Raw genomic sequence first — 72,089 nt, forward strand, 5'->3', positions numbered from 1 at the left:
AATGAACTACTCATTGAAATTCACAAATTAGATATTTGGAACAAATATCCTTTCTCTAAATTTAACTTATCATTACATTTTGTGTTTACTCAGTTTAAGTGGCATCTAAAAAGCATTTACATGAGAATCAGAGAATAATAAAACTAGAATGAACCATGGAGATTACCTAGTTCGGGCCTTTCCATTTACAGACCTTTAATGCCACTGTAATTCCAGGTATAGAAGAGAGAATAGATGTCCCCTTCCTAACTCCCATTGGAGTTTCAAAATTTCCTGGCAACCTCAGGCTATGTAAAAAGTACATGTATTTTACAGTCCATACCACTTAGGGACCTATTAATTTGAAGCCAAAGGAGATTTTCCAAGAGTTGGCAGAACTAATTGTATCTTTATAGGTATCTACTTTAATAATTAAGTCAAAAAAAAATGAAATTCAAATAGTAGGATATTCAAAGTTAATATTTGCTTTGAGAAGATGATAGATATTTAATTGAAAAGAGATGATGAAATTAATAGGGGGTTCCACATGTGAAGGCAGAAAGAAAAGTAAAACCTGTCTAGTTAGTTTTCACCTATTTTTTTATCACTAAATGAGAGCTCATGTCACAAGCAATAAGGATTCAAAGAATATTAAAGACATTTTCGTTAGCCATGGGTATTCTGGGTTACACATCTACATCACACCTAATTATAGGTTTGCCTCCTTTCTGTTTGCTCTCTTGTTTTAATTTATTTTCTCTCTCTTCTTTCTGTATTAAATATATTTTTTTAAATCTTTCTACTCCTATGAAAAACATATTACCAGAAGACTCAGTGACATACACAAAATCTCTAAGGAACACACATATTCTTTTAATTTGTACTTTAATTATTGTCAGCCAAGTCTCAATTCATTTAATGTTCTTTAAAAATATGCATAGGTTCACAGCTATGTAGATAATTGGAGAAAGGATTAATAATATGCAAGAAGAATTCAGTTTGGTGAAATGTAGAACTGTAAAATAAAGGCAGCCAGACACTGGAGTATAAGAAATGATAAAAGAAGCAAAGCTGCAAAGGTCAGATTGTATTGTGAGATGAAGTAATGATGGGTTATTGAGCCTGTGTAACTTTGCAGAGAAAAAGCTCTGACTGTCTAGCATGGGGAGGCAATATTTTCTGCATCCAACATTCAAAAGGAATGTAAATGTGTACATCATGACAAATGCTGAACTCATTTGTATTTATTCCCATAATCCTCCCTGTGTATTTCTGCTTTGTATACACATATTCTTCGGGAAGAAAATAATGAACTATGTTCTCTCTGTGTCATTCAGTGTCTTCTTTTCCCCCTCCCCTACCTCACCTTCCTTTTTTAAAACAGGATTTTAGCTTTTCCATCACTTCGCAGGATATGTATTTTTCTTGCAGAGGGAAATCTAGGTACTGAAGGAGCAAGTGTTATTTTTTTTCCCCCTTTGGCTGATAAAAGGACAGGTGAGACACGGAACAATTATACTTCTGTCTCTGGGGAGTTGCCTCTCATTCCAGTTCATCCACTTCCTCTGTTTTGATTCTTTTTATTGAGGGTTTAGAGAATCAGGGTTATTAGGTTTCCCAACTGTAGGGTTTTGGCTGTCTGGTCCTTCATCATCTAGATATTTAATTCCAAAAATGAGACTGGAAAAGATCCTAAAAATGTCACCTTTCAAATTTGCATATCACCTCTCTCTCATCTATTCCTCAGTTAATGTTAAGCCTTGGGCAAATCCACCTTTTATTAATTTCAGTGGCAAGAAATAAATTTGGAGACTTTACACACTATTTAACTCTATCACTGACAGCACCTGGTCTTCTTAGGTGGTCTCCCATCCAAGTACTAACCAGGCCTGACTCTGCTCATCTTCCAAGATCAGACAGGATCAGGCTTGTTAAGGATAGAATGGCCATAACCTTATCATTGAATTTTTTTTGTTCTGTGGAAAGTCACCATGTGTTTTTAAATGTGGGTGCTGAACATGATATGGAAACAGGAAAAACATATTATTCCTCCTATAACTTTCAACATCATGTTTATTGCCCTCACCATTGCTAAATTGTAAAAATATCAAGAGGAAAGAGGAAAGATTATTCAAGTAAAAGTTATTTTTATTTAAAATGTTTGTATTTGAAAATAAATTTATTGAATCTAAAACTTCTTAAGCATAGTATAAAATGATTTAGCGACAGAAATCACTGGCATACTGGCTTTTCTAGAATGAAGTAAATTTTTTTAAAAAAATCAAAATTATGGCAAAAATAACATATCTGAGAGCAGAACATGAATATATTGAAAAGGTAAATTTTAAAACAAATATAAAGAATCCCGAAATGCTTATCTGCATATAACCACTATAACTAAAACACTAATTATAAAACTAGTGAAGTCACCAATTTTGTAATTAATAGGCAAGTAAATGTATTATGTGATGCAGCTGATGCTCTAAGTGCTTACAATAAAACCCTGTTTTTAACTCACTATTTCACATTTTCTGTTATTTTCAAATAAATAGATAAAAGGTTAAAAACAAAAGGATTATTAGCATGAAAATGTGAAAGATTTATATCTAAAGAGAAGGAAATTTTATTTTACTAAATTTAGATTGGGTAAAGGGACCGAAGATTCATCTAACCCAGTCTTTCTCAGTCTTCACTGTGTGTACAAATCACTGGGGATCTCGTTAAAATGAAGATTCTAACTCAGTGGTCTGGGACATAACCTGAGATTCTGCATTTCTGACAGGGTTCCAGCTGACATCAACACTTCTGCTCCCTGGACCATGGTTTGAATGTCAAGGGTGGAAAAACAAAGATGTTTATATAATACCATGCATGTAATGAGGAACCACAGTATAAATAGGCTAACACTAACATTTGTTTTACTTTATAATGTGAATGGAAATTGCCAAGATATTGTGATTTATGTCAAGGGAACTAAAATGGAGCCAGGAGGCCATGAGGAAGTTTGCTTTATGCTCCTCCCACCCATGAACTTTTGAACTTTTAAGACAACCATGAAACCACATCCTGAACTTTACTTCCTCCTTACCATGGCAACCAGACAATCTGCATTCTTCACTTTGAAAGGAGATCATCTGTTTCATCAGCCAGCATCTTTTGTTTACATAATGAACCTAACCAATCCCTGTTAACCTAGCCAGCACCCTTCATTTGCAGAGTACCTGAATGGGAACTACACTTGTAGGTTTTGCCTTTATAAATCTTCCCTTTCTTTGTTTCCTTTGTAGCACAATTTAGGTTGCTATCTGAATCTGAGCTCTGGGTTGTAATCTTTCCTTTGCTCAAATAAGTGCTTTTTATTCTTTATTATAGTATAATCTTTTTTGTTTGTTTGTTTGTTTGTTTTGTTTGTTTGTTTGTTTGTTTTTTGAGGAGAGGAGAATTAACAATAACCTAGATAGGGTTGCTTAGAAATTCTTCTGTTATAAAAACCTTAAAAATGATTACCTAGAGAGTTAACTTATTTGGATCAATTTTGTATTGATTGCTCTCTTTTGACAGCTAGGATATTCTGTTTATTTGTGAACAGGATGGTGAAGGGCAGGCAGCCTGCCAGTATGTTATATTAGGATCCTGGATATCTAAATCTAATTCCCGTGTGTCTTGATTATTGACTGAATAAATTTGATGGAATTGTCTAAAAAAAAACAAAAACAAAAAACAATGTTTACTTCTACTCCATTTATAGGATACAATATAGAGCAGTGGTTCTTAACCAGAAGTGATTTTGTTCCCCAGGCGACACTGAGCAATGTATATTTTTGGTTGTTACAGCTTTAAGGTGTTTGGGCCAGGGAATTCGCTATTGGAACCTAATAGGTAGAGAGGCCGGGGATTCTGTTAAACATTCTACATTGACAGGACAGCCCCATAACAAAGAATCATCCAGATAAAATGTCAGCAGTGCTCAGGTTAAGTAACCCTGCTGTAGAGGGTAAGAGAGGTCTGAATAGGATGACTTGTATTTAGGAATGTACCAATATTAGAGGATGTAAGACTAACCTAAATGAAATAATTAGTGAGCAAGTCTTGAGCAGTGTTACATATAAGGAAGTAGGGACAGGATAGTGGAAGGCATCCATGTGCTGCCCTGCTGTCAGAACCATTTGTGGAAGAGGCAGCTCTGGAGGAAAGGTTGGCAGGATTTAATAAAGACTGGCGGAACACAAGAGTTATGCCTTCCTAATAATGTAAAGATGCTTCTCATCTTTAACATTGAAATTGTAAGCCTTCTTGATAGAAAGTTTTGAGAATGCACTTTTATAGAATTTTTTACTTGAAGCCAATTGAACCCCTGGCTTATTAGATGTGTGGCTGTTGCCTGCAAGTACATTATGAGCATGTAATTCTACCCATCTTTCATCTAGCAATGCTACAACTTTCCTAAGTGTATTGTTCTTAGAGGAAACACTAAGCAGAGCAAAATATTTGCTAGAAGTAGAAGCCTGATGTTTTAAAATTATACATCTAATCGATTAGTTTTTTCATTTTATTTCTAAGACCATGGAGATTTTTAAAGATCCCAGAAGGAAAAAGAAAAAGGAGAAAGAAACAATTATGGCAAGTGGCTAGGATAGTAAAGATGTATTTTCTTCTTATGTAATAATTTGATTGATATTCCTAATATCAGATTATTTATAATTTTTATTAACATTTTAATTATATAATGAATATCACATGTGAACATATGTAAATGAAAAATCCATTTAAAATAATAGATTCTTATTGAGATATCGGAGCAATGCTTTCAGCACAGTAGTGCCCTCTTATTCACCAAAGATATGTGCCAAGACCCTCAATGGATGCCTGAAACCAAGGATAGTACCAAACCCTATAAATACTCTCCTTTTTCCTACACAGCTGATCCTTAAATAATATCGCTTTATTCAATAACATTTCATGATAACACTAATGAGAAACAATAATAAAGTCTCAGGCTGGGGCCACTTTCTATGTGGAGTTTGCATGTTTTCCCATGTTTACATGAGTTTTCTCCAGGCACTACAATTTCCTCCCACATCCCCAAGATGTGCATGCTAGGTTAATTGGCTTGTCCGAATTGTCCCAGTGTGACTGAGTGTGGGTGTGGGTGTGAGTGCACCCTGCGTGGGAAGGGCAGTCTGTCCAGATTTGGTTCCTGCCTCATGCTTTGAACTGCCAGGAGAGGGTTGGCCACCCGTGACCCTGAACTGGAATAGGTGGGTTGGAGAATAATGATCTTACTTATCTTTCTCAATCTTTATTTTTTAAAAAAATTATTTTAGTTCTCGCTATTATCATTTATTCTCTTAAGGAAACTTAACAAACAAAACCAAACTACACATCAACCTGGGCCACATTAAAAATTCAAAACATTGGCGTAGGATTTCAGTAGAGAGAAGGAACCCTTATAAACAAAACAAAACAAAATAAAAAATCTTAAACGAAAATGCCAGTCGAGGTCATAAGAAAGGTTTCCAATTTAATTGTGTCTATTTATCCACCCTCACTCACTATCAAAGACTCTCAAAGGGTCAAGGAAGCAGGAGCAGGAATAAAGAGGAGAGGGTTCAAAGACAGAAGGAGCCAAGATTTGTTAGAGAAAAACAGTGATTCCTCGTTTGACAGCTCCTGGGGACTGATATAGATTGGGTATGTGGCTCAAACAGAAGCTGTTTGGGGGGAGGTAACAGGAAAGAGTAGCATGAGGAACATAAGATGAAGAGTCTAAATTTTTAAAGCTTCAAGATTTCAATGGAATGCAGATGTATTTGAACTTTGAGAAAAGATAGTGTTTAAGAAAGGGCAAAACTAGGACACATAAGAGACGGAAATTCCCACAACCCCTAAGTGCTTCCTGCTGTAGGAAGTAGCCATTCATGTTTACTGGGGGTCATACCATTCTTTCCTATCACTGGTGCAAAATAATTTATCACCTTCCCAATACTTCTTTTCAAACCATGATTTTCTCACTTATTTTGGGCACCAAGCAGTCCTATTCTTTAGTGGTCCATAGACTCACTTCCAGCTCCCCACCTGGTGGTGGTAAAAATGAAGGGATTTCCCCTGGATTGGCCTCAGTAACTCAGAATTAAATAAGAGGAGGGCTGGCAGCCTCTTGGAAACTAAAACAACATCAAAGACTAAACCTACATTTTCAAGGATGGAGAAATTATTCATTTAATGTTTGAGAATTCACATATGACACATTAGGATAATAAGAATTAAAGGTAGAAGTTTCACACTTCCCCTTGTACCTGCCCTACTGCTGAACCAGATTCCGGACATCTCATCACCGTCATCGCCATTTTGCTAAATGGAGACCCCTAGGCACTAATCACACAGGCAACTGCATGTATCACAAAAATGCACCACAACTTTTCTGTTAAAATACATCTCTTTCTCTCTGGCTACATTAGCAATTCTCCACTTAGCTCCATACTTTAAAGACTACAGCAGCATGCAAAATAATTTCATTTTTTTTTTTTTTAAGCATTAAGAAAGATCTCCAGGAGATGGCGCGTTTTATTTTGTCTCGTCTGGATAGAGGTTTGATTTGCTCTCGAATGTTCCAGGGTAGAAGGAAACTCAGAGCAAGCAAAGGATGTAGAGGTTTATTCCATGTAATCTCCCCCATTTTCATCTTTACCATCATCAGAGAGAGCAGTATACTTGCTTGCAGAACTGAACTTGGAGGCTGGATTTTCTTCAGATTTTTTGGGCTCAGGTGCAGATTGGGAATCTTGATCTTTTTTGCCATCTTTCCTATCTGATTCCTTCCAGTCTTTGTTCCCTCCATCTCCTGGACCATGGTTGGAGTTCCCACTTTGGCCTTTTAGGATACTCACCCCATTCACTTTATTTTCCTCTTTCCTTGCTGGTCTTTCCTCAAATGTTTGAGCTGGTACTCCCCTCCCCCGTCACTTGCAGGGGATTGCTGCTCTGTGTCTCAGCTCTGACATGGAGCTGGAGGATTAGAACTTGGCTTCACCCAAGCGTTCTCTTCATGGAGGGGCCAGCATTACCTTTAGAGTCTGTTCAGATTTTGGAGCTTAGAAATTGGAGAGTGATGGTCTCCCTCTTTACTGAGTGTTTCATTTCCCAGAGACTTCTCACTCTCTCTCCTTCATGCTTTTCTACCAGATGTGGCTGAGGTCTCAGTCTGTGATGACTCAGTTCCTGTCCTTGACTGTTACATTCCTGAATTTCTTCACTTTGCCACCTTGGGTGTCTCTCCAGAGGCTGTCATTCTGGTTTTGGCTCATCCAGCTGAAGCTACAGTTTCTCCTGTTTCTTCTATAGCTGTTTCTCTACTTCTTGTTCTTCAGCAGCCTCTCTAGAGAGGCTGGACTGAGAGGTGCTAGCAAAGGAATCATTGTCCTTTGGGGTACCCTGAGGCTTTAGAGTCATTTTGGGTTTGGGGAGGAACCTCTACCATCATCCCCATAATCATACTGAGAATAATCATCTCTGGAGCTCCATGACCTATCATTGTGTGTGTCATATCTATCTTCATAGTGGTCTTTGCGTCCTCTATAGTCATCATCCCTGTAGTACCCATTACCAAATACTCTCTGCCAACTGCCTCTACCATAGTCTCTGCTGCCTCTATCATCATAGCGATCCCAGTGTGGGCCATCATGATAACCATCCTGATACCCATCATGGTCTGAACCATAACAATCTAGATACTTGCCTCTAAAACTGTAGCATTTCTTCTAGGAGGGTAGTTACCAAAGCTGTCTGTGGCAAGATAGACCCTCAGTCTGTATGTTTTATCAGAATTCTGATTTCTATCTTGGCCAAAAGATTATCCCTGGCTTTATCCTGTGCTCGATCAGCAATATCCACTGGAATTCTTGTTACCTAAAGACTCCTCATTGAGGCTCAGAGTATTGAACAAGGAATCCAGCTCCTCAAATTCAGCAGAACCAAAACCTTTCAACCTCTCTGGATTGCTAGGTTCGCGTGGTAAACCATGATTTTCCCACTTATTTTCCCACTGCACTGATATTTACTCCTCTAAAGAATTCCTTCATGGAGCCTTCTGTCACATCATAGGGCAGGTTCCCTGGATAAGCGGTGTAGGGTGACGACTTGGGAAGACAACTCCTGTCAATATTCAGTTCCTGAGCATCCTGTGGAGCAGTGGCAGGATGCAATGGTCAAGTGCAGGTGCCCTACGCACACGTCATCATTTCTGTGACAAGTGATTGAAACGTCTCCTTCTAGGTCATCTGTCCCATCAGCCCAGGTAACTGGTTTGGGGACATAGATGCTTCCTCCATCAGTCCCTCCATCCTCAGTCATAAAGTCTATTAGGAAGATAGTCTTCCCTTTCTTTTTTTTACTGAGGCCACCATGTTGAGAGAAGGAGAGAAAATGCAAAGGCATTAATCTTTCTTAAAAGTATATGTAACTCGTATTTATTTCAGAGTTTAATATTAAAAGTGTTTGGGGTCTTTATTTAGAAGATTGGTGATATTTTTGTGACCAGAAATATCGTACTTATTTCTTGTTCATAGCAATTAAACTATGGTAAATTGGTTTTGTTTTATGTTGTTTTACTTAACTTGCCATTTCCAAGAATGATGTATGTCTTACTATACATATATACCTATGATAAAGTTTAATTTATAGATTGGGCACAGTAAGAGATTAACAATGATAACTAACAGTAAAATAGAACAATTGTTACAATATACTACAATAAAAGTTATAGGAATGTAGTGCCTCCCTCTCTCAAAATTCCTTATTATACTATAGTCACCTTTTCACTTAAAGGAAGTGCTTTCCAGCCTCCCTTTGGCATATCTGAATTGCCAGCATCGCTACTCTTGCACTTTGGGGCCATTGTTAAGTAAAGTAAAGGTTTGTTGAACACAAGCACTGTGATGCTGTGACAGTGGGTCTGATATAACCTAGACACTACGAAGTGACTAATGGGTGGGTAGTGTGGACAGTATGGCTACACTAGACAAAGGGACAATTTATGACCAGGGTGGGACAAAGCAAGACACCTTGAGGCTCCATCACACTACTCAGAATGGCAAAATAACAAAAATTAACTGTATTACTATTATCTATAGTAATCATTTTAACAAATCAAGTACTTTTATTTCATGTGCTTCTTTTTCTAGAGTAAATGGCAAGCTTCATCAACTCCATCACTGACCGGATCATCTTTTGACTGGGTTATTGCAGTGGCTTCCTAACCAGGCTTCTTGTTTCCACTTTTGTTCACTATGCCTATTCTTCACACAGGAGATTGTAAATCAAATGTGTCACTCCTTGGGTCAAAGCCTCACTATGGTTTTCCTGTGTCACTCAGAGTAAAACCCAAAGTCCTTAGAAAGGACTCTGAGATTACTCCCCACCACCACCTTACCTAGCTGACTTTATATCTTACTGTTTCCCCTTGCCATGCTCACTTTGCTTCAGCCTCTCTGGCTTCCTTGCTCTTTTTTTTTCTGTCTGGAAATCTCAAACCCTGATATCTACATGGCTCATCAGTTTGTAGCCATCACGAATAAGTATTACGATATTTAAATAGGAAATATCGATTGTTCAAAGTACACTTTTGCACTTACTATTTAAAACATTACTATTCTAATGCACAATACATTTTTTGCATTTCTAATGTGAGCAAGTAATTTTAGATTGGTGAATAGAATAATTACCGTACCTATACTAAAGATTCCCAAATCCCTGTCTTCAGCTAAGTGACCTCTACTACAACTATGTGTTGAGCTGTCTAATGGATGTTGTCATTTGGAAATATCCTGGGAATCTCAAGCTTCACATCCCTTTCCTAACCCCTGTATCCTTCGCTGTTGCCACAACAAACTTCTTTCAGTGCCTTGACTGAAACATGGTTCCTCTTGACTACAGACCTTTGTACACACATTTTCCTTTGCCTGGAATACAATCCAGAAATCCCTCAACTCACACATTTTACTTTCTTACCCTGTAGGTCTCAGTTTAAATGGCCTGACTTACCTAGACTGGGTTAGGTGATCTGCTGCATTTGCATGAGCATCCTGTAGCACTCATTACATTTCACCGGCACTATTAGTTGATCTGGTAAAGCAGGCAAAGACCTTCTAGTTAAAAGCATGTTTACTGGAAGCTGAGAACCTGCTTTGTATGTCAAGAAGTTACAGAAGCATATTGTGCATATATGTATATTATAGTCGAAGTAAGATCCTTTGCCAAGTTTCTTTATATAGAATTCACCTTTTTCTCAAAATTTTGAAATTCAGACTTCAGCCTTTGCCCTCAGGAGGGTTTTGCTCCAGCAAGAGCTCTTGTACTCTAGATCTAATTTATACAGAGTCAAGAAGTAGAATAAATGATCCACTGCAGCCCTTCTTTTCCTCTTTTCTCTCCTTTTAAGTGTGAATTGAGCACAATAAATCCTGTTATATAGGGGGAAAAATGTCCTTGAGGCTTAAAAAGATCGAAGTGGGTGTCATGGAAGCATGTACCTTTTACATCTTGTCTGGTTCCAGCTACTGTCACCTTGATTGATGTAATAGCTCCCAACAGGTCACCATGCTTCTATCCCTCCTTTGCTGTAATCTATTCTCAACACCGCAGCTAGAAAGTACTTTCAAAAGTATGTTGGATTATATCACTCCTTTGCTCAAAACCCTCCAGTGGCTCCCCATTTCACTAAGAGTAAAAGTGAAATGGGGAGCCCTTCTGTCTCCCCTACCCCCACCCTGAATCACCTCTTTGTCCTCATCTCTTCCTATGTTTTCTTTTGCTGAATCCGCTGTAGCCACATTAATCCTTCGATATTTTTCAAAACTACCCTGTTTAGGGAACCTTACATTTGCCTTCCCTTTCCTGGATAGCTCTTAAGCCAGCACGATTTGCTCCTAACTTCCTTTAAGTCTGTCTCACAAGTTACCTCCCCTATGAGGCATACCTTGACCAGCCATCTAAAATGAGAAATTTTATACTGAAACACTCCCAATTCCCATATCCTGTTCTTATTTTTCTTATTTGCATTGCACTTCACACCATCTGACATTCTTATTATTTAGCTCTCTCTCTCAGTCACAGATTCTTTTATTCATTAATGTATTGAATACATTTATGGAAGGACATTGCATATATTAAATCTTCAGTAAATGGTGAAAGGATAACTGAATCTTATTTTTATTAGAGTAAATTCGTAGTTTTTATTACAGTAAATTCATAGTATTTATTCAAAATTTATGATAATTCTTCATGGATTCATTGGAGATTGATCTTTATATTTTCTATTAAACTACTGTAGTTCCTTTGTAACTAAATAACTTTTAAGTTAGAGTGGGAGAAGCAACAGAATAGTCTCTTGAAGAAAACTTTTCAACAAATGTTACTGAATTCATACAGACAATAAATGAAAAACTGATTTCTAGCTGAAAACCCCTGTCTAAGATTTTGACAGTTATTTGTTGGTATAATTATATGTTACTAAAGTTATAAAATTTCATCTACTTTACATTGGTGAATTCTTTACACTTGAACTAATTTTGGACTGGCTTTCTTAGCTAATCGCTCTACATTCAAGAACAATTACAATAATATTTAAAAAATCATGTAGATGTAGATATAAAATGGAATGTTGCAAGTATGCAGTCTCCAGCTTTATAAACCTCTAACATCCTAGGAATCTTTGGTTCCTGCTGGAAAGCACTAATAAAAGCCTTTATTCTCTAATAGCTAACGCCTGTTCTGATGAAGAGACATATTAGAGGCACATTAATAATTTGAGGCAACCAGAGTACCATTATCTCACTGCAACATTTCAATGACCTTAAAAAGAGAGATAGAAACAATGGACTAGTAACAAAACTGTGTGACAAAGAATGAGTTCTTCAAAGCTTGGAAGATTTCTTGAGTGTCAAGTGTTCAGGAGTCATAGAAATTTGGTCCCATCTCCAATATGTCAATGGGCTGCCTGAACAATCAAGGGGGTGGGCATCTTAAATTCACTTTTGCGTGTTCTGTGACCTGCGGGCTTTACCTCCTTCTCTTCACATTTGGGCAGTTCCCCATTACATGTATTAACATATATTTGTCAAGCAGTTGGTCAGAAATATGGTTTCTGGCCAGGGACCTATGACCCTGAGCTCATTATCATGGAACCAGCATTTGTTTTTAAAAGGACCCTAGCTTTTTCTCAATGGCACTTAAAGAAGTTAACTTTGTTAAGGAAAAAGACATGATAATAATAAAATCTATTTCGAATTTTAAAAGACCCAGGGCTCCTCCCACTCTTCCCTAGAGAAATTACCTAACTGCTAATGTGCTGTGCAGAGAAGCCTTCCAAAATGCCTGAAGCCTAATTAGCTTTATTAAAAATACACATCAAACTTGTTTTGAGTGGTTGGTGGGTTCATTATGTGGGAAATATTATAAACACAAGATTACTGAATGAAAACAAATAAACAGATGCTTACTTCTCAGATGTTAGAATTAACCAAAAAAGCAAATTAGTAAGTTGGTCTTTCTCAAATTGCCAAGCAGGTGGGAGGTTTGAATTGCTGTCTTTTGTGAGCTCTTGGTTTAAAATGAAGAGAGAGTGAGCTTCCCTCCACCCCCGATTATCTTATGTTCAGTTTAATTTTCAGTTCTCAAAGGTATTTCAAAGTGAGCCACTGTTCTTTACCTTCCTTCTTCAGTTAGTGTTTGACATATGTATGAAATGATAAGCATTGGTTAGCATAATAAGGAAGCAGGAAAGCAATTTACCTTTTATAGCCATATATTTGAAAAATTAATCAGTGCATATAAATCCTTCTCAACTCTTTTTTTTCCCCCTAACAAATGAGTTTGTATTATGAAATTATGAAATTGAAGATTAATTATAGGATGAAATGAAAATGGTGAGTATGGAAGGTTTTGGCTGAATTGAGTCTATTCAGCATTTGGCCTCCTATTTCCATCATTACTAATTAAATGAATTCAATATAGGTTGAAAATGAACTAATATATGCAACCTATTATAAAGGTACACTTATCTTCCTTTAACCAATGAAGAAACCTAGCTTCAGAGAGTTTAAGTTATATGCCCAAGGATTAAAATTGACAAATGGCAGAACCAGACTTTAAACCCTAATTTCAAAACTGTTGTTCATTTCATTCCACCATAGATATCTCCCAATAATAGCTACTTTGTCTACTGTATATAAATATTAAAATAATTGTTTGAAATCCTATTATAAAAGTGTAAAATTCTGTGTACATATGTTAAATATACATGTGATTATTCCCTTTGGGAATAATTTCATGAAAAACTAAGCCAAGTGTAAATAATATGGAGTAATATAAAGAACTTGATTTAGGATCAAATGGAGGGTTAAAATTAAGATCCTTCTGGGATGTTATTTTACACTTTATCTCACAGTGAAAAGAGATCCATGGTTTTGCCTTTGGCATTTTCCTTATTCACAACACAGTTTCTTATAGCTGACTCCTCTTCATGATTCATATTCTAGTGTGAAACTCTCAGAGACCCCTTCCGTGAATACCCTATTTAATATCCCCATTTTCATTAGGCTACTCTCTACCATTTTCTTCAATTTTAACATTTTAAAAATATTTGTTATTATTTAAATTACTTATTTTTGTTATTATTCTTTGCTTACTATCTTCTGGGGATCTTGTCTTTCTTTACTATAACTGTATTTCTTGGTATACAGTTGGTGTTTCATAAATATTTGTCAGAAGAGCATCTGACTATTAGGAGACCTGTTTCATTTTGAGGCTGATCACTAAATAGCTGTGTGATGTAGCAAGTTACATAACTCTTAGGCACCTTAGAATTCACATCTTTTGAAATACTAGCAAAACTATAGAGTCCACAGAGAGTTTTCATATACATTATTGTCATAAAATAAGGAAATGAGTCAGACTAATAGAGCATGCTAATCCTTATCAACTCTAAAGCTTCTAAGTCTGATTTAAAGCTTACATTTAATTGGTCTATAAGTAATCACATATAGATATGTACAAATATGTGTAAAATTATTGGAATTTAAATTCTTTATACAATATTTCTTTTCTTTTACTGACTATTTGTACTATTTATGATCTAGGCATTCTATGACTATTATACCTGCATATTTGCTGGACAGTGCAAGTTTTTAAAGTTGATGCAATATATTTTTTCCTAGAATTTTAGTGAATACCTTGATAGGAATTATGATGAACGTTCAACAGTGTTAGCCTACAAAGAAATTTGCCCTTTGGCTGCCTTTGTCCTTTCATTTCACAGTTTTTGTTACTTGGAGCCTATTCAGATAGGGATCAACAAGTTCTCACTGTTTCTTTCCATCAGAATCATTATTTGCATATTGTCTTTTTTTTCCCTAAAATAGCCAGTTAGGCTTCTAAAAGGATAACACTAAGTTTAAAACTAATTAAATAAAGTGAAGAACATGAGATTTTTGGTGATGACTCTATTGAAATGATTGATAAAATGCATTTCATTATTGAATTAAAGGATCATGCCCTGGAAGAAGAGAAAGATCAGAAAGGAAGCTCAATGAATCTAATTTAATTCAATATTTATTTTCCAAGTTTCCACTGTTAAATTATTTTGATTATCTTGATTATCAAGCAGCTTTTGGAATAAACTCCTTTCAAGTTTTTCTCCTTTAGCGGCAGTTATTATTTGTCTTGAAAAGTCCTTGGAGGAGTTAGTAGGAACACCAAAATATATTTCTATTTTCCTGATTTAAAATTTTCTTTAAAAATTTTACCTCTTCAAAAAATATTTTTTATCTGAAGTGCACCAAATTAGAATGATCACAATTCTTGTTTCATGACATCTTTGCATTATTACTCTACATCTTTTTCTACTTATTATGAAATAAACACCCAAGAACACATCGTCCAACATAAAGACAAGAATATGAATAACAGTTATCTAACATACACCTATAAGGCCTCCCACTAGCCTGTTCCAATGATCTCAACTCTATCTGTATCAAATTTACCTGTTACCTTTTTTACCAGCTTTTTCTTTCTTACCCTGATTTCATCCTCACCATAATCCTAAGTTTTATCAATTCCTCTTATCCCACAAGTTCTGTCTTGCTAAAATTAATGATCTGTTAAGATTCTTTGGTTGAAGGCAACAGAAATTGATTCTAGTTTAACAGAATTAACTAGAATTAAACTTATTTAATAGAAATGTAATTAAGCAGCATTAAACTAATTTTAATTAATCAGAAAAAAATAGTTTGACTATGAGAGAGTTTAAACAATGGAGAATAGTTAAGAACCAAGCTTTATGAGGACAAAAACTACAGTAACTACAGCAGAAACAAATAGACTTTTTTTTTTTTTTTTTGGAGGGGCGGGACACAAATCAACTTCAGAGCTTTCAAATGTGCAGTTGGTCTGGTGTGAATCATGGGCCACTTTGCCCTGGGAAGGGAGCAAAGCATCTTAATGGACTGTCCCACCAAACTGTATCCAAAGGACATGTTTCCCAACACTAATGTAGTTTGCTATTTCATAAAGAAAGGGAATGAAACTTGAGGCCAAAGGCAGCACAAGTCTACACCGGAAACAACTTTCTTCACTCCAGACTCTTGGTCTAGCCATTTCAATACAAGTTCTTAATCCCCTGTTGAATTTAACATTGCAACCTATAGCTCAGGTCCCCTTACTTCACTCTTATTAATGCTTTACTATGTGTAGTTAACAATATTTATTTGTGACCTAAAAAATGCCCATGCCACATTATTTACCTAAATATAGCTACACAAAAAGTGATCACCACATATTCATACTTTCTTCTTTCTAATTACAAGAACTCAATGATCATTTTTAAAAATTATAAGTTTATAACTTCTATGGTTATTTTTTTCCACTTCATTGCACAGCAAATAACCTCAAATACTTTTTAAGGAGATCATGGGATAGCATGGCCTATTAGGTAGAGAGATTTGGGTCTTAGCACCCATAATATGTACTAAGTGTGTGACCTCCGGGAAATTACTTAACATCTCTAAGAGTCGGTTTCTTTATCTATTAAATGGGGACAGCCAATGTTTCTCATCTCACATTGTCCTGAGGATTGAATCAGGTTATGCAATAAAAGTGCTGAGCACAGAGCCTCACAAAGAGGAAGCATGGAATCAGTATTAGTTTTTGTTATTGAATAATGACATTTATAACTCTTGCAATTCGAAAATTCTCATATTAAAGCTTCAATTGACTTGCTTAATCTAAGATAGAAAGTCGAATTTATCTGTGGGGCAGACATCCCTTTTATTCAGGTGACTCTATTTTGGTTGAAAGTATAAATTATACACACTGCTTCAGGGAATCCTTCAGACTAAGAATACAAGTGTTTTACTTTATAGAAGAATAGTTTTATTCATAGGATAGTGCCCTTGCAAAATTAGAGAAATGTATGCACCCATGAGAAATACTTGTCAGATAATATTTTCTAGTTGAAAATTTATAATGAACTGGCTCTGAAAAGTTATCAGTTGTGGTTGGGAGCCGTGTGCATGTTCCCAACCATTCTTTATTTTTCCTTCACATGTGGAATTTTTTACTTACCTTTGCTTATCTAAAAAGCAAAGACTTTAATTTTTTGTACATGTAACAGGATTAACATGGTCATGTGTAACTCATAGAGTAGTTGTAAGGCTGCAATAAGTTAATGAATATAGAGTGACATTTTGTGCATCATAAATCACTTTTTACAAGTAAGGTACTATTATTTAGTTATGTTTATGTTTTTTCAGGTCAAATGCTATATAAAGTAGCAGTAGTTAAGGGAAGGAACTCTGCCTTAATTCAAATCCCAACTCCACCACAACAGGCAAGTGACTTGAACTTTAAGCAGCTCATTTTCCTTGTCTTTACTGAGGATAATAATAGTGCCTTTCTCATGTGATTGCTTTTAGAATTAAACGAGCTCACATATGAAAAACACTCAGAACAATGCGTGGCACAAAATAAATGATATAAAATTATTTCTATTATTACCATCCCTGGTAAAGCTGATATTTTGAGTTCTAGTTTTTATATGTATTTCAAGATTTGTAAATACAACGTGTAGCACACTGATATGCCTTATTTATAATGTGCCTGGAATTACATTTTTGGGTGAATTATTCATATCTTTATGTCTTATTTTTGCAATTGGATTATTGGGTCCTTTGTGGTTAGGTCATCTTCTCTCTATTTTATTTCCCAAAAGAACTAATAATTCTCTCTCATATGAATTAAATGTCTTTGCCATTCTTTCCACTTACGTATTGGTTTCTATCAGTCATTTTAGGGTGTTTATTTTGGCAGAAGAGCATTGAAAGCTGCTGGACTACATCGAAAGTACTTTTAATATCAGTTCTCTGTTAAATTTCCATGCACAGTGAATAACAATTAAGGCTGTTGGGCCAACATGAAAAGGTACTCAGCATGTGGTTCTATTCACACCAATTTGGCTACTGCTTTCATAGAAGAGGTTATCAGGCCATCTTCAAAAAGTCCACATCTCAAACTTTCACCTTTTGATTCTCGGTAAAATCAGACAAAACTCTCTCTCTTTCCCTTCCTCCTTCTCTCCCTCCCTCCCCTTGCAGGCTCACATGCTCACTCGCTCTCTCTCTCTCTCTCTCTCTCTCTCTCTCTTTCTCCCTCTCTCTCTCTCTCTCTCTTTCTCTCTCTCTCTCTCTCTCTCACACACACACACACATGTGCATGCACACACACACACACACCCCAAAAGAAAAAAAGACATAAAAATGAGTTTTCAATACTGATTTCAAAATAATTTCCTAAAAACCCAGCCAGAAGATTTTGCCATTATGAGGCATATTTATGAAGGAGAAAAGCATATTATATATTAACATTTTTAACTTGTTCAATGACTCTTAAATATTTAGACATATGACAAATTGGCCTCTATTTGTACTCTTATTGTTTTAGAGTGGTTTAATTCTTTAATGACAGATAACTGGGTTATACTTAATGTAGATATAATTTGTAGGGAACTGATTTCAGAGAGAAATGTCATGCTACGACTGCATGTTAGAGTTTCATAAGTATTAATAAGTGTTTCTGTTTATAAAAATGAATTTATTCATCCAAAAAATATTGAGTTTCAGCTATATCCAGGCACTCTTACAAGTACTGAAGGCATAACAGTGAACAAAATAGACAAAAGGTCCTTGTTTTGGGGGAGCTTATGTTTTAGTGCGGAAGAAAGATGATAAACAATAGACAGGCAACTGTATTATGAAATCACTTAGTTCTAAGTACTACGGAGGGAAATAAAGCAGAGAAGAGGAAAGAGAGTGCTGGCAGGGGTGTTGCTCATTTATACTGTGAACAGGATGAGAAGTTGTAAGTTGAGCAGAACCATGAAGAAAATGAGGGAGAAAAATTTCCATGTTTCTGGGCAAAGATCATTTCAGGAAGAGGAAGTGGTGAATGCAAAGGTGAGATGAGAGCGGGATAGGCATATTCCAAAAACAAGATGCTGGAGAGAAGTAGGCACAGGGGAGAGAGGCAGGAAATGAGATCAGAAAGAGATCATGGGTAAAAAGACTCCACGGTCTTGGTGGAGAATTGATAAAGACTTTTGCTTTTATTCTGGGTGAGATGGGAAACTACTGGTGTTTTGAGCAAAGAGTGTCACAATCTGAATCAGAGTTAATACCTCTAGCTAATATTGCATACATTAAAGGATGAGAAATCTATAGGCTGAAAATCTGAATGGTGGAGTTAGGTAGGGTTTCAATCTGGGAAGCATTAGCACAGCAAAAATCTTATCTTAGACATTATTTAAGAATGAGTAAAATCTTTCTTAAAGGGCTAATATTTAGAGTGTCAGTGAGCTATACCTCCTCAGATTATTTCATGTTACATCGACATCCTTGTAAAGAATATTTTCCCTGAAAAAAAAAAAAAGATGCTGGGTATAAAAGTTTTGAAGTAAAGATTTTCTGATGTTCTAAAACACACTAATAACATATCTTGTAAATTATCACATTTTCTTTAATTATTCTGATGTAAGAACAAACTTTTAGATAATAGATAAGGGCTATCAGAGAAGTCAAAACATGAAATATTAATGAAAACAAATATGGATTTTGTAAGAACATGATTAGAAAATTGGAACAGAAAGTAAAATGCCTGTTGGAGGCATCGGTTTACCTTCTGTGGCCCTTATCATGTCAATGTCACAATATAAAAAAGATTCAAGTTAAGTCAGTAAAGAGTGACTCACTGGTAACTATAACTACACTCTTGCTTACTTTGTTGGTAAAATTGAATCAATATGAAAAACTTCCAACACAATCAGAATTCTCTTTTCCTGCTCAACCTTATCCCTATGCTTTCTTTTTACATTTTGAGAGTAAACACTACTATCATTTGGTGCAGAAATGACTAGTCTCTTGAGCAGATTTCTGTTTCGCTAGTGTGATCTCTAATGTTATCTGTATGCCCACCGTACGTAAAAACTGTGATGATGTATAAGATAATAATAAACTAAATAAACAGAATTTCTCATTACTTACTCTTGTAGAGTAGATATTGACCACCGTACAAGGTGTACAGGATTCTTCAGGTATAGATTTACTTAGCCGAGCAAACTGAGACTACCATTTGCCCTGTAAATCTAGAATGATTTCAGATACGTGCTCATTCACACATCTTTAACAACGTTCTACTCTGTTACTTATCGTGTGTCCATGGGCCAACAAATAAACTTGTATTTAGTCTCTCTTGTTTGGCACCGTGCCCAGTGCTTAGGAAGAAAAAAAATGAATCAGATGCCCTTACTCTTAAGGTTATTGCACAACCTGGAAAAACATTTTTTTCCTGATAAAATTTAATGTTTTCTCCTTACTATGTATAATTTAGAAACTGTTACCAGATTAAATTCAATTAGCATTCTTGGGGATCCATTTTTTCTCCGAACCTTGCTAGGTGCAGAGGAGTTATAAAGACCTGGTACCTGTTCTCACAGAGGTTACCGTGACTAGAGAGATCCACATAGGGCAACAATACTGGAGTTTGGGGAGTGGGTAGTCAGACTGCGAATTCTGTAGGTGCTCAGAAAGGATGGGACCATTATGGACTTGGCTTGGTCAGGAGTCATGAGAACATGGTTCTAGAATTACGGCCTGGGATATGAGAAGTATGTGGAATGCAGGAGAAGCATTTCTGAGATTCCATCTATTGAATGTAAGAAACTATAGCTACACTTGATGTATTAAAATAGATGGGGTTATATAATCATGATAATGAGTAATAAGAGACTTGATATTATTCCTACCTTCTTCCAACCTTCCAGGGTGAAGTGAATTGTCCTAGAGTTAGCCTACACTTTTCATTGAATAACAATACTTTGTAAAAGCACTTTTTGCCCCAAGCTACTGCTATGATACAGAACGCAAAGCATGACTATTCTTCCAAGCAATGCACTTGCAGAAACTGGAGAGAAGCCAAAAGAAAAATCAATCAGCATTATTCTGAAGCAAAGGTTCACAGTGTTCTCTTTATGTTATTATCTGTGTGTTCCCTGAGAGCAATGACAATGTCTTACTCTTGATCCCCTCAGTGCCCAGCACTGTGACCAGCAAATGGATTTTAAATTTTGGATTTCTGTCGCACATACCTCTGAAGTATACTAAGGTGGCTGGCTGTTCTGTAAATAGATTCATTCTCTCCAGGGAAGTTGCTAAAGGAGACAGAACTCTTCCTGAATTTGCCTTTTGGAATACTCTGGAATGTTTTTAGGGGTGAACTTTAGAATCACGAGGTAAACAACATTCACATAAGGCAAAGGGACATCACCACAAAGCATGCATCTCGTGCTCTGACAGATACAAAGCTTTCTTTTGCTTCAGGTAACATGCAGGGCTGTGGTTCCCAGCACTTATCTTTGTTATTGATAGGAGTAGATGACTGTGAAGGTTTTGCATATACCATTTCTTAAGAAAAATTTCAATCGGTAAAACTATTTTGTAGAAGATTGACAATCTGTCGGAGTTCAGACATTTTGGTAAATAAAATTCCTTATAGGGATTTTTGATGTTTGTGGAAACTGAATACATAAAATACACTCTGAACTCACACTATGTGAAAAGCAATTTACCCCTCTGATGACTGAATAAAATTCCAATTTCTATAGTCCTTCAGGATCCTGAGACATCTAATTCATTGTCATTTTATTTATATATGCATAAAGAAAGTACAAGAGTTTACATGGAATCTGTAATAATTCTGTGACATAACCATAGGAAAAAAGGCCTTTGAAATATTGCCATAAGCTATTTAGAGACTGTTTTTTCTCTGGAAATATTTACTTGCTTAAGTTTTACCCTATTAGTTAAAATATATCCTTAGTTGATAGATTATTGAATAAGCCTGGATTTCCAAAAGACAGACCATATCTCTATGTCCTTCCATACTTCCCATTGTACCTACAACCACATTAAGACCCGAGAGTATGGTCGTATAGAAAAAAAGGCATGTGGAAAGATTTTGCCTGAACAATGAGAAAAATGAACAGTGAGTGAAATTGAAAATTGAAAGTAACATCAACAAAAACAACTAAAGAACAGCTAATAAGTGTAGCACATTGTTTCCGAAGACAATACTTCCTTCGGGTTTTTCGTTGTCATTGGAGGATGAGGATGTGCTCATTTCCAGCAGAATATTATAGATAGTGATCTTTTTTACCTGGGTTAAGGGACTACCTCTTCTGAGAGGCTTTGCATTTGTTTCTGCCTGGAGCTCTAAGAGTATATCGTTGGTCCTAAAATATGTTTTGTATTAGACCCTCTGCTAGTTAAATTTTACTAATCAGATGATTGCTGTAAATTTGAACATAGGCCAGTGATGGTTAATTCCCCAGGGAGTTGTTTTTCATTGATTCTTTGGGATATTTTTACTTTTTTTGTGAGCTCACAAAAAAAAAAAAAAGATGTTAAAGGATGTTATTATATTTTATCCAGTGCATTTAGCTTTTCTATAATTTTTCTGGAAGTGGATATTGATGCTTTTAATTCATAAATTAATGCTTTGGTAAGCTTTATTATTTTACATTTGGGCCCTATCTTCTCATTTATAATTTTAGATCCTCAGATATTAAAAAAAAACTTTCTGCTACTCAGATCTCAGCTTTGGAAATGAATTACTCCTTGCGATCCTCCTAAGTATACAAATCCATTTATGTTTAACCTGCTGGAGGATGTACATTATTGAATATTAGTAAATACCTTTATAAATAATTAATATCTTTTGTGGACATATATTGCTTTATTCACTTTGGTTTAATGATGTGTTTTCTCAAAGGCCCTAGACATCATGTGAATGCTGATGGTATTACTACATGGTATTACTACGTAAATTCAATGGCTAAAAATTTCCAGGTTCCTTCCAAAAAGTTGCATCTCCAAATCTAGGGAAAAGTAAGCAAGTCATTCGAGAGTATATACCGTAGATGACCTCTAAACGATGGGGTTCAGAGAGTTTCTGGGTTGGAGAACACTTTGAGGGACTGGGAGAGTGGCATACCTGAAGAGTGCATGCAAGCTCTGTTTCCCCTCTCCCCTCCTTATCTTGACAATGCCATTCTTCCATTTGGCTTCCATTTCTTCCTGAGTTGTAGTCTTTATAATAAAACAGAAAATGTAAGTTAAGTGTTTTCTTTGAGTTCTATGAGTCATTATAGTGAATGATTGAACCTAGAGTGGAGTTACAAGAGGCCATGAATTTGTAGCTAGCTGGACGGATATATGAGTAGCCTGGGAACCATGTTTGTGGCTGGCCTTTGAAGTGTGGCCAGTGTTGAGACTAAACCCCTAATCTGTGGGGTCTAAATTAACTCCAGATAGTTACTGTCAGAAATTGAATTGTCGGACACCAACTGGTGTTGAAGAATCAGAGAATTGTTTTGTATAAGTAGTAAACTCCTCAAATATCTCTTTAGTTCTGTGAAATTGTCCAAACGTTTACTGAATTTTCTCTTAGCTACAGTTCCTCTGCCTGGTTTCTCAGCCTCCTGTCTTATGCCTAAAATTAGCAAATGTAGCTTAAAAGGTAGCTTAAAAAATGTCAGTTCACCTCTCTCTCTTTTTTTAAAGGGTCCTTTAAATTTATTATATAAGTTGGCTTACAAAACATATTTCTCCAGAAAGTGAAACTTCATTATAATTATGACTTTATTAATCTAAAAACATCATATGTAAAGCCAATCAATAAGATCTAAGGTTTTGATAAATATAAAAAAGAAAATACAGAAATGATCTTAAAATAAAATGGAGCAACATCTAGTTATGCCATGTATAATAGCTTCAGAGAACTTCATGAGTAAACAGTTGTAGCTTTATGTGCAAATAACAAAAAAAAATCAAAATTAATATATTTTCCCTTTTCAAATTTGTTGTTTCAATTCGCCTCTCTTGAGAGTCTCTTCTTTCTCTGATCTTGGCCTCCCACATGCTGGTTCTCTTCAAATCTTGCCTTTTTCAAACAGATTTTGTTGTTTGTTTTATATCTAGTTGTATTGTAGAAGTGTTAATTTGCTTCAAGCAAACTACTCTGTTAGAGCCAGAACTAGAAGTCTAAGATTAAAAAACATTATAGTAATGTTATTATCTTTATGTTTTTAAATAAAAATATGTGCTAAACTTGTTATTTTTATTCATGTATTCTCAAATAGACCTGATTCTGCCTTTATGGAGCTTCAGGTAGGAGAACTAGATGTTAAATAAATCATAAGTATATATACGAGATCAAAATCTAGGAGAAGGCTGTAGAATAAAAAGATTGAGACCCTTAGGCCTAAGTCTTAGAGAATTACAAGCTTTTGAGGTCAGGAAGAGCTAATAAGGAAATTGAAGTGATCAGAGGATGGAAATAAAACTAGTAGACTTTCACATAAACTGAAAGAATAGACTCATGATAATGGTAATATTGTTAACTATGTCAAATGTTGCTAAGAATTATAGAAAGATAAGGACTAAGTTCTGATGTTTGGATTTAGTAAATGAACCTTAGAAAGAAAACAGGAGAGATCAGTGGGGGCAGAAACCAGGAGTAAATGTACCGTGAGCATATATGGTGGCCCAACCAGCATACTCACCTTTTAAGCTTTGATTTTGTTCCCATCTAACATGTTCTTTCATCACTCCCAACAGCTTATATAAATTAAGAGCTTCTGGCTGCATCTTCAGCTCCAGATAAAATTATTCAAAACAATTTATGATAATCCATGTTCTTTACTTATCTCTAATGATTTAGGAATTCAGACTTAAGCCGATCAGTGTATAACATTCCTTTGGTGACTGTTAATGGTTCAAGATTGAGCATGTGGTCTTAGTTGTCTAATGAAACTGGAGAGAAGATTTGTTATCATTTGGTTGTTAGAGAGGCCCTCCATCTTCCCTTAGATAGTCAAACGCTCTACCTTGAGCTATACCCCTATGTCTCCATCTTCCGTTATGGAAGTGAATGAGGAAGCATATTTTCCTAGTTGATGCTGAAAGCTATCTTATGACCAAGAAGGAAGTTTACAAAGGTCAAAGACAATACATCGAAGAAGGAAGAGCTCAAAGAATTTCAGAGATACTAAGTTGTAGCCTATTTCATGCATAGAATAACCACCTCCCTCTACCCTTGGACTTTCTAATAGTGGGATCATACCTTTCATTGTTGTTTAGACCCAAATCATCCTTATGTAAATAACAGAGATGAAGGTGTAGAGTCAATATATTTAGATATTTCTTTCAAGATAATTAGCTATGAAGAGGCATACAGAGAGGGTATAGGTGGTTGAATGCTAAAAGGAAGAATAAATGTTAGATAAGACAGAGAAGATAATTAATTGAGCAAAGTCCATGAGCAGGTGAGATGAGTGAGATCCAAAGCAAATGGGAATAGAAAGAATGATTCCTTAAGTATAATAGGAGAGTAAAAGAATAGATGAATGGGGAGGCAGAAGGTTCTGCATATTAGGGAAATCAAGAGATTTTTCTATTAAATAGCTTCTATTTTTCCCAATGAAGTTAGATAACATGTTGTTGCTAAAAGATAGAACTGGCATGGGATGGTGTTTTTTTTCAGGAGCTTAAAGACATTATAAAATAGCAATTACAGGGAGTAATCATAGTAGGTTGAATTAATATCTAAAATTCCTTACTCTTCCTGTATTCACACTCTTTGTCATGTAACTTTGCAGTTACTTCCACAGAAGAGGCAGATAATATAGCTCCCTTCTCTAACTTTGGGTATGACTGTAAGACTTGCTTGGCCAATAGAATGAGCTGGCTGTGAGTATATGCCAGTTTTGAGCTTAGATACTCAAAGGCCTTGCAGATTGATGCTCGGTTTCTTGTTTTGTTACTACTTTCTTAAGAACATGTCTAGGATAGCTCGTTGGTTGTAGGAGGAAGATGAGAGACATGTGGAGCAGAGTTGCTACAGCTGAGCTGCCCCAGCTGGGTCCGGCCTGTATGGGAGAACCCCCAATTGATTCACAGATTTTGTATTTCTTTTTAGGTAGTATTAGGTAACTGAGATACTAGGAAAGTAAGATTATGAGGGAAACTTACTATTACAGCTATTTCAAGGCCCAGTTAAGGCTGGAGATGATAAATTAATAGTGCTATTAGTCTGTTCAGCTGGGGAATTTTCTCCTGCAGAGCTGAGCCTCTGGGTACAAGGATATAGACGGCAGATGAATGGGTTGGAAAGTGACTAGAGGAGGCTGGCTAATGGATAGTGAGAAATTAGAGATGTTAATGGGTCATATAATGCATTGACATTAAAAATAATGTAATCATGGGTATATTTAAGCAAGTAACTTAGGAAAAAAAATAAAGTTGTGATTAGAAAAAGGGAACATTTGAAAAAGTGGTAATGAATATTAATAGTTCAAGAATATGACCTTAGCAGTGAATAGCTAAGGCAGAGGAGAATTTCTAAGGAATGAGGAGGGGTAGAAACTGAAAGGTTAGGGATGGCTATTCTGTGGGATTGTCAAGGCACTCGGGATGCTTGACAGAGCTATAGTAAAGAAGGAGACTCTTAAACTTGGAGAAGCTCATCGGAAATACTTTTGAATTTTTGTCTATGTTCTGTATTATGTCTGTAGCTCCTACTGTTATTAAGATATGCTTTCTGCATTGTTTTAAACAGTAAGAATTTGTGCTAACCAAAATCATTCATAGCCAGCCTTCAGGGGCCCAATGTTATAACCACAGGAAACTTTAGTAGGAGTGTATATTTGTACACTCAACAATAATTTATTGAGTTCTCAGTGGGGACAAAAGCTTAGAAATTACTTCTCATAATAAAATTTAACCTTATTCTAGCCATGGAGGGTCTTGTGGTCGTACAAAATCTATAACCTTCACTCAGTAATTTAACACATGATGGAATACTACCCAACTCAACATTCTACTGAATAATATACTAGGCCTTGGTTTTTAAAATTCTCAAGGGGTGAATTTTCAAAGGCTTGGGTTTATATAAAAATATATTTTTCCAGCTAAATAAATGACTCCTTGGATAATTAGATTCTACAAAGGAAATTTCTGAAGTAATTAAAAGTTAAGCATTTTAAGTAAAAACTTTATTTATTGCAACCATATTTGACAGAAACATTTATAAAAAGAAATATACATATTGTTTATATAATATAGTTATACTTACATCTCTGCATCATAATTATGAACATCAACCAGGTAACTGTACTATAATATAGTAACTCTGAGGACAATTGAATGGATTGTGTTTAGTTTTTGCTTTTATTGTCAAAATGTCTGATTTCACTTCTCAGTGTACACATCCATCTCTCCTTGTCATCTTCTTCTTTCTATATTTTTTCTTCTAATTTATTTCAGAACTGGAAAATCAGATAGCCAAACATATTTAATTGCATGTAAAGTAGGTATAAATGGGCTCTGAATAAGTGCCTGAAATAACTTATTCTTATACTATGTGTTAGGAGTACTTTACCTGATAAAGGGCTTTTTGAATGTACTTGTAGATTCTCAGCACTTGAGGTTACCATTACACAACTTCAATCAGCAATAGTTTACTATACTTTTTATAAAGACTTTGATTTAAACTTTTTTTCCTGTATAGACTTAAGATGAATAGAATTGCTATTACTATTAATCAATCGAAATCTTCATAGCTTAGTTAGATAAGCATAGTCTAATAAATTTTCAAGTTGAAGAAAACCTTAGAGAACATTTTTCCAGGGTTAGGTTTAATATCTTATTGTCAAAACATATTTTGAAAGAGTTATCTATAAAGGATATTGAATATCTTGCTCCAAAAATGGAGGATATTAAAAAGTATGATATGAATCTGTCACTCAGTCTGATTGTCTTGATTCTGGTTGACCAGAAATTGAAACTGGAGTTTCCTAATATTGAAACTAAGTATAGTTTTTATACTCATTTATTTAAAATTTATTTCTGTAATCCTGAATAAAATTTTTGAAACATTATTTCAACGAATAAGTAAAGAAAAATATTCCCTCAACTCATACATGAATATATTCATTATTTGATTTAAAGTATAGTTATGAACATACAGATGAGTCATTGAGCATTTAATGGTAAGGACAGAAATAAGACTACTAAATTTAGAAGTCATAATAAAACTTGTTAACAAAATTGCTTTATATTTAAATTTACAAAGTAATTTTAACATTAGAATAATATTCAAGATGAGCCACTGAACTTTAGAGGCAGAAATGACCCCAGTGATGGTCCAATTACAGACTTACTGAGCTTTAAAATCATCTAATCTTCTCTGAAGAAACTGAATCTCAGAAAGTTTAAGTGAATTTCCCATGGTTACACAGGTAGGATATTCATTTTTCATCCATCCATTCATTCATTCTTCATTCACTCCTCAGACATTTATTGTGTATCTAGTGTGTGCCAGGACCTTCAGGCTACACAATTTTAAAAAGATTTCTAAGAAGTTCATAATCTAATAGCAAAAATGAGCCTGGAGCTCATTGGAACTAGACTTCTGGTGCTTGAGTCTTGGCTGCTTTCCAATTCACCTTCACACCTTGTTTGTATCAATGTTCAGAAGACCTTGAGTCTATTTTGAGGACGCTAACTTTGGAAAAATTATTTTACGGTCTTTAGGACCTATTTTCTCCATTTTTAATGTAAAAATACAAACCTCTTAGTCTGTCTCTCCTGGGCTGTTTTAATAACAACCAATATAATATATATGAAAACATCTTGAATTGTGTATATAGAGTAACAGGTAAGGAAACTAAAGTGCAGAGTAATTAAAAAGACTTATCCAAGTTTACTTGGCTAGGAATGAGGATGTCCAGAGAAATCGAATCAATTATATATATGAATATTTATTTTACGGATTGATTCCTATGCTGTTGGAGGCTTGGAGAGTCGAAATGTGGTACGCTAGCAAACTAGATGCTTGGGAAAGAGTAGCAATTTAAGTCTGAAGACAGTCTATCATAGAACCATGAAGAGCCAATATCGCAGATGAATTCTGAAGGCAGTCTTCTTGAGAATTCCTTCTTTCTTGGGTATGCTATTTTTGTATTATTCATGCCTTCAACTGATTAAATGAGGCCCACTCATGTTACAGAGGGCAATCTGCTTTACTCAAAGTTCACCAATTTAAGTGTAAATCTCATCTAAAAACACCCTCATAGAAACATTCAGAATAATGTTTGGCCAAATATCTGGGCACTGCGGTCCAGGGCAAGTTGACATGTATAATTATGCATCATAGTTACTATTGATTAGTAAATATTTGTGACCTCTGTTCTAGTTTAAATGAATTTGCAATAAATATAGGAGAAATTACTTTACCCCTCTAGGACAGTTTTTTTCCAACTGAAAATTAAATTTTATTAATAGACAGTTTATAATATGTTTTGTGCATATTCTGCTCATCTTGGTGCTCAATTAAAATTAATCAGAATTAATCAGGATTTGATTTAAAAGAGTTGTAGCAAGGAAATAATCATATACATATTCACTTAAAGAATAAAATTAAGTAGTTCTCTTAGGTACCATCTCAAGCATTATTCCTCATTATGAATTCAAATTAAATCTTTAAGATTTTGGTATCTAAAAGTGAAAGTTTCAAAACTTGAGAATCTATGGTTGCTCATTTTCAGTTTATATATATTTGTCACCAACCATATTTCACTTCATTAATCTTACCTAAAGTTGTACAAGTATTCCATTTATATTTCAGTTAATCAACAAATCTACTAAAAAACAGCCGACAAATATCCACCATGCACAAGCTATTTGATCAAGTAATGTAGTCTTGAAATGTGCCTCTTATGTATGCCTCTATCTGGGGGGAAAATGATGCTTCAGTTCTCAGGGGGATACTTCTCATTATCTTGGATCAAACAATCTTTTACTAAAAAGAAAGGGCAGAAAATGTCATGTGCCTTAAGTAAATAACTTTAAGGGAGGTTTAAAAATTTTCCAAAAGAGCAAAGCTATAAAGTGCTATGCATAATAAATGCTCATTTGTATGATGCAATATTAATAAAGTACAAGCATTTTCATGTCTGAAATCAGGCCAGATTCTTGAGCAGCTTTGAAGTGTGATAATTAAGTATTTATTTTTAAATTATTCTAATTTTATTCCAATCTATAATGTCATGAGCACAATGGCAGTCCTTGGTACTGGAATAAGAAAAAGGCTAAATAGTTTTGTCCTTCATTCCTTCACTCACTAGCCACAGGGGTTTGTGTTATATTTTTACTTTTTCTGGGCTTTAGAACATGATGGATTTTTTGGTTATAAATTAGTGATAAAAGCGAATACCTAATGAAAGCAAAATACTCATTCAACACACGAAGGATTCTAAGGCAGTCAAACTCAAGGGACATGGCTCAAAATTAAGGTTGCCTCATAGGTCATGATGACAGGCATTTACATTAGCATAAGGTTATGGCCAATTACACCTTTTAGGAAATGAGCATTATAACTGCAAGTTTGGATTAAATATAATTTTAGGATCTGACTATATATGAAATTCAGTAGTCTCAGGCATTAAATCAAAAATTTCACAAATACAAGTAAAAGAATTAGCAAGAAAACTAAATTTTACCTATATAATTTCAAATTTTTGAATATCTTGTGTACAGTCACAGGAGTCCCTAACTACTTTACTCCATGGCTTAAAAAAGGGAGGGTAGGGAAGAGGCCGTTTTAGGTGATTTACATTGTATGTAAGAAAATTTAAAAATACTTTTTTAAAAATTTTGTTTAAGATATCTATATCATTCATTTTCATCCCTAAAACAATCAGCAATTCTATCTTCTTTCTTCTAATTGTGTAACGTCCTTGATGGAAATTGTGTCATTAATTCATTGATGTATTCATTAATTAATTGATTTTCTCCTTCATTCACTTTTTCAACAAATATTTGCCCAAGTCACTACACGGGTTACTATAGGAATTACCCAATAGTCTGGATTTTGTCTTTCCTTCTACTCACCATTTATGTCAATAGACCTTTCGCTATCTATCTTTTTCCCTGCTGTCAATCTCCTTTAAATCCATCATCCACATTGCTTCCTAATACTTCATCTAAGGTTCTTCTAAAACACACATCTGGCTCAGCACTCTGGTTCCTGCTGCCTGTCTTACGTTCTGCCTGACACTTGTTTCCTGTAAGTTGGGTTTTACAGCAACCCAAATGTCATTCCTTATGGAACTTATGAATATAACAATTATCTTTGTGTGATTTACAAAAGTCTGTCTCCTTGTATTTATCCTTGATGTTAGCAGTTGAGTGCCCTCAACATAGAAAGGCCACTAGTAGCTAAAGCCTATGTATATAATATATATATATTACATTAATATATATTAATGTGTATATATACTATGTATATATAATATATGATATATATTATATATAAAATATATGTATATATATTATATATACATATATGTATATATGTATAAATATACATACAAACACAAAAGAATAAGTTAATCTTCCTGTTTGCTCATAACTGAGTCAATAAATTCAATAATACATGATACATATAGTTTTGAAGACTGGGATCTATTTATGCTAAACATTTAATTTCAGTACTGCTGGCATGTAGTAGATACACAATAAATACTTGAATAATAAATGAATATTAGCATTATGGACTTTTGACTAAAAAAGGGGATGTATATATAGTAACATTATTATTAGGAAACAAAAATTTATATACGAAAGCACTGTAGATCAAGTTTATCACAGCCACAGTGAACTATTTCTTTTTCTTTAGGAAGAAATACCATTGCACTGAAGTCCAGCTTTGTAGTTTTGATGAATTATGTTTTGATGATTAGATAAAAGATAAGACTCAAAAAGCAGAATGAAAATAACAGATGCCCTGGTAAAATATCTGCTACATTTCTTTTAATATGAAAAAATGGCTTTGCTCACAATTTCCATTGTGGCTTTTATTTTCACTTTAAAACAACCCAGATGTTTGAAACAGTGCCAAGTTTTTAATAATGATGAAGTCAGAAACTGCCAGCAATGGAGACATTTGAGTAATGAACCACAGGCTCAAACCTGTGCTTATTAAGAATCATTGCAAGACTTTGTAAAACATATATCTCTAAGTGGACTAGACTATCTGTGCTAAATATAAAAGAGAATACATCAACTCTTAATTACTAAATTAATGTATTCAGTTAAACTCTTTATCTTAGAACAAACACATTTGTCTTCCTATGCTCCTACGCCTACTGCAAACAGTGCCAGTGTGAAATACCCATAAATCTGTGTTCTTGTGAATCATTAAATTTAGGAACATTGCCCTGAATGCACTGAACTGCAGCAAGATGCCAGTGACCCGGCCTGTGAGCGGAGAAATCTATGACTCTCTTTCCATCCTCTCTGCCTCAGCCTGACTTCATATAGGACTGCACCTCAGCAATACCATCAAATGAAGACATTGTTCCCTTAAAGACAGTCGTGAAAGGTGGTTATACCACATTTAAGAAATATTTTTATAGAGTATTCAACTGAGAACAGAGACACTGAGATTATTTCTTTTTGTTCTTAGATAATCTATCTCTAAATAAAAATTAACTATATACTAAAATTGTATTAAACTAACCTTGGCTATCTCTTTTCTACCAAAATGAATCTAGTTTTTATCTAGCGTTTTGATGATTTTCAGATGTCAAACTACCTGCAGTTACTTATTGAATCAGTATTTTTTTTTTAAGCATCTCCTGATACACAGGGTTTTCCTTTTAGAGTCAAACAGATTAAAGCTGGACATTATATGAATGAGTTCAAGTGATGGAAACCTCTGAACAAGGAGTCAAATGCATTAACAGATAAGCAGAGAATTTTAACCTCTCAGAGCTCCCTGTAGTAGATACAAATATAGCATCTGCCTTTTCAATTTTCTTCTTACCCCACTCCAGTTCCTCAGAATCGAAAGGTAAAATGCTGATATCTAATTGGAGAATATGGTCTTCCCCTCAGAGAAGCCCCGGTCTTCTATCCCCTGTCTAACTCCTTTGGGTCTATTCTTAGTGTGTGCACATGCTCACACTCACACTCCCCATGTACACACATGAACATGCAAATAACATTGTGGACCTTGAGAAGTCAAAAAGAATAGAATGAGTGGTTTATACCCACCAAAATTTGGAGCAAGTAGGATCCATGACAATTTATTGAGCATGGGAGTAGTAGTATTTTTTAAGTGTTCTCAGCAGGTCCAAAGGGCAGTAAAAGCTGCATTGTACTTGATGGATTAATTCATCAACCTTAAGCAGATTTTATTAATGTCCTGCTATGTTGTGGGGGAGACATGAGAACAGGGAGTTTCATCAGGAAGTGGCTGCAGTAAACCAGGCATGAGTGAATAAGGGTCTTTTCTAACTGATGTGATATAGAGATGGATGGGAGTTGAAGGAAGGACAGTAAGAGACAGAGATGTTCCTAAGTTTGGGAAGAAAGAAAGAGAGGTGACTTATGGGGTAGAAGATAAAGGGAGACATTTGCTTTTAAGCATGGTAGTTTATGGTAAAACAAGTGAAGATGTTGTGTGGGCAGCTGGAGATGACCGACTGAAACTCAAGAGAGAAGGCAGAAAAACTCAGAGGGAAAGCAGAAAAATGAAGGTTTGAACATAGAGCTGTGTAATCTGTCATATCAATTTCAGCATCTTATTCAGTTCAAAGCCTCACCGCCTTTTTTGATTCTTACCTTTCTTCCCTCATCACTTAGAAAATACTTGAAATTTTCTTCATTCGGGTACTAATTATACCTTGATTGGACTATCACAATACCTTGTAATTTGTCTTTTTAATTTGCTTTTCTCCTTGCTCCAGTATGTCATATATGAATTTACAGGCCTTGATTTTCCAAACATCTCTGCACAAATATTGTTTTTAGCTCCGTATTGCCTACAACCCTGTGCTGTAGCAGATTGATCTGCTCACTGACCATCACACATTCTTGATGCTTTTCACCTCCGCATACTGTTTGTGTTGGTCTGGATGCCATTCCCGAGTCAGCCTGCCCAAATCCTAAGTGTAGGCCAAATGTTGGTCCTTCCATAATTGCCCCAACTGGACAGACCTCTTTCCTTAAATTCTTAGACATCTTATCTGTGTCTCTTAGGCCACTAATCTCATTTTATCTTGAATAAAAGTTATTTAATATCTTTTTTATTTCTTTAAAAAAATCTTTAAGTTGTTACATTTTTTAAAAAAACTTTTAAGTTGCTTGAAGGAAAAGAATTTTAAATTTTTGTTTAGTATTTGCTATTGTTTTGCACATAGCAGTACCCAATAGTTATGTAAATAAATATGTCTTCTCCTAATTGTATTAGATTTCCAATTTTTAAGTTAGTGTTTTTTTTCATTACAAGCAAGAGGAAAAAACTCTGCCTAACTTTATGACAAAAAAAAATTATTTGAAATCAATGATGCAACTCACAATAGTGAAGAAAAGGTTGAAAAACCATTTCTCTAAAAGGAAAGGAAGCAGGTGTCCTGGGGATTTAGGGAGCAGGAATTAATGAAAATCTTCTTGGTGTGTGACCACTGACATGAACCAGCTCCAACAGTTTTCCTGTCTCAATATCATTCTGATCAAGATTGAAATTCCCTGAAGGTGATTGGCTTAGACTGAGCCACATTTTGAGAGTGAGTGGAACTTCTTGGATGACAATTCTAGTGAGATTTTATGAAATGAAGACTGGGTTATTTCCCAAAGCAAAATCAAAAGGAATAGGCAGGTGCATGGCAAGTAAAAACAACAGAGTTTAATACATCTAGTTTATTAAACCTTTCTGTTTATATGTTCATGCATTTATTCAAGCAAAAATAAAAATTCACTAGGTGCCTGCTCTACCAGGTAATGTGCTAACTTCTGGTGCTACAAATATGAGTAAGTTGTAGTTTATATTTCTAAATGGTTTATAGTATAGTATGTTCCTATTCCTTTTCTAATTCATTTAATCATTTTATTAAAATGAATTCTCAAACAGTTGAAAGTTTGTTTTGGGGGAGCTTTTCATTGCATCATGCCTCAGTCATGTTCCATGTGACTTCAGTGCCAGATGAATGACCCATCCAGTATCCTGGTCTCTCAGGTCATTGACTTACTCATCAGTACTAAATGTGATAGGAGACAAAAATCAGAAGGATCTGCAGAGACAGAATAGCTAGTTTTGGAGGCTTTGGTAAGGAATTTAGATTTTATTTAAAGCGTGATCGAGAGTACTTGAGGGAGCGCTGAACTCAGAGCATGTCACTCTAACCACTATGTAGAGACGACATTATGAAAAGACCAGAGAGACAAGAGTGGGAGCCAGACGCCTGTTAGCAGATGTCACAGACGCCTAATTGTACATTAGACAAGGGTGTGAGCAGATGGCAGGAGAAAAGTGGACAAGCTTAGAAAAGTACTTTAGTTGTGGAACTAAAATCATTTGCTTATGGAGTAGATAGGGGAGTAAAAGGAAGAATCAAAGATGATCTCTAGATGTGTGAAGGTACCGTTTCCTAAAATCCTTATTTTCTATTTAATTTACTTTAAATATGGCAACTCTCCTATCTCATTTTGACCATGAGCCACTGACCTTGTTATTATTTTCTTATCAGGTCTATTCTGCACTCATTTCCTTCTCTATAAAGTTTGAATCGATGGTTCTTTATTTCTGCTCCACTTGTGAACATCTCAAAACCCTTACCTCATTCTCCTGCCCTTGCACCTGTCTGGTGAAATATTCACCAAACTACCCACCTTTTTTGATACTCTGACTGGACTGTGGAAATATCACACAACAAAACTTATTCAGGACACAATAAAGTCAAACCTCTAATCTGAAACACTGGCAATTTTACCAGTTCTCTATCAACAATTCCTGCTTCTCTTCTCCATCTTCACTGTTCTGAAACCTCTGAGTCTTCTTCCAGGCTGTTTCTGGTTCTCCACATATGACTTCACCATTTATTTAACAGAGAAAACAGAAACTTGAGAAAAGATCTCCTTTGCCTTCCTGCTCAAAGTCCAAACATACTGTGGCTGTTAATTCTTCCTTTTATCTTCGATTCCTGTGTAATTGGAAGAGGGTCCCTCCTCTTGTCTAGGAAGAACATCAGAGCTCTGGTTCTGTCTCCTTCCAAACCCAACTTCGTTAATTACTTGATCTCTCTCTCTATTTTTTCTGTAAACTCTTTTTCTCCTTGCTTCTTTCAGTGAGGACCTAGATGGCCACAAGCCTCTTCCTTAAAAATAATATAGCAAACGCAACCAACTAAACAAACAAACAAATCTTACTTATTCAAACACTCCACCTCTTCCAGCTCCTCCAGCACCCCACCATCTCTCATCTTCTTCATAGCTAAATATATTGAAAGAACTGCCTATTACTCCCCTGATTAGTCTCATTTTTCACACATTCTCCCACCCACAATCTGCCTTCCCCAACATTACTATAAGGAAAATGCTCTTGAAAAGGTTACAAGACAAAGCAAATACACACCCGAGGGTGCTGACATTCCATGGGCCTGCTTTCGTTCTCATTTGGTTTAACCTCTCCTCAACATTTGGCGTTGGACAGTGTCATCTTTTTGTGGTTTATGTATCAACATGCTTTACTTTCCTAGTGCTTTTGCTGCCTCTCTGGCTTGGTTTGTCTCGAGAGCTCCTTCCTTGGTCCTTCCTTGCAAATATGCTCGGAAGTCATGAATTAAACTGACATGTCTCCTCAATAAGGGCCTCCTTTCATTTTTTCCTTCCTTCCTTCCTTCCTTCCTTCCTTCCTTCCTTCCTTCCTTCCTTCCTTCCTCCACCCTCTTTTCCTTCCTCTCTCTCTCTCCCTCCTTTCTTCCCTTTTACCTTCCTACCTCTGTCCCTCTCTCCCCCTCCCTTCTTTGTTTTTTTTTTTCCTTGAATTTTATTTTATTTTTTTTCTGTCAATTTTTTAAGTGTTGTTCTCTTGAGTTTCTCTTCTAGGCTTTGTTCTCTTTGGAAAATATACAAATCTGTGGGTCTTGTGTTTGAACCTATGAAGTTTCTCTAGAGATGACTCTTCCAGTGATCTGCTGTTTCTGAGTGAGTGAGTGAGTGAGTGAGTGAGTGAGTGAGTGTGTGTGTGTGTGTTAAGCTTAATTGCCTGTGTTCTTTGAGCCAGGCAAGGAAGGGAACTGGAGGGAGAGGGAGCGACTTAATGTTTAACCTGCAACTATTCAATGAATCCCGCTATTCTCAATCTGGCTACTCCCCTTTGCCTGAGGTTGGTCTGCTAAACCCAAATCCATACCCTCAATTTGTCTCAGGAATAAATCTCCTACTTCCTTCCAGACGAGGGAAGGGACCTCTACCCTGACTACTTTGGCTGAAGTGGGGTTTCTAATAACCTTTAAAAAGAGAGTGTCTGGGCAGTATTTTTTTAAATGACATTAGCTTTATACTTGAAATCATTCATTAGGATGAGAAATTAAGTTTTAGAAATTTAGAAAAAAAAAATTATCTCATGAACTAATTAGTGGCTATGTAAAAGAGAAGGCTTGGAGTCTTTTTATTTAATTTCTTGATGTCTTTGGGTAGTTGCCAATATTATTGCCCTATATTATGAAGCTATTTTAGCTTAGAATATATGAAGTTCATTGGCTATGTTAGATATTAAATTATTTGGCTTACCTATTAGCCTTAAAATTGTTTTTAGAAACAGCCATGGCTTCTAACTGTGCCTTCAAAGACTGTACTTTTGCCATATTTATGTATATTTACTGCAGAATTTTCTCAAGGTTTGTATTTCCAATTTGTACAGTTCACTTAGCGGCTGCTCTCTCCATCAACCTGCCCCCCGCATCTCCTTTCCTGTATTCTCCGATGAGTCAACCCTTTCTCCAGTATCTACAGAAAAGTAAATTACATTCTAATCAAAATCGTACTTCTCAGAAGGTTGCCCAGCTAAGGGCCATTAATAACACCACACTATGTGACTTTAAATTGGCTTTTTTTTTCATATGAACAGACATATACACCTTGGAGTTTTGTAAATGTCACCTATTTGTTTTTTACCGTTGATCAATGGGATAGATCCCAAAGGCAACTAGCATAAGATATTGTCCTTAATTAAAACACAATCGTACATATAGAAATGAGAATGCTCATCATGGACTTTGGTGAGTACTATCAGTGAGTGAAACACGATGTTGAGGTGGGGTTCACTTTGGATAGGGAGTTTGAGGTAACCTTTTCTGAGAAGCTGACCTTTGAGCAGAAACTTAAAGGATGACAAAAAGCCAGCCAAGCAAAGAAGCAGGGGAAGAGGAATCCCCGGGAGAGAGAACAACAGACACAATTTCCATACAGAGAGCAAGAGTTTAGGGGAGTCGAAAAGAAAAGTGAAGGCCAGTAGGGCAACAGCATCACACACAGAAAGGGGAAAGAGATAAGATGAAGGGATATAGGGGCCGGTCCTATAGGAACCCACAGGTCTAGGTAGGAGATTCTGCATTTTATTTTATGAGCAATAAATGATGTATTCACATTAATGCATTCAACTTAATGAACAGATTAGAGAAGAGGTAATAGAAACATAAAAAGAGTTCTGTCTTGAAGGAAAAGAGGTAATTAAGATAACAACAACAACAACAAAACCCCTACTAAAATAATTGAATTAGTATTTTTAGGGAGATTTGCAAAGATACTGCAACAATAAGCAAAAAGAGGGGACTCAGCCTAGCATAGTCGACTCTTAAACAACACGGATTTGAATCACATGGGTCCATTTATATGTGGATTTTTTTCAATAAATGCTATAAATGTATTTTTTTCTTCTTAACATTTTCTTAATAACATTTTTTTTCTCTAGCTTACTATATGGTAAGAATATAGTATATAATTCATATAATATACAAAATATGTATTAATCGACTATGTTATCAGTAAGGCTTCTAGTCAACAGTAGGCTATTAGTAGTTAAGTTCTGGGAAGTCAAAAGTTATACCTGGATTTTGACTGTGTGGTGGTCAGTTCCCATAACCCCTGCATTGTTTGGAATATTCACCTTGGAATATTCACCTTTTAACTATGTTAAAAGCATGGTCACTGCCTGCATTCTTGGAAATGACATTTAACTTTGTGTATCTGTTTCCCAATCTGTGAAATGAGATTATTAATGGAAACTTTTTTCAGGATTGTGGTGAGCATAAGTGAATTATTACATATAAAACACTTAAAATATGCCTGAAATGTAGTAAGTCCAAATAACTTTTAATATTATAACATCTCTTTGTAATAAGTATAATGATGTAATAAGAAATACATTGAAATTTAAAATATAGTTGCTGAAATTTAAAAGGAAAATGAATGAGTTGAATGAAACAATGGCGCAACTTAAAACTGAATCTGGAAGATAAATAGGAAAAATTGCTCAGAATATAGACACAAAACAGAAAGACTGGAAATATAAAGTAAACATAATGGGGAATCAATTCGGATGCTCCACCATCCACTTAAAGGAGCACCAAAGGCTGGTGGCAAAGCGAAGGAGAAGAAACAGCGCTATAAATAAAGAAAAACAAAGTCATGTGTGGATAGAAATAAATAGTTCACCCAGTGGTAGACAAATAAATGAAGACAGGACAAATAAATGAAGCCTAAACACAGGTAGACCCTGGAAATTTTAAAACAATGAATAAAGGGGAAAAGTCTTGAAGTCATTTAGAGATAAAATGGAGACCTCTGGTCCTTATCACTCTACTCCCAGTGATCCAATGTGTGGGCAAATTGATATTTTGAAATGCAAAACCTCCAAGTAATCATTATGTGACTGGCAAGAAAAAAATAATCTGCATTGAGACAGTCCCATATAAATGAAAAAGAAAAAAAAGTTAACATAAAATATAAATTCTAATTTATTATAATGTGGACATTTATGAAAAAAAACTGATAAAAAGTAGATAAAGTAGATTACTTTACTCTTCAGTACTTGGAATATTCACCTTTAAGCAGTAGGGGTTTATTGACATAAGATTCCATTTATTTCTTTTTTTGTCTTATTCATACTACTTGCTTCTTGAGTGAATACAATTTATATCATTATAGATTTTAAATACTTTTATATGTCTGTACAGTTATAGAAAAATTCTAGACAAAATGAGTAGAACTAATTGTTGTAAAACAATGTAAAAATGTTTATAATGCAAAAATGCGAATGAATGTAAATATAACAAGCAAAACATAAATATAGAGGAGGAGAAAGGTGTAAGAGTAGAACAGAAATACTAATTTTTTTATCTTTCATATCAGAATCAAGAGATATTTCTAAAGTTGATAAAACTAGCATTTAAATATGTATTCTTATTCAAAGTAATAGTCTTATTAACAACCACCTTATCTTAAAATGTGGACACATCTTGGTAATGGGCTTGCAGAGCTGGAGAGGATGATGCTTTTCACATAGACATTCTATATTTTATGTTAGATACTTCTTCACCATGGTAATTTCTGCAACTGTTTGCAAGCATTACTTTAATTCACAAAACTATTCAAAATATTTTTTAAATAAATATTGAAAGTATAATTATAAATAGGGGATCAAGTTTATAATATATAGCCCATGCATGCGAAGGAAGACTGTACAGCCTTATGAAAGAATCAGGTGAGTCAAAGGGACATTTAGGAAAACATGTCCAGAATGTAATTCTGAATGGAAAAATGAGAAGAAATTCACAGGAGGAGCTGCACGGTGTTTCATTGGGGCGATCTGAACGCGTCGTTGTCCAGATGGTACTCGGGCACCTTAGTCCTTTACCCTGACTCAGTAAAGAATTACAGATCAGTGACATTTAGGAAAACTGAGAGTTATTGAAGTACCTTTCAAGAGAGAAATGAGCTACAGCAGAGATGGCTGTAGCCTCGTAGAGAAGGTCTGTCATTTCTGGGCCGCCATGGGAGATTACAAGGGTGGTGATAGCTGATTGATGATGACATCACTGTGATTGACAGTTGGCTGTTATATATCCTATTGTCATCTGTGCATGTTCCTTCCCGGAATTCAGTATGTTATAATTAGATTCATAAGCTTCTGGGCATATATTTAATATTATAATGATGGTATAATGAGGCCAAGGTGAAAGGTCAGAGTACTCCTCACTGCTCAAGCGTTTATGGCTGGTCTAAACTGGCTGCTAATGTATGGTCATTTATTTCTTTGTACTCCAAGATATAGGGGTATTGTTATTTGAAAAATAAGTGTTTAGGGGGAGGTCCTAGGGGTGGCCTTTTGGGTGAGGCCATTAGTGTTGCCATTCTTATGGTTACAGAACTGGGCCTTCCCTCCTGTGTCATTCATGTCTCTCATGGCTACCTAATTACCTAACAATAGGAAGATCTTTAAAAATTTGTGGATTCATACAAAGTGAAATACTACTTGGCCAAAAAAAAGGAATAAACTACTGATACATGTGACAAGGTAGAAATCAAAAAGCATTATATTAAAACAAAGGAAATCATAAAAAGTACATAAAGTTTAAGAAAAGGAAAAACTGATCTATGATGTTTGATACCTCTATATTAGTTAACTCTGAGGTGGTGAGGAGGAGGCGCTACTGGAATTGACTAGAAAAGAGCATGAGGAAACTTTCTGGGGGATAGATATATCCTGTATCTTCATTAGATATTGGCGTTGGCGACTCAGGTGAATTTGTTTAAACATTAAATTGTACACTTAAAATATGTGCATTCTATTTTATGTAAACTATAGCTCGATTTACAAAACTTGAATGCACAGATGTATGTATGTGTGTATATATGATTACATATGCATAAGATGATACTGTAAAGAGACTACATGTCAAAGTATTTACACTGGGAGAAGATTCAGGAGAATTAACATTCTATATTTGTTTTAATTTTTATGAGCATATTACTTATAAAATCAAGATAAATTTAAAATGCAATATGAATCCTAAAAGTTACCAATTTTCAATGCTTAGAGACAGAGGTTCTCCCCACCAAAACTGCCCTTCTGCCTCCCAACTCTAACAGGATGCCTTTTCCAGGCTTGTCACTTGTCTTAGTTTCCCCGCAGGGCTGGGGGGAAGCTGTAAAAGATGGAGCAGCTACTGGGTTGCCTGGGGGTTGTTTGCTCAGAAACCGAGCACACCAGAAAGAAAGAAAACAACAAAGGGGAGGAGGTGGGTAAGAAAAACAGTTCAGCACAAATGTTTGTGGGATCAAGCACAGGAAGGAAAAGGTATTCTGCCAGATCTTTGATTATGGAGCCTTCTTCCTGTGTATGCAGCAACTTTCCATGTTCAGCATATTAAGGTCTCATAGAAAAGTGCACTTTGAGTGAACATGTCAGGTCAGCGATGACTGGCTCTCTCTGCATAAGAACTAAGCCAAAAAATATATCTATAACCATGAGGTAGGTGGGTACGCTCTTTTAAAGAAACCAACCCCAAAGGATTTTTAATGACTGCTTTGGTCTAAGCTTTCCTGCTGCTACCAGCTTTTAACTCAGCATTCCCCTGGGTTATTTTCTCTTTTCATCCTTTCATTTAATAGAAAATATCTGCAGCACCGAACCCAATTGCTAGTTTATGCTAACAAGACTTTCCTTACCTGTCCTCTTATTTTGACTTTCTGACACTTTTAAAATCCAGGCATGTCTAAACTCAAGCAATTAGTGCTTTAAATTGTAACCCAGACATCTTTTGCAGAGGGCAGAAGAGAAATTGGTTTTTCATAAGGGAAGTAACTTTATGCCTGCTAACTCCTTGTTAAAAAATTATTGTTCTGAGAGACATTGGCTCTTAATTTTCTTGTTTTTGCTGTTGTTTTTGTTTGAGCCATAGAGATTATGACTTTTCATTTCTTAGCAAATAAGCAGATACAAGTTTTCTACAATTCCCTGATATATCTCAATCTACAGATATAGATGTAGATATCTATAGATCTCTCTGTCTCTCTGTCTCTCTGTCTGTCTCTGTCTCTGTCTCTGTCTCTCTCCATATATATACAAATGTAGCTGGAAGAAAAGGTTATTTTGAAGTATAGGCCTCCATAATTTACTACTGAGAAAAATCAGTAGATGTATTATTTTTGAGCAAGATGAAAGTGGACCTTTGTGCACTTTTGTTCAATATTTGTCCTATTTTGCAAAGCATTCTCAGATATTCTGAGAGGAGAAAGCCCTAACAGTTGCAATTTTGGTGCATGATTAGCCTAGAGACAAAATAAATTATCTTATTGACTATTTCTATTTACCTGTATATGTAAGTGGCCTATAGTCATTTTATCAATGATAATGAGGCATAGTTTCTTTATCTTGACGTCCCATACTCTATCTCCTATTATAATAGCATGAATTTTTTAAAAATGAGAAGTCAGATATTTTAATTGTGAGTTCTTCAATGTTGACTTATATAGTCTATTAGCCACTCAAATATGTGTTTTCAGTTTGTGGCAGTTCAGTGCTATGTGATCACCAAACCATTTTGTATTTCCCTTGGGCACACAGGAAGACAACCTTTCCCAGACCACTTGCATTTAGATGAGGTCATGTGATTAGTTATGGGCATTGGAATATGAATTGAAAGATGTATACTGCCTGAGTTTTAAAAGTCCCTCTACTCTTACTCTCACTCATCCACAGAGTGAGGAACAAGGGCTCTGAGATGGCAAACCCAACTAGAAGAAGCCTAGATCTGAGTCATCTCAGGAAGTAAATCAGAAGATGCTTGTGACCCATACTATACTTTGTGAAAGCAGGAGATAGACACTAAGTTAAGAAACTGAGATTCTGGAATTTACTTGCTTGCTTAGCACAGCCTATACTGAGCATATCTCGTTAAAGGCAGTCATGACTTTGATTTTAGCAATTTCATAAAAGAGGATAAACTTTTGTGGCCAGATGGAATCAAACATTGTCCAGAGTTTTGTCACCATAACTTGAAGTTTCAGAATTATTTTTGGAGTCATATTTGGACTCCAAAATTTTGGAAACACTTCATCTTAATAGGTTATTATGATGAACATTTTTCTTGTTTGAGTTGCTAAAATCTTAATTGGACTATAGTCAAGAAGTAAGGGGAGTTTTCTTTGACGTTTTTGGGCTACATGTCAGTCACAGTTTATATTACATGAAAGAAGGAAGAAAAGAGGTAGGAAAGGACAAAAAGAGGGGGTGCCAGATGAGAAAGAAGAAAAGAAACTTAACTGAACATCTTTTGAAACTCACAATGCCAACTAGACATTATTTAGAGGACTCTTAAAAATGTACAATTTTATCTCTTTCCTACAGATTCATTTTTCTGTCTTTGGAATAATGTGTTTAATGTCTTCAAAACAGAACTCGTCCCCTTATTCTCTCATATTTCTCATAACTCCTTCAGATTTCTTCCACCATGTTGGAGGTTAGGGATGGCTGCAATATTAAATAGAGGGAAGTCCTCACTGGGAAGTTAACCTTTGAACAAACACTTGACAGAGAGAAGGAACAAGCTATGGAAATATCTAGGGGAAGAGAAGAATGAATGACAAGTTCAAAGACACCGATCAAGAATGCTCCGGGTGTTTTTGTATAATGGCAAGGAGGGTGACATGGCTCAGTCTGAGTGAGCAAGGGGAAAGTAATGAAGGTAAAATCAGACCAGGACTAAACTTAGCATTGTCTTTAACTCCATTTTCTTTCAACTCTTCATATCTAATAAATATTATGAAATATTCTTCAACAATGAAATGTTCTTCACATACATGCCTCATTTATAATTCCATTATCTCCACCTTCATTTATCTTTTATTGTCTATAGACAGTTGCAAATCAGAAACATCCTCCAAGTCTTGGAACTTCCCACTCCAAATAAAACATCCTCTTCTGCTGTAACCACTATCACAGTGATAGGATGAGAGTTTAAAATTTCCTAACTCTGGGTATTTCCATTATGATACATGAATAGGCCAATTGCAGAAGAGAAAATGGCCACTTGCTACAACAGATGATTGAGATGTTTGCATATGAATTACTACTATAATTTAATGCTTATCACAATATTAGGGGGAAAAAAACTGAGCATTTTGGCATCTGCTGTAGATATATTCAAAAATAAAACAGATTTGGTGTGTATGACTGGGCCAGCAAATGAATAGTTCTCAACTTCCTGTTGTTGGGAAATACCTAAATAATCATTTGGTCTCATGACTTCTTGGCAAAAATCTCTCTCTCTCTCTCTCTCTCTCTCTCTCTCTCTCTCTCTCTCTCTCTCTCTCACACACACGCACACACACACACACACACACTCTCACACAGTACTCTACTCTTCAGACAATGGCTACCTAGAGAACATTTTGAATTTCACATTGCCATTAATTCTTTTTGCATATACATTATGCTTATACATACGGCTTTCACAAAATAACCCAACATGATTATTGTTTTTCTCATGAAAAAGCAATTTTTAAGATATACAAGAATAAGAATGTATATTGTTCATATAAACTCTGCATCCTTCTCCTTTCACTAATACAATTAAAAACTGGTTCCGAAATCTTCATATGTATCTTTTGAGAAAACATCTGTTGTTTTCTGCTAAATAAAATAATATCAATATGCTTCTTTAGCCATGGGCTTGAATCATCTGCTTCTAATTTGGAACATTTGAGAATCTTATCCCTCTGTTTATAAAATAATAATAATTAAGTTTCAAATAATAAATAATGCAGAATTATTTGTAACAGAAATCACAGAAGTAAAAATATATGTTTGAAAACAACAGTACTAAAGATCTGATTTCTGAGGGAAATGTTAGAAGACTTTAATATTTTTGTGTGTGTGTTCAAAAGAGAGGCAAAATACTGCTTCTTATGATTAATATTGAAAATTTTTCCTTCGGAGCAGGAAAATGGAAGCTACTGTAGTCAGAGAGGGAAGGAGGAAGGAGATGAAAAAGGATGCTGGGTAAATTTTCATACCATGAATGCTAGATGTTAGGTTCAAGAATGTTTGCAATATGTTGTAAAGAATGAAACATATTATAACAAGAGTTAAGCAAGAACAATGGAGTAGTTATTAGGTTAAGTAAATTAAATTTCATGTTCTTTTTTTTAAAAAAATTCTTGATACAAAGTAAGCAAATCTATACCATTAAAAACATTTTTAAATATTTGTTTTCACTTGGTTAAATAAAATCAACACTTGGATTTTTATATAAAGAAATATTGCAAAAAACAAGTCACAGCCCTTTTGTAGATATTGTCCATATACATTATATATAGTTATATATGTATAATGCAGATGATAACAGTCTAACATAAACTATATTTTAAAGGTTACATGAAAACATGACAAATTTGTTGATTCATTTGCTTGTTTAGAATCTCAGAGAACTATTTTTGAATCTGAAGAAAAAGAAAATTTTATTTTTCAGGTGACCTTTGACTTTTGTGATTAGAAAGTTGGCTCTAATTTTAAATGTATATTTTTAAAGGTCCTTTAAAAATATCTCTTCCCCTAGATATTTGGTCTTGGTTTATGAAAAGGATACATAAAAGTAAGTTCCTTTTATCAAAAATATCTCAATTGAAAATTTTCTTCTGTTCTGAAATACACCTAATTTACTTGACTGTGGTCATAGGAAAAACCCAAGACCATTGATGAGGAAGGAGCTATTTATTATGTTAAATAATACCAATTCTCGCCCCCCCCCCCAACTTTTAAATCAATACTGAAGATTCCCTATGACTTCTTTTGAACTTTCTTCAAATTCTTTATGTCCCATTTAAAAGTTAAATTTTGACACAAAACTAAGGTGAACACATGACCATTTCTTATTATATGGTTTGTTACCATTTCCTCATTTTCAACATCTATAAGTATTCTTAAAGGACTGTTGTATGATCCGTTACAAGCGTATTAAAGAGAAATATTTCTTCCTCAATACCAACTCATAAATGGTCAGTATGTAGTTGGTGCTTTGCATAGAGTAGGCTGTCAAGAAATGTTTGTTGAATTAATCAAAACATGATGGATTATTTGTCATATTCTTGTTTATGCAAATGCTGTTTTATGTTTACTTTTTTAAATGCCATGTTTTGATACATACATATCTTGGTATGATTCCTTTATTTCCTTCTTCTATTTGTGTAATAGTTTTTTTAACTCAGATGCCATACTAAATTTGTTCCTGATAAATTTTATTTCTCATGACTCCTCTTTATTAAGGTTGTTTTGAATTTAAGCATAAGCCCCAGATGATATCTGTTGTTCTTAGCTTATGGCCATCTACAAATCTAATGTGCATTTTCACTTTTTTATTTCCTAAAGGAATTATCAAGAAAGGCATAAAGTTGTTGCAGAATAGCAGAATTTGAAGTATTCTAAAATATTTATTTTATACTTAATCCTGCTACCTTCATTTTACAAAGGAACACACTATAGAGTCTCAAAATTGTCAATAGTTGCAGTTTATAGACAGGACATTAAAATTTCAGTTATGCTCCATTACAACTGAAAAATAAACATGGCCTCTTTCCACATGAAGCTCTTGGCCTGTTGAGGAGGTACACACATGAACAAATTATTGCAATATGGAATTTGAGTGCAATCACACAAGTATGTTAGAAGCTCGAAAGAGAGGTTCTCCAACAGAACATAATTGAACTCCCAATAATGAGGGAAAAGAAAAGGTGTTTTGGGAATATTAAGTAATGATAACAAAAGTTCCAGTGACAAAGGAACTGAAAGGTACTCAAATGCACAGAGACATGAGGAAAAACTTTCAAGGATCATTAAGATAACCAGCATGACTAGGTCAACTACAGATATGAACCGAACCAGAAAGGACCATTTGAGGCCGCGGTAAGATTTTGGCCTTTGTCTGAAGGCATTAAAGCACACCGATGCAGAACCTTTGCATTTTAGAAAGATATTTCTGGTTGCATTTCTGAGAATAGATGGAGGGTTCGGGGACTGAATTTCCAGTGGGGTAGTTGCAATATTCAATAAGAACAGTAATGACTGAATTGAAGTGATCGTTGTGAGAACAAAGCAGAGAAGGGACAAGGAATGGTGAAAATAATAGAGATTCACCTGCAATTAGTGCACAGAGCCCTGGTAGTTTGAGATTAGTCATAGTGGGAGTTTGAGATCATACTTACACCACAGAAACTGGCAAACACAGAAATAGGCTTTCATTTTCCCGGAGCCCTTTTTAAAGATGTGTCGGTATACTACTGAGGACATCTTTGAAATAGAAACTAATATATATTCTATATTTCTTTGGTTTGTAAAAACAGTCATATTCTGTTAGTGGCACTGAGACAAAGCTATCTATTAAATTATTTTAATTATTTGGAGTCTTTTACCAAAACTTTTTTTTTCTCTCTGTTTTGCAAGGAGAGAGAAACAGAGAATTAGAATTGGAGGTTAGGCTTTTTCAGGTGTCTGGAGTTTCAGGCAGTTTCTGAATTGCCAGGTGTGTTTATATTGGCTCAGATGGGGGTTTATAGTTGGAATTGCATGAACAAGCAAAAGAAGTACATTTAAAGAAAAGGGTTAGCTTTAAGAATGTTGCCTTAAATAATAGTCTCTACAATTGAAAATGTTGTTTAAACCTACATTCCAGCTCTCAAGCACAAGGTCACCAGAGCACGAGACCATAGAACTCCTCATTGTCACATACCATCTCTATTCACTGTCAACATTAAACATTAACTATCTTGTACCCACCAATGTAAAAGAAGTGTCTCTCCATTTTGCTTTGTCCAATTCTAGAGATTCCTTGCTTTGTGTTCTCTAGCCTCCTTAATCTACCGCCAATGGATTTCATGTAACTTCCATGTGTTTTCTCCTTTAATTCTAAATGTATAAAATGAACTGAAAACTGTAATTCTCCAAAGCATTTTCTGAAATTTTTTTTTTTTTTTTGAGATCTTGCTTCCAGGCATGTCCTCAAAAATTTGGCTCAAATAAATTCTTATAAATTTTTCTATATGTTTGGATGTTCTTACATCACTAGCTCAAAGCCTTTGTTCACACTGTGAAAGTCCTCTCTTTGTAGGCCCAATCTAATTACCACCTCATTTTTTTCAATATTCTAATCTTTAAATCATCTCTTTGTTCCCATAGGATTTCATACTTATATTTAAACTAATTTGATAATGCACTGCTTTACGTTTGGTTATTTGGTGCTCATCACCTCTTTTAGATTGGATCTTTTGATAGTAATGATGGTACCCAGTAGAAGTTGTTATATGAAAATATTCAGTATGCATTATTAAATGATTTCCATCTATAAGAAGATTGAATTTTTAAACTAACACTAGTAATTGGCAAGGTTGCTATTATGATAAGGTAATGAGAACTTTATTCATGGATTCATCAGATGTATATTGAATGTCTAATAAAAATGGAAACACTGCTAGACTCTGGGGGCATAATTCTGAGCAAGATAGATAGGATCACCACAGTTGTAACACATGTAGACTAGGAATCGTGATCATTAACTTACATTTATAATTAAATATAACTACTCTTTCTGTGAAGACATTTAAAAATAGCTAATACCACAATGAAAAAAAAAATGTAGGTGTCATTTTATCTTCTTCCCTTCTGTCTCCTTTCTAGATTATGCTAATTAAGCCTTCTCTTTCCTAAGGCTGAGGGGCCCCATGAAGCTGGGATAATAAGGGGCTGGAAAAGTGGACAACCTTAGCAATACTTTTTAAGGAATAGAATAAAGATAGTCAAAATTAACATAATTCTGAGTTATGCTGTAAGTGGCAAAGTCAGAAAAATAAGTTTTTGATTGTCTTATAGACTAGTGGTTCTCAATGGAGGAAAGGGCAGTTTTGCACCCCAGAAGACACTTGGTGATGTTTGCAGATGTTTTTGGTTGTTGCAACTGGGTGGGTAGAGTCAGGAATCCAGCCTAACATCCTACAATACCTGGGACAACCACTTGCAACAAAGAATTACTGGCCCAAAACCTAGGTAGAGCCAAGGTTAAGAAATTGCCTTAGCTATAGGTTCTTAAAATATGACGTTCAATGATCATAAATTGGCAGATAAAGCCCTCCAACTATTTATACCGTTCTAACATACTTGTATCTATGTTATTAAAGTCAAATATTAAAGCAGATTAAATAATTCTGAAATTACATTATCATAAAATTATAATTGAAATTAAGGCTAAGGCCACAGTGCAAAAAAAGAAAAAGATGTACCTGGAATATATATCTTTTTTTGCTTATACCAATGTCATATAAACTTTGATATTCATTTGTGTTCTGTGCAGTCTATCCATGTAAGCAGACTTACATGGAAACTAAATTATTAACACAAAGTTATCTTTGAATATGGAATCAAACAAAAAAGTTTTATTATTTATACAAATGATTAATGTGCATCTTGCTATACAATACCAATGAAACCATTTTATCCATCATTAAATCATAATTTTTTAGCTATTAACATAGATATTAGGCATATTCCAAACATGTGACTAAAAACAAGCAGTTACAACAGAAAACACTAAAAGAAGATACATAACAAAACAGTCCATGTCATTTAGGATGATTTTGTTGCAAATTAAAAAAAAAAAAATAACTGTTCTCAAAATGTCATGGACAATAAGTGGGTTTGCTATTTTTACATAAAAAGAAGTCAGGAGGTTGTTTGGGTTTGATACTTAACTAAGTCTCGAAGGATCCTGGGTTCTTTAGTCTTTGTGCTCTGCCATTCTCTTCCTGTTGGCGCCTGTCCTCAGACTTGTTCTCTCCTGGTCATACAATTACTGCAGCAGCACCAAAAACACATTCTCATACAGCAATAAAGCATCAGAAGGGGAACTCATTTTTTTGTGTCCCTTTTAAAGCAAAAGAAGATTTCTTCCAAGTATGTTAAAGCAGAACGTTTTGAACAAATAAGTCATATGCCCATTCCTAAACCAATCACTTATAAAGGAATAGAATTATCATGATTGTTCTAGATCAGTGGTTCTCAAATTTTAGTCTTCAGACTCCATTATACCCTCTCAAAGTCTTTGTTAATGTGGTATATCTATCAACATTTACCATATTAGAAATTGAAATTGATAGAATTTTAAAATATCTGTTTACTAATTGATTTTAAAATAACAATAAACCCATTACATGTTAATGTAATGTATTTTATCTTGAAAGCTATATTTTCAAAAAATATTTCATGAGACTCTGCATGCTCATGGTGGAGGATATGCTTTCTAATATTTGAATTTTCACTTGAAAGTTCAAATTAGTAATTGACAACAAATATTAATAACTGATTTCCTTGAAGCTAGAGGCCCGTTTGGTTTATTATTGAAAAATTGTCTGCTAAATATCTAAGTCTTATGAGTCACCTTTCAAGTTATAATGCTGTTCCATGAAAAAAGTGGCTAATTTAGCTCTCAAATAAATTACCAAATGCTTTTCCATGAACCTATCATTGCACTTCACAATGCAGCAGAAATGATTTATGTGAATAGCAATAAACCCATTACATATTAATGGATTTATTTTGTCACAAAGAATGTTAAAATGACAGATATTCGAGTCAAGATTCAAGAAAATTAATAATTTTAACTACTTCATGAAGAAAATTCTTAAGTAAAATGGGATTTTTTTCTTTTTCCTTTTTTTTTTTTTTTTTTTTTTTTTTTTTTTTTTTTTTTTTTTTTTTTTTGGTACTTTCTGTGCTTACCAGTGAACAATTTGGGCCCTTGCCTTTTGTCCTGAGGTGCTGGCAGTTATACCCTCCATTTCTTTTTCACCAACAGTTCAAATGTCAACACAGTAAAAAAGATAATTAGTGCATTAGTATTTTTGTGAAGATAATATTTTCAAAATATCACATGATACTGATATTTGATTATTTTGATAGCATTGAATATTGACTGTTGACATTACTTTGAGATCCACTGCTCTAAATTAATTGAAATAGACCCCTTGGGATTAGAGAAGAATTAACCCCCCTGGAAGCAGATGACAACTCAATACTGAACAAATCCATGGTTCTTTAGCAGGAAGAATGGCCTGATTGCTAAGTGGGCAGCTAAGGGTCTACACTATGGCTTTGCAGTACATTCAAGAGTAGCCTAGTTTATCAAGTGAAACCATTTCTTGTTTAACTACATGCTTGTAAAAATGTGTTATAAAGTAGATGAAAATTAAAATAGAATTTGAGACATATAAAATAGAATTTTGTGACATACTCTTTAAATAATAATCTTATTTCCTTACTGGTTTAACATGTTTTACAACTATTCTTTACTTTATTACTTCATAACTGAGGATTTAGGTAAATTACTTAGCACCTTGTAATCTGTTCTACTATATGTATATTGATAAGCATATAGACTTTTTTTTTAGCAAGGGAATAACTTGATACTTAGAGTAATTATGCTTAAGCGCGCCCCCCCCCCAAATACTTATCTAATCTGATGGAATTCTAATGGGGTCATTATTAGTTACTATTAATATACATTCTCTATGAATTGGACAAACTTTTTTTCTATTCTATGCTACTTTTGTATGTACCTGCTGTGAGTATGAGGATTAATTCAACTCCTGGATGATATGCTCAATGATTTCTTTGGAAAAGAAAGCATTTTCTTGGAAAGACTTTTATCCTCAATTTTATTTGAAATATGTGTTTCTGTTTGTTTTTTACTGAGAAGAGATAGTGTCTCTTCAAGAGAACAACAGATGACCTTTAAAAGTATGATGACAGGAAGACTGTGTTCTCAAGGAAATTTGCATAGTTTAATATTCAGATATGAATTCAAGGGAGAACTTCTAAGTCCTCAGATTATCTTAGTTTACTTTTGTGAGCCTAAGGATGTAGCATTAGGAAGTATATCCCAACCAAAATACTAAGAGGAGATTTTTGTTTATTAATCTTTACAGAATCTAGTAAATTGCCTAAGCTCTTCTCTGTTTCTTTTATTTGTTCAGATTTGTTTCAGCCTTTAAAATGCCAGAGAATCCATTCTCTTCTATAAAGTTTCCCATAACTACTCCAGGCCTCAGGAATTTAATTCTACTCTGGATACCTACAATTTGTACCAAATATTGTAATTTTTAATTCCATTTATTCTTATTGTTTTATGACTTCTAATTTTGTCACCTGGATTAAATAAAAAGTTTCTTGTGATCAAAAATCATAATAGATATAGTTCATTTATTTCACATTGCTTAACACAGGGATGAGTACATTGTTGGTAATTAATAAATATTTGTTGCTTATTTTTTAACTTTATTATGGAAAATTTCAAAATACTATATAACAAAACCAAGAATCCTTTGCCAGTTTCAACAACTATCAACTCATGACCAATTTTGTTTCATTTTTATCCTACACATTCCCTGTCCCTGGATCATTTGAAGAATGTGCCAAACATCTTACCATTTTATCTGTAAATATTTTAATATATATCTCTAAAGGTAAGAATACTTTTAAAGACATAGGTCACTATAATATTATTATACCTAAAGGTAATTAAATATAATTACATGATATACAGTACTTTATTAGAGTTCAAAAATTTTTTGTTTCATTTTATTTTACAGCTTAGTAGAATCAGGATCTATATAAAATGAAAGTTACAATTGATATAGGTCTCTTAAGTACTTAATAATCTCTAAGTTATTCTTTCTCTATGTTTTTTTCCTCTACGATTTATTTGTTGAAGAAAGGAAATGATCTGTTCTGTGGAGTTGCTGTTATTTATTTTCTTTTAATGTATTCCTGTGGTGTCAGTTAACAAGTTTCTCTTTATATTTCCAAAAACTTTTTAGTTTGATCTAGAGGTTTAATAAGACTTTTCTCCTTTTACAATAATTCTTCAAAGATGAAAGTTATGTTCTTCAATCCAGAGATATATAATAACTAGTTGTCACTTTATGATTTTAGCAGCCTTTGACATTCATTGCATAAATCCATTTATTAGAGTGGTGCCATTCTACATCTGTAATTTATTAGCTGGAATTCTCCTATAAAAAGAAATTTCCTGACAATAACCTGCCCCTGTCAATGGGCCCAACTTTAATTAGATCAGACAGTGTAACAGCTTATCCAACAGTTGTTAAAAACAAAGGAATAAATAGCTAGCCATTATGGAAATTAAGAGTGGCATGTCATACCAATAGAGAAAGACCAACCAGAAACTTAATGGGGAGATCAGAGAAAGACACAGTCAAAGACACCAAAGTAAAACCACAGCTATCCCTAGTGCTGGGGAGGACTGCGTAAGCGCCCCAGGTTATGCCTTTTTAAGAGTGATGTCACAGATTGAATACCTTATAGAAAATACACATTACATTAGTCTAGCCAAGTCACTCAGTGCAAAAATAAACAAACAACATCAACAAACATGGAGGCAGGGGGAAGGCAATCAGTATTCAAAGTGGCTACAATACAAAAGTATCTAGTTGGGCAAAAGATTATAAACCATGCAAAGAAACAGGAAAGTGCAACCAATGCTCAGGAACAAAATCAAGCCATAAAGGAATGAAGAGGCCTAAATATTGAACTAACTAGACAAAAGACTTTAAAGAAGCTATATAAAAATGTTTAAAAACTAAAGGAGACCATGTTAAATATCACATTTAATAGTAGAAATTATAGAAAAGAATGAAATGAAAGTTCTACAGTTCAAAAATACAATAACTAAATGAAGAGATCACTAAAGGGCTCAACAGTAGATTTAAGCTTACAAAAGAAAGAATCCATGAACTTGAGGAGAGATTGATAAAGATTACGGAACATGAAAAACAGAGAGGAAAAATAAAGAGAACCTCAGAGAAATGTATCAAGATGTTTGTAATGAGAATACCAGAAAGACAGAAGTAAGAGAATGGGGCAGAAAAAGTATTTGACAAAATAATGGCTGATAACTTCCTAATCTGATATAAAACACATATATATGAGAGGTTTGACAAACTCCAATAATTACAAAATAGGATAAACACAAAAAGATCCATACCCAGGCACATTTTAGTCAAAATGTTGAAAAATAGAACAAAGAAAGAATTTTGAAAACAGCAAAATGGTCTCATCACATACAAGAGGACACAAATTAACACTGACTTCTCATCGAAACCATGTTCTGAAAGAAAAATTGCCTACTAAAAATCTTATATCCAGCAAAACTATCTTTTAAAAATGAACACAAAATAAAGACATTTTTAGATAAACAAAGCTGAGAGAATTCATCAGTAGTACAGCTGCTTTATAAGAAACACTAAGGGAAGTCCACCAGACTGAAAGCAAGTGACCTTAGACGATAATTTGATCTAGAGAAAACAAAATGTGCCAGTAAAGGTGATCATGTAGTTAATTAGAAAAGACAGTATAATTGCATATCTCTTCTCCTTTTTTTCACTTAAATAAATCAAAAAGCAATTATATCGAAATGCATATATAAAATTGTATTGTTTGGCCTATAACATGTCAAAATGTGGTATGTTTGACAATAACAACACAAAAGAAGTTGGTGGAAACAAATTGTATCAGAAACTAGATGATGATTCAAATCCACTGAAACAAATTAAAAAAAAAAAACAGAAATAAGAAGATTAATATAACATTTATATATATATATGTTAATATGTTCTTCTGACCGCCTCTTGAAAAGGTACAAATTTGCATAATATAATAATTTTAACAATATATTCTTGGATTTGTCACAAGTATAGACGTAATCTGTATAAAACTAACACCACACATACATATAAAATAGGAGATAGAGCTATACAGAAGTAAAGTTTATATATCTCACTAGAATTAAACTAGTATAAATTTAAGGTGGGTTTTGATAAGTTAAAGTATATATTATAAGCCTCAGCAATTGCTTAGAAAATAATTTTTAAAATACAATTTAAAAATTATTAACGGAATTAAAAGATTACACTAAACAATATTTTCAAAATTAAAAAAAGACAAAAAAGAACAGGAACAAATAACAGAGGAACAAAAATATTGTAAACAAAGGAAAATAGCAAAGTTAAATCCAGTCCTATCAATAATAATAGTAAATGTGAATGCATTATTCAATACAATCAAAAGGCAGAAATTATCAGTATGGATAAAAAACTAAGATTCAATTATGTGTTGTCTATAGAAGATACACTTTAGATTCAAAGGTACAAATAAGATGAAAATAAAATTACAGAAAAATTATAACATGCAAATTTCATCCATAAAAAAGCTGTAGTTATACCAAAATCAGAAAAAATAGATTTAAAACAAAACTTGTTACTAGAGATAAAGAGACATTTTATAACAATGAGTCAATCTGTTAAGAAAATAACAATTATAAACATATATACTTAACAACAGAGATCTAAAATACATGAAGCAAAAACACAGAAATAAAGGAAAAACTGAACAATTCAACAGTGTGTTAGTAAACCAATCCAGCCACAAACAAAAAGGATTATATACCATGCCGAGGAATACAAGATTGGATTAACAGCCCAAAATCAATTGATATCATATACTCTATTAATAGAATAAAGAACAGAAATATGTATTTGTATCAATCATTACAGAGAAAAAGCATTTGACAAAATGTGATACTCTTTATTTTTTTCCCCTTTTTTAAACTTCTATTTATCTATCTATCTATCTATCTATCTATCTATTTATTTATTTATTTAACATTTTTTTCCCATGCCCCTCTCACCCTGGCAAGGACTAGTCCATCATCCATGTCCATGAGCCTCTGTTTGTCCTGTTCATTTTGTTCATTTGTTACCTCATTTTGTTCATTATATCCCACTTATATATGGGATATAAACCTAGGGATAACAAATGACCTTTTCTGTCTGGCTTATTTTACTTAGTATGATTATTTCAAAGTCCATTTATGTTGTTGCCAATGACAGTATTTCATCTCTTCTTATGACTAAGTAATATTCCATTGTATATATGTACCACAGCTTCTTTAGCCAATCATCCATCATAGGACACTTTGGTTGCTTCCATGTATAATAATACTCTTTCATAATAAAAACACTCAACAAACTAAAAATAGATAGCAATTTTATACAATGTTATAAAGATGTCTCAGAAAAACAGCTATTAGTAGTAGACTGAAGGCAACAATTAGGAACAAGCCAACATACCAAAAAAAATGAGAATGTCTCCTATCTCCACTTCAATTTAACATTATACTGGATACTTTTTTTTTTTTGCTTAATTGTCCAGATTGGAAAGGAGTCCACAAAAATTCATCAAGATGAATAAACAATTTCAGTATAGTTATAGGATCTTGTGATTAATTTACAAAAATCAATTTTATTTCTAGATGTTTACATTAAAGAACTTGAAAATGAATTTACAAAAATAATTCTATTTATAACAGCATCAAAAATAATAAAATAATTAGGAATAAGCTTAATTAAAGAAAACCTAAATAAATAGAAAGACATCTCATGGTTATGGACTGGTTGACAATATTGTTAATATGGCAGTGCTCTCCAAAATAATCTATAGATTTAATGTAATCTCTATGAAAATAATAGCTGGCTTTTTTTTTTTTTTGTATAACTCGAGAATCTGATCTTGAAATTCATAGGGAAATTTGAAAGACATAGAATGGCCAAAATAGTCTTGAAAGAAGCATGTTCCTGCTTTCAGAACTTACTACAAAACTGGAGTAGTTAATAGAGAATAGAATGAGCATACTGATAGATGTGCGTGTTAATGGAATAGACAGAAGTCCTTACACTTACAGCCAACTGATTTTCAACATGAATGCCCAGACCATACAGTGGGGAAAAACATAGTCTTTTCAAAAAATGGTACTGGGACAACTGAATATCTATACGTAAAAGAATAAGATTGGACCTCTACCTCTCACTGCACACAAAAATTAACTCAAAATGTGTTATAGACAGATGAGAGAACTAAAACTATAAAACTCTTAGAAGAAAACATAGAAGTATACTTTCAATATCTGGGATTAGGCTGTGGTTTTTTGAATATGACACCAAAGACAAAGCAACAAAAGACAAAAAAAAAAAAAGAAATAGAGAAATTGGATTTTATCAAAATTAAAAACTTTTGTGCTGCAAACATTACCATCAGAAGTGAAAGAACATGTTACAGAATGGGATAAAATATTTGCAAATCACATATTTCTCTGATAAGGGACTCTTTTTCCAATATATATATATATATATATATATATATATATATATATATATATATATATCTCCTACAACTCAACAACAGAAATATAAATAACCCATTTAAAAATGAGCAATGGATTTGAATAGGTGTTTCTATTCAAAAGATATACAAATGACCAATAAGTACATGAAAATATGCTTAATATCTTTAGTCGTTAGGGAAAAGCAAATCTAAACCTTGAGATATCACTTCACATTTACCAGGATGTTTATAACAAAAAAGATTAACAATAACAGGGTTGATGGGGATATAGACAAATTAGAAGCCTCATTCACTGCTGATGAGAATGTAAAATATTTGTCATTTTTGAAAATAGTTTGCTGGTTCCTCAAAATATTAAATATAGAGTGACATGTGAACAAGCACTTCCGTTTCTAAGTATATATTCAAAAGAAACACAAAACAAAATCTTGTGCATGAATTTTCACAGAAGTTCTCTTCACAACAGCCCCAAATTAAAACAATTCAAATGTCTAGCAAGTGATGAATGGATAAACAAATATGACGTATCCATAAAATATAAAATGATTCAACAATAAAAAAGAATGAAATACTGATACATGTTATGGCATGCATGAGCCTTGAAAACATCATGCTAAGTGAAAGAAGTCAGTCACAAAAGACCACATATTGGATCTTTTTATTTTATACAAACCGTCTAGAAGAGGCAAATCTATAGAGACTAAAAAGTAAATTAATGGTAGTCTGATCTACTGGAGCTGAGGTGAGCTGGAGAGTAGTGCTAAGTGACTGATAATGGGTACAGGACTTCCTTTAGGAGTGATAAAATATTCTAAAATTAGGAGGTAGTGATGGTTTTTCAATTCCGTGAAAATACCATAAATCATTTAAATGTAAACTTTACATGGGTGAATTTTATGGTTTGTGAATTGTATCTCCCTAAACTGTTAATGAATTCCATGTGATAGATACATATGCAATTACATCTATTTTTGAATTTTCTGTCCTTTTTCATAGGTCTATTTAATCACAACTACCATGCTGTTTTAACTGCAGAAAATTTATGTTTCTGAGTCTGGAATGCCTCGTTGGCTCGCCTTATACTTGCTATTTAGGGATTTCCTGGCTATTCTTGCTTGCTTTTGATTTGAATTTATTAATCAACTCGTCTAACTCCAGAAAAGCCCACTGTTATTTTCATCGATATTTTATTAAACTTGTGGCTTATTCCGGGGGAATAAAAAGCAGATCTATAAATCTTTTTTTAATTTTAGGCAGTTGGTATATAATGAGGAGCAACTTGCGGCACAGTGGAAAAGAGAATGAATTTTGGAGAAATCTATATTCAGATTTCTGTTTGCTCCATCACTAGATGTACAGACTTGGACACATTGATTAATTTCTCTATGCTTGAGTTTTCTCATTTAGAAAATGGAGATTATAGTACAGAAGACACAAGTTGTTTTGCGAATTAAACATCCTCAAGAATGTAGATTTCCTGTTCTTTTTTCTCTGATGCACTCAGTGACTAGCATAATGCCAGGTCCATAGTAGAATCTGAATACATTATCTGCAGAATAAGTGAATGAAATATCTATGAAGTTTACAGCATGTAATGAACAATCAAATGATTTTTTTTTTATTTTAGAAACACTGCCAGCATCAGATTTATAATTATAATCTTAAATTACTTATTTTGGCTTTTCATATTATTGAAATACTTTGTATATTTTGTATAGGCCAAGAATGAACATTTGTCTTTATAATGTAATTTACAATGAAATTTTGATGCAGTTGAACATAATGTTCTAAAGCTTATATTTTCATTTCATATTTTTTTTTAGTTTCACATTTATAATACCACTAAATAATTGCTTGCTGGTAGCCACTCAGATAAATAATAAATTAAAAGCACACTTACAGGAATAACTAAAAGAAAGGTTGGTAAGTCATATCTATATCATCCATATGAATTTTAACACTATAGAATTTGCAGCTGGAAAAAATGCTCTGAGCAGATGTTTTTACCAGATTGATTTGTTCATGAGTGAGGTTGTATTTGTTATTAAATAGTAAAATTCCTACAGTAAGTGACTGCCAAGAAAAACAAATACACTGAAAAATATTAATACTCAGTGAATTTGTAGCAAGATTAGAATGAGACTCTTACTACTGTACCTGTAAGAATCTCAGCCATGTAAAACGGCTTTAAATGCTGCATATCTCTCTTAATGTTTCTGTCAATATTCTATCTAAATAGATATTTAGAATATTTTAAATATATTTTGATTATCCTCTCCCTATATTTAATAATCTCTATAGTGTATATAGAGGTGGAGAGAGAGGGAGACAGAGACACAGACAGAGATTACTAACTCAATGAACTCAGTTCCAGTTCTATCCCTGAACAAATAGGTGCATGGTAGAAAAAGGCATATTGAGTTATTGATAGAAGCTCTGACAATGATTGCTAGAATATCTGGCATCCTTAATCCAAGAATTTTGGAGCAGTATGTGTATGTCCGTGAAAACAAGATTGTCTTCCTTTCATTAACTGGACCAGATCTCCTAATGATGTTATAGAGAGATACCTGAGTTAGTTTTAAATGTACCTTTTTTTTTTCTTTAAAATGTCCAGGTTTTTTAAACAGTAACCAATTCTAATTGGTTCAGAGATAGGCTTCCTTGCTGGATTTGAGTTTTCTAATATAAATTTTTCTCTTTAAGATTCTCTCTTCTCATCCTCTTCATTTTCTTTGAATAATTGTTTTGACACATACAGAGGACTAGAAGCATATCTTTATAAATACATAATTGTGGTATAATGGAATGTGTAGACTTTTTGATCAAAGAAAGCTAAATTCAAATATTTATTAACTGAATGACTTGGAGAAATCATTTAATTTCTCTAACCTCAGTTTCTTCATAGACAAACCAGCAGGTAATTTCTTCAGCTGCAAACTAATGAATAATAACCTTTATGCAACAAGGTTAATATCTTCCAAATGCCTAACACAGTGCCAGACACAGAGTAAATACTCAATCCAGAGTTGTTACTTTTATTATCATTATTACATCTCTATTTGTCATAATCTGAAATAAAGTAACTAGCTTTCCTCAAAGAATATGTAGGCAATCTAGTTTCTATGTATGTATCTTCTTTGGGAAATTATTTGGTAGAGAGAAAACAGGTTTTTTCTTTCTTTATTGTCGGAGTCTTCCACATTCCTAAATCTACTGGTTAATTTGCAAGCCTGACCATAACACTTCACAAAGTTGCTCTCTCCCCCTTGAAACACTTTCTGCACATGCCTTTCAGGAGACTGGTGTGACTGTCTAGATGCCCCTTCTCAGCTTCCATTGCCTGTTGCTTTTCAGCAACTTTGATACCTAAATTTTGCAATGTCCCAAAGATTAGTTCTTTGGCTTTCCTTGTTTTTTTCCTAGTTGATTCTTTTTGAATCCTTTCCAATTTTATGACTTTAAATATCATTTTTATGACACTTCCAGTATTAAGGTTCAGCCCAGACCTCACTCTTGAGCCTCATATACAAACCTCCAACTGCTTACTTATCTCATGTTTCTCATTCATAAAATGAGTTTAGTAATATTGCTCTGCCTGCTTTTTGACTCATTATTTGATGATGAAGATGAATTTGTGAATGATGTTAGAAAACCCCAAAGATAACTCAAATGTGAAGCCATATTTATCTTGTAATATTTTTAATATATGCAATATATTATTTAAATACTATAGTAACCATATATATACATAAATACATATATATGTATGTTTGTATACATATATATGTATGTAACTATAGGCAACTGTCCTAGTAACTAGCATTTTTAAAATAACTTTATCTTAAGATATACTCCAGTCATTAGATTGTTTGTAAGCGTTTAGGCATAATTTTCAGGCTCCTACAAAAATGTTATTTTGGACATGGTGCACAAACCATATTAGCTTAGTTTTTTATTTCCTTTTACTAATTCACTATAATGTGAATGAGTAAGGTTTCCTTATTAAAAGTTGAGAATGTCAGATTCAGTCTAAACAAGGTGAAAATAAAAGAATTCCAATCGGATAATTATGGAAGTGACTCAAAGAAGAGAAATGACACAGAGAAGATTTTTTTTAAAGGTAAATACTAACAAAAAGAAAGCAAGATAGCAAAGGGTACCCGCTGAAAAGGGGTTCTCAGTAATCATGTGGACAAAGGACCCATTACCTGGATGAGAGTCAGTGCTTGCTTATAAATTGCAGTGCTTTCTCAATGGGCTCATAAATAGACAGTTTACATGAAGGGATGGAGTTTATGCATGGCTTTGACAATAGGAGTTTCCTTTCATCAAAGCTAATTGGGATATATCTCTGCCATGTGCCTAATCCGCCTACAGCAGAATCTAGTATTGAATCTCCAATATGGTACCATTCCCCTAGGAGTACCAGGTTGATTGCATTTTACCCCTCTTTTATGGAGAAAAGAGCAATTTGGCTTCCCTGGAGTAGATATTTATTCTAGATATAGATTTGCTTTTCATGCCAGCCGTGCTCTTGCCATCACATCAGTACCATCACAACTAGGATATGGACATTGGTTGATGTAGTCAGGATACAGCACAAAGATACCTTATGTTGCCCTTTTATAGATACAGCTACCTCTCCACTGTACCTGTATCTCTGACTCCTGGCAACACTAATCTCTTCTTCATTTCTGTAATTTTATTTTTAAAATGTAACATAAATGAAATGACATATCATTTGACCTTTTGGAACTAGCTCTCTGCACTCAGTGTAATTCCATGGCAATTCATTCAAGTCGTTGCACGTATCTATAGTTCATTCCTTTTTATTGCTGAGTAATATTCTCTGGCATAGATGCATCACAATTTGTTGAACAGTTACCTATTGAAAGATATCTGGATTGCTTCCAGTTCAGGACCGCGAACATTCCTGTGTGAGTTGGATGCACATACATTTTCATTTCTTTGTGATAAGTGCCAAAAAAGTGTAATTGCTGGGTCACATGAGAATCACATGTTTAATTTTATAGAAAACTACCAGACTGTTTTCCAGAGTGGCTGTATCATGTTAAGTTCTACTAGAAATGACTAAGTGATCTAATTTCTCTCCATTCTCCATTGCATTTGATGGTGTTATTATTATTTTTTTTTAGCCATTCTGAGAAATGTATAGTGATGTCTCCGTTTTAATTTGCATTTTTCTAATGGCTAGTGATGTTGAGTATCTTTTCATGTGCCTACTTACAATTCGTATATCCTCTTTAATGAGATGTATTTTTTTTGCCATTTTCTAATTGGTTTGCTGAGTTTTGAAAGTTCTATATATTTATATTTTGAGATTTCCAGATACTAGACCTTTGTCAGATATGTCGTTGGCAAATACTTCTTTCAGAATATAATTTTTTTATTTTTATTCTTTTAACAGGAAGTTTCACAGAGCAAAAGTTTTTAATTTTGATGATGTACAATTGATTACTTTTTCCTTTTATGGATCATGCTTTAGGTGTCAATTTTTAAAACTCTGCCTAGATCCCAAAGGTTTTTTCCTACAAGTTTTTTAGTTTTATTGTACATTTAAGCATATGATCAACTTCGAGTTAATTTTTATATAATGTGTAAGGTTGAAGTTGAGGTTCTTTTTTTTTTTTTTTTTTGGCTTGCGGATGTCCAGTTGTTTCAGTACCATGTGTTTAAAAGGCTATTCTTCCATGTAATTGCTTCGTGCTCTTTTCTGAAATCAGCTGGGCACATCTGTGCAGGTCTATTTCTGAATTCTCCATGCTGTTCCATTTATCTATCTGTCTATCCTTCAGACAATATCGCACTGTTTTGAGTACTGTAACTGTATAATAAGTCTTAATATCAAGCAGAGTGGCCCCTTCTACTTTGTCCTTTTTCAAGATTGATTTGACTATCCTATGGCCAGTGTCTTTTCATATAAATTTTAGAATAATCCACAGACTTTTAAATGCCATATTTGCCGCCAGGGTATCCCACACTTTAACAAAGCATTCACTGTCTTAATATTTACCTTATCATGCAGCAGTGAATGCCCTATTAAAGACTCAGTGATGGAGTTATCTGGGTAATAACACTTTTAAGTATGGGTTCCTTCCTACAAGATACAGTATGTGCTCTCAACGAGCTGCCAGTATATGGAGGTATTTCTTAGCCAGAAATCATGGATGTAAAACCAAAGGGTAGAAGTGATTGTGGTTCCTCTCTTGTTTATCATCATGAATCTTTTAAAGAATTTCTACTTCTTGTTCCACAACTTTGGATTCTGTTGACTTAGAGGTGCTAGTTAACAGATAATATAACCTTACATGAAGAAACGTGATATTGATTCTATTGAACTGTGTGTTAAGACTGCCATCTGACCACACCAAGCTTCTAATCCCTCCTTACCAACAAGCAAAGAAGGAGTTTACTGTCATAGCTGGGAATCTTAATCCTGATTCTATCAAAAAGAAATAATATTTGTGCTTCACAATGGAAGTGAAGAAATCTAGTGCAAGAACCTATCATTCGTGGAGTGCCTTTTAGTACATCCATGCTAGAAGTAGAAGTTAAGTGAAGACTATAACCATACAGAGAAGACAACTAAGATCTAAGTTCCTTTAGCAGCGAAGGTATGATTCATTAAGAGCAATGTCCAACTATGAGCCTGGCAGACGGAAAAGAGAACATGGAGTAGATATTGAAAAACAAGGTTATAATTACAAACTGCAACCAAGTAATCAGACACAAAAATGAGGATTAAAGTAGTTATACGCATATCTTCTTACTTTATTAACTAGTCTTTCCCATCTTCCCTTTTCCTATTTAATATAAGGTGCATTTGTAGTTGTAAAATAAATCATCTTTAAGTTGAAAGATATCAAAGGGGGATTGTGGTTTTACTGAAAGAGGAATAGACATTACTACCAGATAGAAACAGTGACTTATGAAATTTTAGATCTCCTCTTTTTAGGAGACGATGAGAGTATCTTATACAAGAGATAGTTGGATTAGTGGTGGAAACATGTTTCTCTTTCATTTGTGAGTTTAAATATGATTTAGGGGTATGTGTTCACACTGAGTAGCTATCAAAAAACGCATTCATTCTGGGCCTTCATGTATGTATGTATGTACGTACGTACATATGTATGTATGTGTGTATGCATGCATGTATATATGTACATATGTATGTATATACATATGTATGTACATATCTATCTGTCACCCTCCTTTCTTCCCTCCCTCTCTACATACCTAGCCATCCATCTATCCTAAGACGTCCTTTCTCTCATCAGTGAAATGGAAAGAGATAAAGACATAGTTATGGCATCAATCTTGTTTTCTGTACCTAGCTAAGTGAGGCCCTGCCTGCTTCTAACCTCCCTACACATGCACCGTAGCCCATCTAAGCCTTCTCCAGGACCTGAAGTTCAGTCACTAGTTCATTTCTTTGCTTCCTCACTTGCCAGCATTTGGAACTGTACCTGCAGCATAAACCAGAACCAGCGCATGGGATGATGGGGTGGGACCATTTCCAGTGAAAATCCTCCTGCTCGTAGTTTAAGTAAGACTTGTTATAAAAATGTTTTTTAGGGGGCTCCTTCCATTTAGGGAACTAAGTTCAGTGTGTTCTTTAACTATCGGCGACTTGGTGTCTGAGTCCTTATCTGGCTGCCTTTGAGGAGTACTGACTCATAAACAGCTAGGAAAAAAGGTCAGTACACTGTATAAGTAGCTGGCATGTCTTGTAGGCAGCCACTGCTGTGAGATACAGGTGGGCGACATTCTGTCGTTTCCCTTTGTCTTCTCCTGATTACCCTCCTCATCTGAGCACATAAATAGGAGCCTCTATTTCTTGGAAGGAGTGCAGGTTCAGAAACTAAAGGAAGCCACACTATTGGCTTATAAAATCAAAATGAAGTCCAGGAAAGATTTGAATGAAGACAAGATCTGGAAGAACCAGTTTTTCCATTGTCCTTCAAGTATGTAAGAGTCCTGTGAGCTGGGAAGGCAGAGAAGATGTCTCTAAGGGAAAGAGCTTGAAGCTGGCATATGTATAGGAGGAGGCTGCCCCATCCTCCTCTTCAGAACTAAAATAAAGAATAATAGAATAATGCGTGGACCTTAGTGTTAAAGGGATGAGCACCCTGCTTTCTTCATGTTTTTCTTTTTCTTAATGGGTGATAAAGTAGACCTGGCTCCATGGGGGCATAGGTATGGGCCTGAGTGCAGCCTCAGGGGGGCCACATCTCCTAAAGAGCTAGTCAAACAGCCAACTATTTTGATACTGAACCCTAGAAGGTGAAATGGTTCTGGGAAGTGGCAGGCAGGTAGGGTGCTGGACACCAGGTGAGAAAGCTTAAGACATAAATGAGTAGCTCTCCCCATTAATTTTGCACATTGAACGCACAGCCAAGGATCAGCCTCACAGAAAAATTCTCTTTGACTAAGTGTCAAACACAAACGACTGAGTAAATTTTAATAGTTTACTTACAAGTGTGACTAGATTAATTTTCCTACTTTCAGGTAGAGATGAGGACTCAAAATAGAAAGCAAGTCCGTATAGAGAAAAAGAAAGTTAAATAGCTGCGTACTTGATACATCAGTAAATGTGTGGCGTGCTCATGACAGCTGTGTCCTGTTCCAATCCTGGTGGATCTCTTGTTTTAGTGAGAGCTGGCAAGAGTTAGTATTTTTATTTTCAGCAAATGCAAAAGTTATCTTAGTGCTGGTGGGATTGGAATGATAGTGAGTGTTAAGTCTTTTGAACAGAACTTCTCAAAATTCTAGCATAACCTGCATTTGTAATGAGTAATACAACTATTTTCAAAGAAGTTTTGTAATTAGCCTCCTGTAGTGCTTCATATATTTTAAAGCACATATTATTCAACAGAGATTTTTACTTCACAAATGGCTTACCGCCATTATTCAATTTCTTTACTATTGAGCTTATAAAAATGCTAACTTTAATTATATAAAACATAATAAAATAATTATTATTTTTACTATCACAATTAATATTCTCCTTTATTTTCTATTTCAAGAGAGCACAATGTGATTAGAGTTCAAATTATTTCTCTAAAAATAACTTTTTATGAGAAACTATGAAGAACAACAAAATAAAATGATAACTAAAAACAAAATAGCTAGCAGAAGTTTCATTTCAAATGCTGTTTTCACAGATTACTTTAAAGATGTGGTTTTATTCAGCTTCTAATTTTTTTCTTAACCAAAATTATGCAAATATTTTTATTATGTTATTTCTGCTCACTTCTTTACAAAAGAACACCTTAGTTTTTTTCCCCTTCAAAGAGTATATGATTTTAGAAAGCCTAAGAAGCTTAGAGCCCTCATTCTTATTTGTCTTTAAGTTATTAACTAAAAGACTTTCTTGAAGAGAACATCACACGCCCTCTTCCCTGAAACAGGATAGTTTGCCTGGAAAGTCACTTGTTATTTGCCAGAAATCGCATCTATATCTACAATGTGGCTTCAGTCTGTCATTTGAAAATTACAGTCCTTTGAGACCGTAATTTACTTAATTAGGAAAGTTGTGGGGGTTTTTTGTTTGGTTTTTTGTTTGTTTGTTTTTTTTTTACATTTTAACTCACATTACAGACAATTATAATAATGGTCATCTTATATCTGCCCCTTTATCCTTTCAGTAGTATATGTAAGCACATGCTCAACGCTAGCTCTTGATCATTCTGTCCACGGATGAGGCTCTTTTCCATTATTCAATCATTTAGAGACATAAATTACACATAATGCTCAGTACAGAATAAGGAGATAAGCTGTGTTAGATTCATTTTTCACCATAAAGGAAAGTTATTTATAAAATGGTAGCTCATGAGGGAGAATAAATGATCTTTATTAAAATGAAGGAAATTGCATGCTTCTGAAAACTTTAAAAGTAAATAATTCCAACAGTAGAGGAAGCAAAAGTACCCCTTGGCAAATCTTGATAGATTATTTGTGCTTTTGGAATAGAGTCATCCAGGCACATGACCATCCTTGATTGATAATGAATGTCATTTTAAGGCGATCATGGCATTGTATTGTGTTACAAAGCCAGCACTAATCATTTGGAGTAGAAGCAGAAAATGTGATTACTCTATAATCAGAATAGATTAGCAAATGATGGCTCATCAGAGGAAAGTGTATAATATAACCATAATTCTATAAATTGGCCTTATATAATAAAACATAAAATGCAACCAGACTAGGTTCTGCTCAGTGGTTCAAAAATAACCTTAATATCATTTGTTCAAAGAGGTGACTGTATTGCAGGGGCTTCAAAATGGGCCAGGGACTGAGGGAATGAAAAGCTGAATTTAAAAGAATCAGAGTAAGCGTGAGTTAATATTTTGAACCTCTGTGGCATTATACTCCTTGCATCTTTGTTCCCCTGAAGAATGTGGCCTCTGCTCTGCAACATCTTGCATCTTTTATCAATGGTTACGGCAGAGTATCTATTAAAGTGACCTCAGCGTTTGGTTTTGCATTCATCTTCTCTTATGTTCATATGTAACAAACAACATCATTTCTCATACCTTGTGTTTCCTGCAAGTTCCTTGTGGCAGAGGCACGTTTAGGTAGAGCTGGAATTCTTGACATTCCTGCACGGTCTTTATAACTTTGGCAGATTCCTGTCTAGTGATGTGGCTCAAGTGTGAGGGAGCAGTGCACCTGTCCCCGTATCCCTTGCACCAAGAGCATCATTTCACCTTAATGTGAAAGAGAAAGTACACGTATACATTAGTCAGTTCATATTAAGGAATCACAAGTTCTATGGAGAAACTCTTGAGAGAAAAAAAAAAAAGAACAGTGACCTTTAGGAAAATGTGGAATTTTCAGGTTCCCTTCTTCCATCTTTTCTCACAGTAGCCCTGTAACTATTATGAATGAAGGTCACTACTATCATGCAATACAGCGGAACTAAAAGGGGTTTGTGAAAGCTGTTTCTACGTCAGCAAGGCTAAATACATACTAAGTTTTGTTCTTTAGCGCTAGTCTTGAGATATTACATGGCCTTATAATGCTCGTGTGTACAAAACCCCAAGAGGTAGAAGAGTTTCTGCCTTTACCAATTTTTCCTTGTAACTCTATGGAGACCTTGGCTAATGAGGAAGCTCTTATTTCAAGCTGAATGACATATATTACTTAATTTAAGACATTCTTATAAGAAGTTGAAATAAACTTGATGCAAAGAGAAAAATACAACTTGTTCTTTTACTTCTCAAATGTTTATCGAGAAGAAGTAGGAAGTAAAAAGGCCTGAGAGTCATTACATTTTGAGTCTCTCCCTCAAGCTCATGTTTTCTTGTGTTTTCTCGTATGAGTATGTGGGAAGGTCCATGTGTATACACCTTCCTGCCTCATAGAGTGTGTACATCCTCTCAAAAAACTGACTCAGCCATTTTGTTGTTCTCTACGCATTTTTCTTCAAACATCATTTCGGATAGTTATGACACTTTATAAATGCTCTTGTATTTCAATGCTTTATAAGTGATGTAGTGGATTAGGAGTAAGGAGACCTGAGTTCTAATATCTTCCTTTTTTATTTTTCATCTCTTGCAAGTAAAGTTTTCATGTATCGGTTTTGTGAAAAAGATAGGAGTTTAAAACTTTATTTAAAAGTAATTGCGTGTGTATAAAAAAATGCTTCATATTTTTATATCATAATGTTCAAATATTACCATCGTCTATTTTAATACCTCAATTTTAAGATTGGTAAACCAGAATAGATTTATTTGGATGTCCATTTTTATTTTGTCTTTTAAAATTTTAATTTCTCCATACATAAAAAGGCCTCCTATGATCCCCGATAATCAGAATTTGAATTAGATGTATATTGCAATTGTATGATTCATATGCTATTTGAAGTCGAAAAGAAGGCCAAAATATTTTTTTAGTACTCATAGTATTTGAGCTAAGGAAAAACATTGTTTCTTTGTCTATAAAATTAAATGTAGTCTCCACTGCAGAAAATTTGGAAAATATAGAAAAAAAAAACTGGCCTTACTACCAATTTTTAAATCAATTTTGAATTATTTTTTTCTTAAAAGAAAGAAGTCTGATGTCTATGGACACATAAGGTTTACCTTAAGGTTCAGACCTGTGGTCTGTTTAGCTTGACCACTTCAATATCTTAACCACTTCTGACTTATTTCATGGACGTGCAATCCTAAGTGTAAAGTGTGGGATCAGGAGCAAGTTGCCTAGGGTTTAATTCTGGCTCTGCTAACTAGAGACGTGGCCTTGGGAGAGTCACTGACCTTTCTGTGCTTCTGTTTCCTCCTCTAGAAAATGAAGATAATAATGTTTACTTACCTCCAGTATTTATTGTGAGGATGGTCTGAGCTAACACATGTAAATGAAAGTGCCTGACATTTTTTTAAGCATTCATTAATATCGAGTGTAGCTGTCACACCCAGAAGCCCAGTTTTGTTCTGAACGTCTTTTCTCCTGGCGACCAATTTCAACACTTTTGTCTATGAATGCATATAAACCTTTTGAAACTGTGTCCATTTTCCCGCCCGTACTACTGGTAAAAGGAATGGGTGCCTCAGTTTTACTACACTCAATTGTTTATTTGTAGGACCCCAAAATCTAGACTCTCTGTTCTTTGTACTTAGTTGACCATTTGCTAAGTATCCGTCTACCTAGCCTAAGGTCCTGCTCGTCCTTTCTAAGTCCTCAAATGGAAAGTTTTTTACCGCTTGCTTGTGGATTTACCTTTTTTCATGCCTTGTCTTATATCATCTCATCGGCTGTGAAATGCACTGTCAGCAAATACCATATAATTCCATATATGAATGCCCCCATGACTTGGGGAATTGATTTTAAGTTTTGTCAAAAGGCAGAAAAGTTCTCCACGCACAACTTTTGAAACACGTAACAATTAGGACTCAGTTCCAATCCCAAGAGACTGGAATTTAGTATCATTGCTTTTTCTTAAAGAAAGTGCAGGGATCTTTCAGGGGCCACACGATAAATGTCTGGGAAGTTCAGAGCATTAAAAAGCATAATGACTGAGTTTCTAGTCTCTCCTTCCTTTAATGCACAGCTAAGGTGGGATGTTTTTTTTTTCCCCCAGTTAATTAAATCTCTAGTGCCATCCGGAGTGAACATTCTAAAAAATTCCCTGAAAATATTCCAGGCTTGAGATTGGCTTGGGGATTTTTTTCTTTTTGGGATATGAATCAGAAAAAAAATAAATAATTAAGAAGTTTTCTTGGCTGTAGAAAAGACATCTGTGTTATGTAGATCAAAAACAAACCAAAAGATACAGTGTCAGCATCAGGGCAGTGGATGAGAAAACTGGTCCTAATAGACAGCGTGTAGTGGAACATACCACAGTTGAGCTTTTCAACATTTGTAGCACAATAAAGTCAAAATATTAGCCATTTATTTCACAATAAGTTTATATGTATGTAATATGTTTCATAAAGTATGGAAACACATTTTACTACATTTTCATTCTTAAGTTGCAGGATAAGTACTAGTGTGCAGAAATGCAAGCAAACTGACTTTTAAAAAAATCATCCATTCTTCATATAAAAAACTATAAAGGAATCCTAAGTAGAACCAGCCCTCAAAGAATGTAAACTAATGTAGGAGATACAGAGCACCTATAGGAAATAAGACACAATGGGAAATGTGTCCAAAGAGAGAGCTACCCTAAATGGCTGGGCAATTCAGAGCATGGAGAGGTTATGGGAGCTTTTTTGATAAAAAGATATTGGAAAGCTCCATGAGAGGAGAGAAAGCCATGATGTGGATTGTGGAAGCAGGTGTAGGCCACTGAACACAATGGAGTAGCATAAGCAATAAGGCAAGGAGACTCTGTCGTTTTTTTGAGAAGAATGGTGGGTAATAATTCTCCATGTGTCGTTTGGAGCTTAAAAGTCAGGCTGGGGTCTGCCTTTGAAGAATCTAGGTGAAGGAGGGTGAGATCTGGGCCCTGCTGGCTCAGGTCAGCCGGCACAGTAGGGCTGGCATTTGGAGGGCTCTGAATGCTGGAGGAAAGAGCTTGAACATGATCCTCCAGTCAGTGGGAAGACATTGAAGACCTTGGATGAGAAGACTGATATGAGATGATAGATGATTAATCTTGCAATGGTGTTTAAAATGGATTAGATAAACTACAGGCGTGAGAAGAGAAGATTTAGGATGAATAAAGAAAGGAAAGGTAGCTTCTATTGAGTATTTGTGCTTGCTATTTTAACATCATGTTGTTTACTATTTAATACTTATAGCACTTCCACTGTATGGGAAATTGCAGCATCAGCACACTTTTGCAGAGAAAATTAAGGTCAAACTTGAAGGTAGTTTGACAAAGTGTGAAGCTTTTGGATATC

At 34.5% G+C, this 72,089-nt stretch overlaps 1 pseudogene; it reads right to left on the reverse strand.

The window, feature by feature from the left end:
- Positions 1-6,632: 6,632 nt before the first annotated feature.
- LOC107507582 lies at positions 6,633-33,662 on the reverse strand (annotated as a pseudogene).
- Between the last annotated feature and the right edge of the window lie 38,427 nt (positions 33,663-72,089).

Source organism: Rousettus aegyptiacus, unplaced genomic scaffold (assembly GCF_014176215.1).
Source record: "Rousettus aegyptiacus isolate mRouAeg1 unplaced genomic scaffold, mRouAeg1.p scaffold_m13_p_4, whole genome shotgun sequence".
Lineage (NCBI taxonomy): Eukaryota > Metazoa > Chordata > Mammalia > Chiroptera > Pteropodidae > Rousettus > Rousettus aegyptiacus.